General features: G+C 31.6%; 1 protein-coding gene and 2 long non-coding RNA genes across 6 annotated transcripts; 1 reads left to right on the forward strand and 2 right to left on the reverse strand.

Moving 5' to 3' along the window:
- Positions 1–4,610: 4,610 nt before the first annotated feature.
- LOC139508236 (uncharacterized) lies at positions 4,611–16,147 on the reverse strand. Of its 2 annotated transcripts, XR_011661136.1 has the most exons (6): positions 15,961–16,147; positions 12,088–12,148; positions 11,383–11,527; positions 8,551–8,616; positions 5,714–5,846; positions 4,611–4,959 (listed from the first exon to the last, which is right to left on the reverse strand). It is a non-coding gene; the product is annotated as an uncharacterized lncRNA (long non-coding RNA). The 2 variants fall into 2 exon arrangements; XR_011661138.1 differs by lacking the exon at positions 5,714–5,846.
- Positions 16,148–38,894: 22,747 nt separating this feature from the next.
- LOC139508235 (uncharacterized) lies at positions 38,895–43,792 on the reverse strand. 2 transcript variants are annotated; one of them, XM_071295939.1, is made up of 3 exons: positions 43,634–43,792; positions 40,483–40,734; positions 38,895–39,446 (listed from the first exon to the last, which is right to left on the reverse strand). In XM_071295939.1, exons 2-3 carry the CDS (start codon positions 40,654–40,656, stop codon positions 39,159–39,161), a joined length of 462 nt encoding a protein of 153 aa, XP_071152040.1. In that variant the 5' UTR covers positions 40,657–40,734; positions 43,634–43,792; the 3' UTR covers positions 38,895–39,158. The 2 variants fall into 2 exon arrangements, with proteins under 2 accessions (XP_071152040.1, XP_071152041.1); XM_071295940.1 differs by having other exon boundaries at positions 43,622–43,780.
- A 3,222-nt stretch (positions 43,793–47,014) lies between these two features.
- On the forward strand, positions 47,015–58,536 carry LOC139508237 (uncharacterized). 2 transcript variants are annotated; one of them, XR_011661140.1, is made up of 7 exons: positions 48,120–48,733; positions 50,919–51,084; positions 52,528–52,735; positions 53,421–53,511; positions 54,838–54,914; positions 56,550–56,625; positions 57,343–58,536. It is a non-coding gene; the product is annotated as an uncharacterized lncRNA (long non-coding RNA). The 2 variants fall into 2 exon arrangements; XR_011661139.1 differs by having other exon boundaries at positions 47,015–51,084.
- The last annotated feature ends 3,288 nt before the right edge of the window (positions 58,537–61,824 follow it).

Genomic DNA, 61,824 nt, shown 5'->3' on the forward strand with positions numbered 1-61,824 from the left:
GACCCTATATAACGTTCATACACTAATGATACAGAGTTATTCGATGGGTATGAACCCTATATAACGTTCATACACTAATGAGACAGAGTTTTTCGATGGGTGTAGACCCTATATAACGTTCATACACTGATGAGACAAAGTTATTCGATGGGTATGAACCCTATATAACGTTCATACACTAATGAGACAGAGTTATTCGATGGGTATGAACCTTATATAACTTTCATACACTAATGAGACAGAGTTATTCGATGGGTATGAACCTTATATAACGTTCATACACTAATGAGACAGAGTTTTTCGATGGGTATGGACCCTATATAACGTTCATACACTAATGAGACAGAGTTTTTCGATGGGTATGGACCCTATATAACGTTCATACACTAATTAGACGGAGTTTTTCGATGAGTGTGGACCCTATATAACATGCATACACTAATGAGACAGAGTTGTTCGATGGGTGTAGACCCTATATAACGTTCATACACTAATGAGACAGAGTTGTTCGATGGGTATGGACCCTATATAATTTTCATACACTGATGAGACAAAGTTATTCGATGGGTATGAACCCTATATAAAGTTCATACACTAATGAGACAGAGTTATTCGATGGGTATGAACCTTATATAACGTTCATACACTAATGAGACAAAGTTATTCGATGGGTATGAACCCTATATAACGTTCATACACTAACGAGACAGAGTTATTCGATTGGTATGAACCCTATATAACGTTTATACACTAATGAGATAGAGTTTTTCGATGGTATGAACCCTATATAACCGTTCATACGTCATTGAGACAGAGTTTTTTGATGGGTTTGGACCCTATTTTACGTTCATACACTAATGAAACAGAGTTGTTCGATGGGTATGAACCCTATATAACGTGCATGCACTAATAAGACAGAGTTTTTCGATGGGTATGGACCCTATATAACGTTCATACACTTATGAGACAGAGTTGTTCGATGGGTGTAGACCCTATATACACCAATGAGACAACGTTATTCGATGGGTATATAGCCTACACAATAGTCACACACCAATGAAACAGAATTATTTGATGGATATATACCTTATACAACGTGCATACACAAATTAAACAAACATTTAATGATCATACACCTATGAGACAAAGTTTATTCGATGGGTTTAGACCCTATTCAACGTTGATACCCAATTGAGACAAAATTATTTGATGAGTCTAAAATTTATACAACGTTCATATACCAATGATACAAAGTTATTCGATGGGTATAAACCCTATACAACGTGCATACACCAAGTTATTCGATGGGTATAGACCCTATGCAACGTGCATACACTAATGAGACACAGCCAGATATTCGATGGGTATATACCCTATGTAACGATCATACGCCAATTAGACAAAGGTATATGCCATTTAACGATGATACACCAATGAGACAGTTATTCGATGGGTATAAACACAATACAACTTTGACAACCCGTTGAGACAAAGTTATTCGATGGGTATTAACCCTACTTAACGTTCATATACCAATGAGACAGGGTTACTCAATGGGTATATACCTATATAACGTTCATACACCAACGAGCCATTATAATCCTGGTATTTTTAATAACTTTTATACAACGTTGATACACAATTGAGACAAAGTTATTCGATGAGTCTAAAACTTATACAAAGTTCATATACCAATGATTATTCAATGGGTATATACCTATACATAGTTCTTACACCAACGAGCTAGACGTAGTTATTTGATGGGTGCAAATCCTTTTAACGTTCATATGCAATGCAACACTAGTATATATACCCTAAATAACGTGCATATACAAATGTGAGAGTTATTCAATGGGTATATACCCTATACAACGGTCATACACCAAAGGAGAGTTGTCTTATTGTAACGATTGTTCATTGTTGAAGGTCAGATTACCCATAATTTCTTAAATCCATGATCTCTGTTGGAGTTTACTTATTGTAACGATTGTTTATTGTTGAAGATCAAATTACCCACAATAGCTTAAATCCATGATTACTGTTGGAGAGTTGTCTTATGTAACAATTGTTCATTGTTGAAGGTCAGATTACCCATAATTTCTTAAATCCATGATCTCTGTTCGAGTTTTCTTATTGTAACGATTGTTTATTGTTGAAGGTCAGATTACCAATAGTTGCTTAAATCCATGACCACTGTTGGATCAAGGTCATATAACACAAACCATAGTTCCACACATCAGATCTGATAGTTGATAAAACATCTGAGAAACTGAATTACCGGCAAGTATGAAAATTAATCATTGACCAATAAAACCATAAAAAAGAGGTCAATGACAGGTAAACCATAATGTACAGCCTGCAATCGAATAATCATTCCATACATCCATACATCAAATACTGTTGTCTTACTGCTTACAGCGTTCAAGAAAAAAATGTGGTCAAGTTCATGTAGCTTTCAGACTGACTTGTAATCATTTGATACACCAACTTAATATGATAGACAGACAAACGGTGTGCAAACCTATAGTCCCCTTTTTGACTGCCTAACTAAGAGCCTAATAACTTGCATATAATTCTGAGTTCAAAGTAGTTATAACATTTTTTGGTACAAACTTTATTTCATTCAATGTCATTTCAGTCAACATGAGCCACAAACATTACAATTAATAAATCAGTTAATGTTCTTATTGCATCTATGCTAATAAGCAAAAAAAGTTTGTGAGGGCTATTCCATTTAATTGTATGTGGGGAGGGTAGGTAGGGACTTTCAAAATATCCCTACAACCAAGAACAATTTTTTAGATAATTCTTCATAATGCTAATAGACGCATACTGAATAACGACCCATGACCCAAGTTCAATAACTAAACTTCCTCCCGGATACATTTTAATGGAATAACCCTCACAAAGAACATACAACCTTAAAAAAAAGAAATCATTTTATACGTGTGATATTGTTATGAAGACATACAATTAAAATGTTTTACTAATATATTTCAATTTTTTTTCAACATTTAATGTATTTGTGACATCATCAATGTAGGTGGATTTTGTGAAAACATTATTTTTTTCATAATTTGGCTAAAGAGCTAGGGCCATTTTCCCTAGAGTTCTTTTCATTGGATAAGATAGGTAAATCATGTTTTAAATAACCCGATAGATGCTAATCATAGTACTTGAAAATAGGTCACATCATCTATTTTCATACCTTGAACAGGTATTCCTACAAAAAACAAGGCCAAGACTATTGATTTTTTTTATATTGATTTTGTTTAATTGTCAACACCCTTTATGCCCATATGGTACCATACCACATGACTTGTCAAGAAGCCAAATAATATCAAACAAATTCAAATGGGATGCTGTTTTTCTCATTCTGAATATATGTATATCTGTATTTGTCCTGCTCTTTAAGGTTTTATCGGCTATAAGACAAGATAAGATATATTTTAGCTGGACAACATCTTACTTAAATACATTAGTTGGCCATTGAACACCTTGTGTTACAAACTCATGTAATATGGCCTTGTCTGGCATTTTAACAAACGGGCTCTTCGTTGTATTACAGATGCAACAGCTTCTTGATGTTTTACCTACAATCACGATTTGTAGTGTAATTGATTTGTTCTGTGGTGTTGTTTTATTTTCTGATGACTTAGGTAGCAGTGCAGGAACAGTGGTAAAAGCGTCTACACAGTTGGTAAATTGGCAACAAAATTGCTGTTAACTGCATTTGTCACATATACAAAAGTAATACCATGTTTAAAAAAGGTTTCAAAAATTGTTTGCGTTATTTTCAAACTTATTTACAATTAGTCCAGTCAAACTAAGATTTAGCCCCAAACTAATTGCAACAGAAAATGTTTTAGTTCTAATCTATAGCATTATGCCCTTAATATACACAGAAAAAAGTCCCATAAAATCTAACTTGAGGAAAACTCAAAATCAGCAAAGGGGGAGATAACTCACAAAAATGTCTTTTTTGGTCAGTTTTTGGTTGATTTTCTTTAAATTTATGTAAAGTATGAAACTTTGATGGGTTATAAGTTGGTTTTTTAACTAAATCATATAATCTTCTGCTCATGAAATGTACAAAACCAAAGTGTTGTGGGTAGTTTTATTTTTTGTGTGCATTTTCATTGAAGAAATTGCAAATTAGAAGCTTTGTGACCATTTTGAAAAAATAATGTAAAAATTTGAAATTATCTATATCTGTATATTATATTTTTCAGCATCTTACTTGTCTAAAGAAACTTTAAACCACTAAAAAAAGAATACATGCTTAATTATTTTCATTAAATTTGAGATTCTTTTCCTTGACATGTTGAAAAATTTAATAAATGGTCAACTAATGAATTACGAAATCTAGATTATAGCTTGATAAAAGATATGAAAACACCTTTAGAATTGTTTTTTATACTCTAAAGACTGCTAAAAAAAACCCAAGAATCAATACATTCTGATGAATATAAGCGGCAAAGTTATTATTATTATTTTGTGTCAATTTTTATTGATATTTCTGCCATTTTTGCAAGAGTTATATCCCTTTACAATGCAAATCTCCATAGGAATTTTATATGGTGATTTTTTTAGTCTTCCTCCAGTAAGATTTTATGAGACTTTGTTCTGTGCATATTTGGGGTATAATGCTAAAGATTAAACCTTAAAAATCTTCTGTTGCAATTACTTTCAGGTTAGGGTCAAATTTATGCTAGATTGACTGGACTAAAATAGCCTTTTTTTAGTTATGTGTATATGCACCCCCTAATGTGGTTAGATATTTGTTATTTAAGCTTCCTCTAATGAATAAATTTTACAAGATATATTTGTTTATATGGCAGACATAATAATGACAGTCAAAATTTGGTGGTCATATACAAAAGAAATATTAAGTGCATTTCAAATATTAAATTCCTGCATATCTGTATCTTTCCTCTATCAATTTTCTTCTTAAATGACCTGAAAATAAAATTATTGTTTCATGGCTATTATAACATTTTTAATAAATAAAATGCAAAACAACCTGTTAGTGCTAAAATTGAGTTTTTCAATTTGAATTATCAATCTATTTTAAGGTCAAGGAACAGTAAATGGGCTATAGCACCACTGTCCCAGATTAGGGGAGGGATTGGATCCCTCTAACATGTTTCACCCCTCCACATTCTCTATATATGTGCCTGTCCCAAGTCAGGAACCTGTAATTCAGTGGATTTCATTTGTTTATGTGTTACATATTTGTTTTTTGTTCATTTTTTGTACATAAATTAGGCCGTTAGTTTTCTCGTTTGAATTGTTTTACATTGTCATTTTGGGGCCTTTTATAGCTGATTATGTGGTATGTGCTTTGCTCATTGTTGAAGGCCATACACTGACCTGTAGTTGTTAATTTCTGTGTCATTTTGGTCTCTTGCGGAGAGTTGTTTCATTGGCAATCATTATAACCACATCTTCTTTTTTTATGTTGCAGATTTTGATTGTACAAACGAAGTCCGTGACCTTATATTTATTTTGCAACATCAAAACGGAAATTTATGTACCAACAACATATAGTTTTAAAAAAAAAACTATGGAGAAGAATCAGAGATTTGATGAATTTTAAGCCAGATTTTGGAAGGTTTTTGCCGATTTTTAAGGGCTTTCTATACAAATGTTCACTCATTTGAAAGATTTCAATCAGTAATATTTCAAATGATAAATAAGATAAATGCATTACTTGTTAGGTTTTCACAAGTTCATAGAGCCAGAGTTGTATATATGCAAAATTTGACTGAAATCTGTGACATAGCCCATTTACTGTAACTTGACCTTAATAAAGATCACATCTCTCCTCTGACTATAGAATCCATCTGCAATAGATAGTTAAATTTGCAAAAACTTATCTATGAAGAGTATATAAAAATAATGTTAGCTACAGATGGTAAAATGTAAAAATCAGAATGAAAATGGGGATTTTTTGTGAAGAGACAACAACCCGACCAAAGAGCAGAAAGCAGCCAAAGGCCACCAATGGGTCTTCAATACAACAAGAAAATCCCGCGCCCTGAAGCCTGCTTTTAATAGCTGGTCCCTAAACAAAAATATGTACTAGTTCAGTGATGATGGATGTCATACTAAACTCTACATTTGTTTTCGTTTCAATAATGAAATTTCATGTCATATCCAGAAAGAGCAGGTAGGCATTTCAATGTGTGGTTTATCATTAACATCTACATCATTAGGTCTCTGGTGGAGAATTGTCTCATTGGCAAACTTAACACCACATCTTTTCTTTTTTATACGTTTGTATGTAACATACACATAGAACAAGGGTAAAACCTGGATTGGAGTAATATAGACTATATCACAGATTTTTTTGTGTTTATCAACTTGAAATAGATATTTTTTTATATTAAAACATTAAGGGCTGCTCCAGAAAAAACTTTATTCCCCAAGAAAACATTAAGGACAGTTCCAGAAAATACTATGTTCCCCAGGGAAGGTAATTAATTTTTTTTTATGTGGGTGGTTGTATTATGCATTATACTTTCATATATTAAATAAAAACTTTAATATGTATGAGATATCATTACATTCTAGATTATATTACAATTTCAAAATATATGTGATAATTAAAATTTTATGCTTTAACAAAATTAAAAACAAAGGTCAAATGTTAAAAATAGTGTTGTCTCGTACCAGTAGTAATCTAAAAAATCTGTAAAATTTAACAATTTTTTGATTGCTGTAGTTAATTTAGTATAATACGAAAAAATATTTTGTTTTATTTTGTGAACAAGAATATTGTCAACGTAAGAAAACTTTCTTTTAAAGGGATAACACATATTATATGCGATGCAACAAAAACACACCAGACCACACGATATTTTTTACTTTGATTGATATTTAAATTCATGGTTTCCCTATACCTATGAAATCAACAAAGAAACTAAAAAAATGTGAGGTTGTCAGGTGTAGGGCCTGTCTTGCATAAGTTAGTGATTCACATAAACACATACCTAATTCTGTCCCAAACATAGAGAAACATTTAATAGTTTCAGGTTTCATAAATTTTGACACCAGAAACTAGACCATTTTTTATATTTAAATTTTCTCTACATCTATACAGGTGTCATATGTGAAGCAGGGACCTGCCTACCCTTCTAGATCACCTCCAGTTTGTAATAGGGTCGGTCTTTAGTGTAACATGTTTTACACAATTGGTTGTCTGTTGGTCTTTTAAAAATTTTTTTCTATGGTAAGCTTCTCTTCTATTATAGCTTTTGTTATAATAAGGGGGCTAGTGGGTCTAAATCATTTTTTTTTAAATATAGGATTTCGCTTTTCTTTCCCATAAATAAACTTTATCCTATTCTTAAAAGAAAAATTAAACAAAAAATATGGGGTCACCGTTCATTTGAGCTCACAATCGTCATTTGAAAGAAGAACGTATTTCTGTTAATTTAAGTACTTTTTTTCTGTTGAACTAATAGGAGAAAAAAAAGTAAAATCAAAATAAAAAAAGAACTAAATTACTGAAATTGCTTAAATTTTTCAATAGTTTAGTTTAAGTACAGTTCATTTGAAAACAATAATAAAAAAATATAGGTCACCGGTGGATGAGATAAAAAAGTTATTTCAATTTTTATGCAAAAAATGGCATTTTTTTCACCAAAGGATGATAATTTGGAGCATTTTCAATGATATAAACATTTTAAAAAGTCTTCTGGGGCCAAAACGAATTGTTTTTTTGGTTGATTTTTAACCATATCATAAAGTAACACTAAGTGTAATAAATAAAATTTGAAATGAAAAAGCAAATGTTTCAATTTTTGCTGATTTTTTTCTTAAGCCACCTTAAGGTGGTACCCAACACTTTCACTAAAATTAATTTGGCTCGTTCAATTTTCATAAAATTTTGACAATGTATTTACTTTGACCCTTCAACAAAAACATAAAAATTTCAAAAATTTTGAACCAACCGTTTTGTTAGGAAAATTACACTGGTTATATAGCAGTTTGACAAACACCAATTTTAATCATTGAGAATCTTAATTATTCCCTTTACAACACAACGTAATTAAAACATTAGCTGACCTTACAGAGTTATCTCCCTGTAGTGTTAGGTACCACCTTAAGGGGAAAATGCAATAAAAAAAACAAAAACAAATGGTTAAAATCTATTTTTATGTTCAATATCTCCTAAATACTTCTGCAATTTCCATAATTTCTCTATCTATAGCATTTTTAAGACAATAAAAAAACTTGAATTTGCCCTTCTGTACTATTTAACAACCATGCATGGCAATTATGATGGTTGGCATGTCAGGTCCTGGGACTAGATACCCTACTGATGGTTGTGGACAAGCTTGGTTATATTTGGCTCAGTAGTTTCAGATAAGATTTTTGTAAAAGTTAACAGACAATTACGACGGACTTCAAGTGATGAGAAATACTCCCTTGACCCTTTGGGTCAGATGAGCTAAAAATGGCACGAATTGATACATCTATCAGCCAACACAAATAGCCAATGAAAACATTTGTATGAATTAAACACGTTACTATAGATATTACCATTTGAAGAAAATCCAAGCAACACTGCCAGTCTTTAATGCATGTTTTGCTTGTCTAAATTTTCACCTAAAAATAACAAAGAAACAATAACATGATAGCAAATTAATTAAGTTGATAAAGAAAGAGAAAAATAAAAAGTAATAAATGTGTATTTTTTTAATTAATTCAGTCAGTTTCCAATGGGAAAATCTATGCAAGAATGTAAGCCAAAGGGAGATTTTTTGTTACATATTGTTAATATTTCTTGGTTAAGTGCTCACAAGTTATCTCAAATTAGAATATTTAATATGTGCCTGTCCCAAATCTGGAACCAGGAGCCTGAAATTGAGTGGTTGGTTTCCATTAAAATTGTTTTCAATTTATTTGGTCCTAAATCTAGCCATTATTTTTTCTGATTTGGCTCTTTTATACTCATGGTTGAAGGCATTACTTATTTTCCCTTCTACCCAAAATCAATTGTGACTAGTTGTCACATTGGTAATCATACCACATCTCCATCTTTTCAAACCTCTTTAGAAGCTCCTGTACATGTATGAAGTCTGCCTCATATGAAAAAAAGAACAAATATGAGTACGTCAAATGTATATGTTGATCATATGTTGTTTTCCGAGCACAGAAATTTAGAAACGATCCAGGTAAAATTATTGATCCTTTAAATAAACTTATTTGAAACAGTTACCAAATCAACACTGTAATTAGGTCTTTAAATTTTGTTTTTATTGGTATAATATTGATTTTTTATTATTTAATTAAAATCGAACTTAATATTATAGTTATATACATATGAACATTTATGGATCTTACAATCTGTCAATACCTGTATCTTGGCATTGCACAAGTTCATGTTTTTTCTCTGAATTACTTTATGACACCTGTTTACTAAATCCAGTAGATGGTGCATTTGTATTGATTGACAAATCAGTCTTAGATGCAGGATTCTTTTTATAAGTTGTTATTGGCTTTGAACTAGCTGTCAGTAACTGTGAATATTTGTTTTTCGTTCATTTTTTTGTACATTAATTAGGCTGTTTTTTTTTCTATTTTTATGTTGGGATGTACCAGTACCCATACATGTCAATTTTCTGTTTTTTGTTAGATGTATTTCTATTTGTATCCTTGAGCTGAGTTAAAAAAAATTCAACTGATTTTCATAGTTTGTTGTTATGTTGTATTGTTACACCACTTTTCCAGGTTAGGGGAAGGGTTAGTGCCTTCAAACTAGTTTAACCCTTCACAATCGTATGTGCCTGTCACAAGTCAGGAGCCTGTAGTAGATTTTTGTTGCTGTGACTGTGTTACATATCATTTTTTACATAAATTAAGCCATTACTTTTCTCGTTTGAATTGTTTTACATTTTTTGTTTTGAGGCTTTTTATAGCTGACTATGTGGTGTTGGTTTTGTTCTTTGTTGAAGGCTTACGGTGACATATAGTGGTTAATTCTGTGTCATTTAAAGCCCAACAATATTTTAAAAATTTTGCTTAATATCTTTATTTCAAATTATTTAAATAATTTCTGTACAGTTGTAAGACATAATAGTGTCCATGTGGACAATTTTTCATAGAATTTTGGTATTAAATAATGTCCATTGCCATGAAATATTGTCCCTCAACTGGACAGAATTTTACTGCAAAAGTTATGAAAAAGTGTTCACCTACAGGACAAGTTCTCATAGTAGTCACTATTAAATTGTGTCCTCCAAGGGAAGTAATACAAAGGCCATTAAAAAGTTTTATTACACTTGAATATTAATAAAAATCTGAAGGATTGATTAGAAATTGATTAATATAAATATGTAAACAAAAAATTAAGGATGGAAGTAAATAGAGAGAAATTAAAGTTTTAAGAAATACCCAGCTAATGATAAGAACAAAAAGGAAGAAGAGTGTTAAGTATAAAATCAAATGTGAAGAACTATACTATATTTATTATGAGAAGAAGGCAATAGAAAATATAGAATTTTGGTATTAGACACTGTCCATTTGCCATGGAATGTTGTCCCGTACGTATACAGCATTTTACAGCAACAGTTATGAAATGCCTACAGGACAATTTTTTGTAGTTATTGTTATTTAATTGTGTCCTTCAAGGAAAATAATACTGAACAGCATCTGTCACTTTTTTATTTCAATTTAAATCATCACACATGTATATATATATTAAAAGTATAAATAGGAAGATAAGGAAGATATGAGTGTCAATGAGACAACTCTCTGTCAAGGTAACACTGTATTAAAGTTAAAATATGTCCAGTAATAACAAGGCAATGGACATCATTTAATATTTTGATCATATCAAAACAAGAATGTGTCCTCAGTACACGAATGCCCCACTCGCACTATTATTTTCCATGTTCAGTGGACCGTGAAATTGGGGTAAAAACTTTAATTTGGCATTAAAATTAGAAAGATCATATCAAAGGGAACATGTGTACTAAGTTTGAAGTCGATTGGACTTCAACTTCATCAAAAACTACCTTGACCAAAAACTTTAACCTGGAGCGGGACAGACGGACGAACGGACAGACGGACGGACGAACGGACGCACAGACCAGAAAACATAATGCCCCTCTACTATCGTAGGTGGGGCATAAAAATGTCTGATGGATATAATGTCCTGAAAAAAAGTGTCCACCTGTACAGAATTATAGTATTAAATAATGTTCATGTTCATAGACACTTTTTCATACCCAAGGACATTTTTTCATAGAAAATTGTGTCCAGGACACATCTAAATAAGTAAATATTGTCCATGTATTTACTATGAAATAATGTCCTCTGGACATCATTTCATAGGGGACATTATAACATCCTACACAGTATGTGGTTTACCCTAAAACATCTTCTCATATGTGAACTGTTGGTGTCCTATTGTTATTCTTTGTCAAATTAATCATACAGTGTCATGAAGGTATCACTGCCGGATGGGATAGTATCTTGCTCTTTACTCCATCAAAAACTTTAAGGGCATCTGTACCTAAAAAATAAACATTCATTCATGTATGTGAATAGTTATCTAACTTTCAATAGTTAAGAGGGATTTTTTTCCCAAACCATTACAATATTATCTTTGAAAAAAGCAGTACTAGTACACAATGTACTACTGGAATTTTTTCAGAAACAATCTGTCAACATCTTATTGTGTTTATACGTATATCTCAACTTGTTCGATTTGCTCCTGTATGTATTGTAACAATGTATTTGATTTTAATGAAAAAAAAATTAATCTCTGAATTATTGAAAATTATTACAAAGTTCTTGATATCACAAACAAGTCAAAACATTTTCAAAATGTTATCATCGTACAAGAACATCATTCGTAATTAAAGATCAACATGTAGACATCTTATACTTTCAGGTATTTCACATCCAATATTTTATGGCAATATTCTATACAAAGCACTGAACTTGAACAAGGAGGATCTGAATTAAGGTCATTTCCTGAAAATTTGGAAGCAAGCTAGAGTCCAGATGTAGGTTTTGTTTCCTGTTTGATTTTTTTTATGACCTGAACACCTTTCTTTAATTTCCTTTTACCTCTTTCATATGTAACATGGGCAATAAGGTCTGCCTCTTTTCCTAAACAAAGGCATTTTATCTATAAAAAAAAAAGACATACATTCATCATGCTTTATAGACAGTCCTCAGTAGGGAAAAAGCTATTGAAAATGACATGTAGCAATATTTTTTTTGCAATTCTGGGTCTTGATAATTTATGCATAGCACACCGTGAATTAATTGGCCCACAGTGACACAGTCACATCGAACGTTTATAAAGATAAAACATGGTCCATTGAATTGGAAATGTGCAAATTAAAAGCGGATGCTTATAAAACACTAATAAAATGACAGATTCTAATGAATATATAATACATACTTGTAATTAATGAACAAGAGGCTCTCAACTGTAATTTTTTGCTTAAATCTTCATCAATTATTATTTTTGCTTTTCAAATTAAAAATGCATTTTACCCCTTAGTTTCCTTTTAGCCATAGGGCTGTTTTTTATATGCTAGGAAATAGAACACAAAATTTATACTAGATACTCTAAAGCTCATTCAGCCTAAGTTTGGCGGATTTTAATTCAGCAATTTCAAAGGAGAAGATTTTTTAATATTTAAGAGAACAAATTGTAAATAATAATATTGAGAATGGAATGAAAAAGGCAATTACTCCTTAAGGGTAAATTGAACATTTAGTTCAGAAGACTTATTTGCAGATCTTACTTTGCTTAACATATTTGCTGTTTACAGTTTAATATCTTTATCTATAATAATATTCAAGATAATTGAAAACTGCAAATTTTCCTTAAATGATCAATTCAGGGGCAATAACCTAAAAATCAGTTACCCTGATGATAATTTCAGGGCGGGTAGACCTTGACCTAATGAATTACACTTTAACTCCTTCTCTGATTTGCTCTAAATGCTTTAGTTTTTGAAATAATTAATTATTTAGCCAAAAACTGCATTCTACCCTATATTCTATTTTTAGCCCTGGTGGACATGTTTTTTTCGGGAAAACAGAAAATAAAACATAAACTTTATTGGAGATACCCTAATTATAATTCACCTCAAGTTAGGTTGAAATTTGTTCAGTAATTTCAGCTGAATATTAAGATTATTTAAAGTTAGCAAACTTATTCTAAAAGAATTGGTATTAATATTGATTTTGTTATCAGTAAACTATAGAAAACTAAATATTATTGTTATATATAATATACATATATGCAAATTCATGGATCTACAATCTGTTGATACCTTATCTTAGCATTGCACAAGGTCATGTTTTTCTCCGACTGTTTATGACGTGACATCGTCTTTACACTAAATCCATGTGATGTTGGATGTGTAATGATTGATAATTTAGTCTTAGATGCATGATTTTTTTTTATTAATTGTTAATGGCTTTGAACTAGCTGTCAGTAACCGTGAGTACTCTCAGATCTGTACTTATGGTCTTTTTGTTGTTGGGATGTATAAGTGCCCAGCCACTTTCACTCTGTTTTTGTTAGATATATTTCTATTTGTATCCATCTGATGAGTTAAGCCTTTTTCAACTGATTTTTATAGTTCGATTCAATGTTGTACTATTACACCACTGTCCTATGTTAGGGAGGGTTGGGATCTCGCTAACATGTTTAACCCTGTCACATCATGTATGTATGTGCCTGTCCCATGTTAGGGAGGGTTGGGATCTCGCTAACATGTTTAACCCTGTCACATCATGTATGTATGTGCCTGTCCCATGTCAGGAGCCTGCAATTCAGTGGTTCTTGTTTGTTGTTGTGTTACATATTTGTTTTTCTTTCATTTACTTGTAAATTAATAAGGCCGTTAGTTTTCTCGTTTGAATTGTTTTACATTTGACATTTCTGGGCCTTTTAAAGCTGACTATGCAGTATGGGGTTTGCTCATTGTTGAAGGCTTTATGGTGACCTATAGTTGTTTATTTCTGTGTCATTTGATCTTTTGTGAAGAGTTGTCACATTGGAAATTACACCACATCTTTAATTTTATATGATGAACAAATTGTGCAAAGTTGTCTTTAAAGGGCAATAACTCCTTAAGTGGTCAATTGACAATTTTGGTCTTTTAACTTTGCTAAACATTTTTGCTGTTTACAGTCTTTATCTATAATAATATTCAAGAAAATAACCAAAAACAGCAATTTTTCCAAAATTTACTATATACATGTAGTGGCAGCAACACAACAATTGGTTGTTCCATTCATCTGCAAATTTCAGGATTGATAAATCTTGACCTAATGAACAATTAAATTTTGATAACATATATTTGCTCTAAACGCTTCAGTTTTTGAAACATACATTTTAAGACAAAAACTGCATTTTTACCTATGTTATACAGTGGTGGATCCAGCCATTTTAAAAGGGGGGTTCCAAACCCAGGATAAAAGGGGGTTCCAGTTACATGTATATGTCCCCATTCAAATGCATTGATCGGCCCAAAAAAAAGGGGGGTTCCAACCCCCAGAACCCCCCCCCTGGATCCGCCAATGTTCTTTTTTTTTTTTTAAGCCATGGTGGCCATGTTTTTTTTTACAAAACACAAAATTAAACACTTAGGATCATTTAGAATAAGTTTGCCTGCAACTTGTTCAGTAGTTTCAGAGAAGAAGATTTTTGAAAGCTAACAAACAAAATGAACAAACTGTGTAAAATGGCTTTTAATTTTCTCGTGTCTTATCGGGGCCTTTTATAGCTGACTATGCGGTATGGGCTTTGCTCATTGTTGAAGGCCGTACGGTGACCTATAGTTGTTAATGTTTGTGTCATTTTGGTCTTTTGTGGATAGTTGTCTCATTGGCAATCATACCACATCTTCTTTTTTATATTTAAAGGCCAATAACTCCTTAAGGGATACATTCAATTTTGGTCATATTGACTTAATTGTAGATCTTACTTCGCTGAAATTTTTTGCTGTGAACAGTTAATCGTTATCTATAACATGTATAATAATATTCAAGAAAATAACCAATAACTGCAAATGTTCCCTAAAATTACTAATATAGTGGCAGCAACCCAACAATCAGTTGACGAGTTTGTCTGAAAATTTCAGGGCTGATAGATGTACAGCTAATAAACATTTTTACGCCATGTCAGATTTGCTCTAAATGCTTTAATTTTCAGATATAATCCCATTTTACCCCTATGTTCTATACATGTATCTAGCTTTGCCATCCATGTTTTTTTAGGAAAGGTGAGCTTAAAACTGAGAGAGACTATTTAGTAACTGTCTGTTTTATGGTAATATTTTAAACCCATGATTCATAAGTAGCAAAACAAGATTTTGGAGGGCCACCTACATCATGTACATTGTACAGTGATTTCCACTGTGAATAGGCTGGGACAATGTGACCTGATTGCCTGCGGACTATATATAACACAGCTTGTAGACTTCCTCTAGTAATGGAGTTCTGGTATTATATACTCAGTTGTGTAGCCTACATTTTGTAAATTACCCTTATTAACAATACAATCTTAAAAGATATCATGAATATACATATGTACCAGTGGTGGATCCAGAGGGAGGGTTCAGGAGGTTGGAACCCCCCCCCCCCCTTTTTTTTTTTAAGATCAATGCATTTGAATTGGGGACGTATATTTGTACAATGCTTAAAATTGGTTAATTAATAACCCTAAACTTCTTTCAACAACATGCATGACAGCTGACAGATCCAATGCCATACAATAAAACATAATCATGTCTCTCTACAATCTTAAGTTTAAGAGTACACCATTTGTAAAGTCAGTAACGAGAATCATTACCCATTTCCGAAGGGCAGCGGGCTCTCTCTTATTAGCCTATTGGTCCACAAAAAAATACACAGAACGGAATAAAAAAAATTCTTGCACGTTGCTCTTTTTACCGATTTCACGAAACTATTTACCCACTATGCAGACTAAACAATCTCGATCATCAAGGTGTTATTTTCGACTGAATTCTAATTTATAGTATAATTTACAACTATATTCACTATTTATCTGTTTCTCCCTGTCAAATACTGCCATTATTGGTCTTCGTGATAATGGCGACAGCTTGCTCATATAAAACCATATAAAAGTTAAAACGGATGCGGTAACGTCTTACAGTTATGCTGATGAAGTACGGATTATGATACTTATTATTGCTTCTATAAGACATTTGTTAGACCGTATGGTCCCACGGTCTTAATTTGTTAGTTATATAAGAAGGCTAAAAAACCTAATAAATTTCTTATATTATAAGCTAAAAGGTATAGGATTGGGTGAATCATGTTTGCCTGATTATCGATATTTATGATAATTAAGGTCTTTCCAATACGTGAGGAGATTAGATTCCTGAAATTGTTTATCATGTTTTTCTTTCTTTTTCTTTTCTTCAAAATTTATCATGATCATATATGGACCATTACTATACCTCATCATGAAGTGTTTTACCATAGACTGACCCTGTGTATGATTTCAGCATCCCCTTTATAATTAATATCTCCCTTTTATTCATTTTTTGTTCGACATCCTCCCCCCCCCCCCCCTTTCCTCCTTGTTTTTGAAGATATCATGAACCTATTTGGAAAATGAGTAGATCTCATTATGATGTATTACCATATTAGGCTGCATATGTTTTCTTTCAGACCGTTTGAGAGTTACATCCCTAAAGAAACAATTTCTTATTTGCGTTTTTCGTAAAAAGTATTTGACATCGAATCGATTTGGAAATGGCATTATATACAAGAACAGATAAGTAGTCGTCCTAATTAATCCAGTTGTAAAATTAAAAACCATAAATCATATTAACAAATGGAACTGATCGTATGTGTAATTTATATCTCTGCTGTTATGATAAACTACTATTCTTTGTGTCTTTTTTCTAGGTCAACAATAATGATATAACATACTTTCTACGTGTTCTGATTTCAATTTTGTATATTTATACCTCCCATTTAGTCTTGGCACTTGTCTCTGATAGTCCAAAGGTCGAAATCTTGTATAAACGCACTTGCTAAATGTTAACTTAAATAGAATTCAATATTCTCCGTAATGATACCAAACAAATGTAGAAAATATGAATACGTGTAACAACTTTCTTTGCTTTGTCTAATCCATGATAGCTCAATTTTACAATAGAGCACAATTCATGTTTATAAATATTAAAGTTTAAAATGCAGGTACTCGTCGTGTATTTCATTTTTTTTTTTTTTTTTTTTTGTATCCCATCTCTTGTCTCTGTTTTTAAGTCACACATTCTTGTATGACCTGTTTTACATGTTTTGTTAATCTAGAAAGTCCATTTTAATTTTAAATTCGATTTCGATGATTTTTTTCCTTTTGTATTCCAAGTGCAACTCCATGTCGTAATTGCTATTTGAGATGAAAGGTTAAAGGGGTCAAAGGGAAGTGACATTCAAAATGGTGTCTCTCTCAGAAAGGTCATCATTGTTTGTTAAAATTAATTATGAAAAATCCTGTCTGTCTTAAACAAACCAATTTGGTATTAGTCTTTTTAATGGTTTCCTGATTATAAAAGATCATAATAGGGATAATTCTTCGAATCAATTCTCCGTTTGAATGTATTCAACACACTTTCTATTACTTTTAATGTTTCAGTTTTATTACAGAAAACTGTTGCAGTTTCATTTACAGCATACAAATTCATGTCTAAAGGAGGATTCTCAAATATTATGAAATTAAATTAAAATTTTAATGTTTTTTCCTTATCTTATTTTTTTATTAGTATGCATTTTCTTACTTTTTGTTGTTGGCTGATCATATCAGAATTAGTATCCATTTGTTGTAAGGATTTGTATAGTATAAATTGTACTTTAATTCAGTGGTTGTCGTTTGTATAGATGTGGTTCATAAGTGTTTCTCGTTTCTCGGTTTTTTTATGCTTACTAGGCCGTTGGTTTTACACTTGTCATTTTGGTGCCATTTATAGGTTCGGTGTGAATCTGTGTTGGAGGCCGTACGTACGTTGACCTATAACGGTTTACTTTTTAACAAATTGTGACTTGGATGGAGAGTTGTCTCATTTGCACTCATGCCACATCTTCTTATGTATATGCATAGATTCAATTTATGACCCTGGTTTTAGGACTGTACTTTTTTCATTTATCTTCCTTTGTATATAAATATGCAACAACAAAAAACAACATTGTTTGTTATTGATATGAACCCCTTTTAACAATGAACAACTTGTATACTGTAACAAATGTTTTGTAGTGTGATTTTGTTTAAACCATTTAATCATTATGGATGTCTTTATTTAGATGTTCAGTATACATACATGTAGTACCATTATAAGACCCGCAAAAAAGTTATTTCGCCTCACATCTACGATTTCAGTTTCTTCCATGTTATATAAATGTTATATAAGATTGGTAAACCTAAATTCCATAATGATGTAATATATTGATCCTTATGTAATAGCTCTTACAATTGTTGTGGTTAGATATAATTGTGTTTAGAAATCTTGAATTGAAGTTGTCAACATATCAATGTTTTTATGTTTATAGTTTTTGTTTTTGTCTACAGAATGTTGTGCATCACTGGTGCACTACTTTTTAAATTAGTTGATTGCAAACATTTCTGTCTTGTTTGATAGAAAAGAGGCAGACACAGATGATAGAGTGGTTCCTCTTCGTGGCTTCTGTTAATAATCACAACTTTTTAAAGGAGAGTTACCTTTCATTGCTTATGTATTTAAAACATGTATGATAAATGTGCGTTTTTTCTCCATTAAGGTCTACAGTTAGGAAAATTAATTAAAACTTGGAAAAACAGACATAGCTGTTACTAGTATTTGGATAGCTTACAACGTGGCACAATTACATTAAGGCTGATTGAGTTTATCAATAATTAAATGTGTTTTAAGACTAATAAATAATCCGAAATATTTAATAAAAATGCTATTTACCTGACACTTATCTCATGAATAAAGTACCAAGCGTTTTGCCATGTTTTGCAAAATGAATTTTGACTCCAGGAATAATACAGATTTCAATAGAAAAAAATGCCAACACTTTTCTCAATTAAAGCAAAGCGAAAATACAGTACATTTCTGCTGAAAAATGGATTCAGAGTCAAGTGCGATGTTTGAAGTTTCATTGAACTAGTACACATTTTGTTTAGGGGCCAGCTGAAGCATGCTTCCGGGTGCGGGATTTTCTCGCTGTGTAAGAGACCCATTGTTTGTTTTAGTCTGTTTTCTGCTCTTTAGTCGTGTTTGTGTCTCTTTGATACATTCACCATTTTCATTCTATTTTTTTAAATTAGAAAAAATGTACATAAAATGCTTATCGAAATAAGGAAGGACAAATGGCAAAGGGTTTAGATATCAACTTCTTTCTCCGTGGTTATAAAAATCAACACACACAAAAATTGTAACCCTTAAAAACGGTATTGGTCTTTCTCTACTGGTCCAAGTTTGTTTTACACTGCTTTATTTTATATGCTCTTGAAGGGCTATTCTTAATTGATTATACATCCTTGGATGCAATATCACAATCGGCTTACTTAATTAACAATAAGACCAGTGTATGTAAAGTGCGGATCCTAAAATATCATTTTCACTGTATATGTGAGAAATTTTTGATGTAGAATGATAAATAAACAGACGACTTTTTTGTTATTTTTGAAGAAAATGAAGAAAATTAGTTAAAAAGTATATGTTAAGAAACACATAATACTAATAAAACGAAGTAAGAGATGCGAACGGGTTTTTTTTTCGCGCCTAAATCCAAATAGCTGTGAAATATATACCAAAATAGGTGAATATTTAGGACATTTCACGAACAGATCGTGCAGGTCTTTTATAACTAACAGGTAAGATGTTGTTGCAGAAAAAATATTCATTTCAACACAATTATTAAAGTTGTATAACGTAGAATAGGTTTTGTCATTCAGTTTCTTCATATTGAACTGAATTCCACTATGATGCTTTCTTTATGCGAGTCATGTTTACTGTCGAATAATGATACTATTCTTTCATTTTCACTGTAGAGCGATTCATTAGTATTGTATATGCGGCGCATTTTCACTGTATGATATAATTTTTTTTTTATCTATTACAGCGTATTTTTTTAAGCATGTAAAGCAAGACTTTAGTTAGCGTGCTTGCTTTTGTTTTTTTTGTACAATCATTATCATAACACCCAATTTAATTCAAATATAATAATTATATAAATACAGGTTAAACTATGCCGATACATATTGTTTAAAGATGTCAATCTTATTTACAAAGTTTGTATAAACAATTATACAAACTAAGCAATCAAGTCAACCAAAGTTTTGCTTTACATGCATTAGGAAATTAGCTGTAAAGCCTTAATTTAGCCGACTTGCTCAAACAAAAGATAAAGTAAGAGATGGATTTGATAAAATTTAACTTACGGAGGAAAGTTTGGTTTTAAAACACTCTAAATAAATTCAATAGAAATAACATTTATTTCAAATGTATTCCATTTTAAAAATTTCTTATGAATCGTATAGGGATCTTTATCCTTGTTTTTTTTATCCATTTCCATATCCTTGGGTTTTTTTATCCATTTCCATGACACTTCACCACTAATTACGTACATCTTGGTAAAGATTGAATCGTTGGTTTTATGTTTTACACTGGGGCCCTTTATAACTTGCTGTTCCGTGTGAGCCAAGACTCCATGTTGAAGACCGTATTTTGACGTATAAAGGTATACTTTTATAAATTGTGACTCGTTTTGAGAGTCAATCTAATTAAAAACCGATCTCTCATCGCTCCTGTTTCTGATATGTCGCGTGGCCACGCGACATATCAGAAACAGGAGCGATGAGAGATCGGTTTTTAATTAGATTGTTTGAGAGTTGTCTCATTGTCACATATGACATCTTATCTATCTGTGGCTCAACCCGAAACGAGACGGGATAAAAAGGGATAAAAAACACACTTTTTAAATATATTTATAATGGGCTTAATATGAGTCAGAAAAGAGTAGAATAGTGGGTCGCGTTGGGGTATAAGCGTGACGCGGAATTGCCGATTTTTTTGTAAGCGTGACACGTGATAGTCAAATGATTGTGTCGTGAAAACGAGAAATAAAGTATAGCGGGACACGGAAAATTTAAAAAAAATGAGAACTGCATAGTATAAGCAGGATACGGGAATCTGATAAAGCAGTAAGCGGGATCAGGGATCAGACCCCCCCCCCCCCCCAATGAGACCCCAGAATAAGATATTTTTTTTTATCCTCATCCTATTGTTACAGTCATGCCTTCAATAACAAATGTATCCCAAGCATGCATTTTTATAGACAAAAGACCTTATGGATATTTGGGGTTCTTTGACATGCTGAATTTAACCTTGTATCCAGTTTGGGGATTTTTACCAAGTTACTGAAATAGCCTTCATAGAGGTCCAAAGGGTCTAAGATCATCAAACATGAATTGTAGCATGCATGTTGTGTACAATTACCAAAATGTGCATTGTTTCATTTTGACCTTTGTGGTAGTATCCACTCGCGGATCTAGAAATTTTTATAAGTAGGGGTCCAATGACTACCTAAGAGGGGGCCCGCTCCAGTGATTCCATATAAAAGTAACCAAATGTTTTCCCAAAAAGGGGGCAACCCCCTGTCCCCCTAAATCCTCCCCTGGCTCGAGCTGTTCATTACGGATAATTCTTTTTTGTATCAAGGGTGCTCTACTTCACGTACAAATGCAAACAAAAAAGTTCGCCCACACCTTACATTTCATATGTTTTAATGACTGTGGATAATTTATGTCACATACCGTTTCACCTTATACAGTTAAAATCATGCAAGCAACAATCGAGTCAAGAATATTTGTTCTACCAAAACTGTATTTTCAGAATATGGAAATTGAAGCAGTTGAGGGTACAACTTGGGAAAGTTAATCTTTTATAAGCTTTTCTGTCACCATTGCGTTTCAAGATGCATATTTCTCTGTTCGCAAGTGTATTTATTGCGTGGAAGATAACGTCCTCAAATGTACTCGTCTCTATTTTACACAGACTGCACTTAAACTCCGCAATATCAATCTTTGACTTAAAAAAAATACAGAAATATCTTTTAATTTTTATTTTTAAATCAAGGAAAAACGTAATTTGAAGAATACAATATGACATTTTGAGAAGCGTTTGTGTTACAAGTTTGAAAAGCTATATATTTGATAAAGAATGAATGAGGAGTTTGTATTTCAATTTGAAAATACATTTATCATAAATTCTAAAGTCATCAACTAAGTTTTTTCATTTGTTTCAAGTGCATTTATCACATAATTCTACAATAAAAATTCCCCGCCTCTTCGAAAATTCCACATCAGAAATGACTGCACTAACAGTGATAATTCATCGCATCTATAGTTAAAATGGATCGCTTTCAAAAATCGATATGCTATATTATGTTGCTTTTATAACACTTATTTGAACTTTAATGCTATGTTTGTACATAATAAAGACATATCAAAATGAAAATATGTAAACACTTTCCTTCAAATCAATTAATTTGGTATTTTCAAAACGTAAACAAATACAGTTTTCCCATGATCCTTTATTCTACAATAGACATACCCGCACATGACAGTGAAAATGAACTAGCTGGATTCGCACTTTATATACACTGTAAGACGGCAACCTTTTTAAAAAGCAGTTTCTTTTTATTTTAAAGTGAGTACATTCTAAAAGTGCAAATGTAGATTAACCTCATAGTTTTCCCTTTATTAAACCAGAGGCTCCCAGACGTAGCTTTATACGATCGCAGAGGTTGAACCCTGGACAGTTAAAGCAAGTATAGACACAACATTCAAGCTGGATACAGCTCTTAATTTGGATTGTGATTGAATAGTTGACACCGCATAGGTTTCTGACTCAGAATGAATGTGGTCTTATGAACAAAAAAAAATCTTTTGCTTTGAGCAATTCATTTTGCTTTTGAATAGTAATCCCCTAAAAAAAAAAATTGAAGAAGTTTTCTTTTAAATTTCTGAAATCTGAAATGAGAAAAATTGTACCCGCTCCCTCCAATTTTTTTTCTCACCTCCCCCTTTCCTGTATTAAATTCAATTGAAATTTGCAACATTTACTACTCATTTCAATACATCATAAAATATTAAAATATAAAATGTCATACTGCATGATTAAAATCAATATTAATTAACTTCTAAATTTTTTTTACAGCTTATCATCTCAAGACAATCATTTCTTAATACATAATTTTTAAGCAGGGTAAGGGAAATATTCAAACATATATATATTTCTTTAAATGGAATTGGATTACCTCCCTTGCACTTCTTTTAAATTGTCTTTTAACCAGAAAAACCCCTGTTTCCCCCTTTTTTTGTCACTATTTGCTAATTGGTTTGTGTCATAACTCTTCATAACCATACCTTTGTAGAATGGAAACTTAAACACAAGTTATTGACCCGAAACTACAAAAATGCTTATTTGAGCCCCTTTTTTGTCCCCCATTTATTGAAACCTCCCTTTGGGCAAGAACCCAAAACTCAATTCCAGCCTTTCCTTTGTAGTATAATTTCAGAGAGATCCATACACTTTAACACAAGTTATGGTCTGTAAACTAGAAAAATGCTTCTTTTTGGTCCCCCTATTGTTACATGTTCAGGGAAATTAACGCCAATCTCAATCCCAGCCGTCCCTTCTTTGTTATATGGAACCTTGTGGTACAATGTCAGAGGAACCATACAGTTACACACAAGTTATTATCCTGAAACTAGATAAGTGCTTGTTTTTTACCCCTTTTTGGCCCTTAATTCCTAGACTGTTTGCCCCATAACCCTTAAAATAAATCACAACCTTCTCCTTCTACCTTAAACATTGTAATACAATTTCAGAGCAATTGAAATACTTATACACAACTAATTTTCCTGAAAGTAGATTAATGCTTGTTTTGTGTCCCTTTATGCCCCTCATGCCTAAACCTTTGGGACCATAACCCCCAAAATCAATCCAAACCTTACTTTTCCTTTTGTGGTTATAAACATTGTTTTAAATTTTATTGATTTCTATTTACTTATACTAAAGTTATTATCCGGAAAACATCTGTCTTCGGACGACGCTGACAACAATGACGGCTACGCCGACGCCGACGACGTAATACCAATATACGATCACAAATTTAAAGAGGGTACTCAATTAGAACTAGTGTTTTAGGCCCTCAAACAAAATACATGCACACAGTTAACATTCATACATTAAAATACAATATATATATTACTAGTAGAAACAAAATTCAATCATTCAAATTTACAGAAAGTCACAGGACAAAAATTCACAGACTAGAGTCATGGACAAAAAGTCACAGAACAAAAAGTCACGAACAAAAAGTCACGAACAAAAAGTCACAGGACAAAAAGTTCAATTCATTTTTCTGATTATTTTTTATGAATAAGAAAACGCTTATTTTTACGGAAGCGAATTAGCGCCACACATTTTTTTTTTCTTCCTATGTATGCGTTATAACGCAAAAACATTTGCGTTATAATGCAAACATTTGCGATACAACGCAAACCTATAACGCAAATATCTTGATTTCAATTATTCATTAAGTTTTGTATATATGTCCGTCTGTCATTCATTTCGGATGTGATTTACTAGTAGAAAAAAAAAGAAACATACATACAAGGCCAAATCATTATGATAAATATGCATAGGAATAATGGAATACTTGAAGTGAAATTATACATAAATTAATACTGATTTGTGAATCAGAAAAGTATATAATTTAACAAGAAAATAGGTATAAAATTGAGAATGGAAATAGGGAATGTGCCAAAGAGACAACAACCCGACCATAGAGCAGACAACAGTAGAAGGTCACCAACAGGTCTTCAATGCAACGAGAAATTCAATAGACAAAATGATCTTTCTGCTTTAAAATGAATTATTAATAAGGAAACATTTTTTTGAAAATCTCAGAATATGATCAAGATTCTTTGTTAGAAAGTCATTGAATTTTCATTTCAATATAATGAAGTATTTTTATGATGCTTGGGTAGCAATTTGAATAGAGAGAACATAGTTTTATTAATAAAACATCTTCATTCTATACATTTATTGCCAAAGGGTAGCTTGTTTGAATCTAACCTACTTTACACAATTCTCAAACGAGAGCTTACTTTAGAAGTATATCTATATTCGGTTATGGCTATATTAGCAGGGTTGATTTTTTTCTTCGGTATAACCTCAATTTACTCAATTTTCTTTGTAATATATATATAATAGTAGTAACATGGATATCGTTTTTTTTTGGGGGGGGGGGGGGCCTTTATAGTTTGTTGTTCAGTGTGAGCCAATGCTCCGTGTTGAAGACCGTACTTTGGCCTATTGTGGTTTACTTTTACGAATAGTGACTTAGATGGAGAGTTTTCTTATTGGCACTCATACCACATCTTCTTATATTATTTTGCTCATAATTAGTCAATGATATGATTTAATTATTCAAGCATTTTACTTTGCAATGACTACAAAGGTAATTATTTTAATATATACAGCCTACTCCATTAATAGCTACTGATTCCTTTGAATTTTAAATAAGAAAGATAAAACAAATTCGTGCGTTATATTACGCATATGTTTGCGTTATAACGCAAATGTTTGCATTATAACTCAAAGGTTTATAACGCAAACATAGAAAGAACAAAAAAAATGTGTGGCGCTAATACACTTCCGTATATTTTAACAAAAACAATTTTGTATTTTTCTTGGAACTATTTTATATAAACCACTTTTGTAAACAAAAATTATCAAAAAAAATACCAATGATGATCATATAATTGTTAAAAAAACCAACGTCAAAGTTGCTTGGCACTTAAATGGCTTCATGGTGCCAATATATAAGAAATATATCCCTAGCATGGTTAAAATTAAATAAATCTTTATTTTTCAAGAATGATGACACATTACCTAAACTTTATTATGAATATATGTATTAAAATGTAAATATTTCAAGATATTTCTCTTACTAGAACACACCTGTGATCTCGCGGGTCCGTGACTGAATTAAAGTAATATAACTATGCGTATTATCTGATAGAGCCATGCCGATTATAAGATGCACAATTTTCTCTGATTTCCAAATCTTTCTGTTTGAACCCGTCGACCTGGAACTTATCAATTTTTGGTAATATTAATTATTTGAAAACAAAAGGGCCTGGAATGGAGTATTTTTTAATCAACACCTATATTAGCTATATATGAAGTTGAATCCTTTGATTTGTCGTTTTTACCCCATGACGGCTGACAAATTGGAACTCGTTTTTTTTTAGTACAATTGACAACAAATTATTTGTGACTTTTTGTCCGTTTACCAATAATTCAGTATACTCAGTTTATAATAAAAATTAAATCAATGTGTAAAAACAAATAATGATTTAACTTGGCCCAATATTATCTTTGAATGATTGAACTAGCTCCAGTTGTATTTAAATATTAAAGAATTAGTATTTGGAGAAACAAAACTGTACTCATGTCAGTCAACAACATTAGAATCTTTCTGAAATGATTTTGGTGGCCCTTAAAAGGGCCGTTGTCTATCAGACAATTTATCAATCGTGATACTCGTACATCTTGTCCATTTGCTCGTAAATTTCTTCTTCTTGTACAGCAGTCGTGTACTTTTTTAGAAGAAGCTTCACTGCCTGTAAACGATGCAAGAGTTGATTCTTGTACCGATAATTGTTGCTATTTCTGCTAATCTCGCTCTCTAAAACGTGCTTCACATATGTATATTGATTTACATAAGACATTGCTGTTTGTAGTCTGTCCATGATGACAACTTTATGAATGAGGCAAATAAAATGATTGGCCTTATATAGGTCATGTCAAGCAAATAATCTGTTTAATGTGTCATCCATGTAAAAACTCAGCACAGGAAATTTAAAACAATAGCAATAGGTTATGAAAAGTAAGGGATATGAAGCCATACAGGTATGGCATAATATAGGTATTCAATAAACGAAGGACATAGTAAAACAATAGAAAGTGACACCTGTTTATTGTGTTAAAAATGGTGTCTTCCTCCTATTCCCACTTTTAAAAAATACTATTCCTTCTATTCCCACATGCAAATGACAATGGATGTTTTGATAAATAATTTGTTTTTACAACAATCAATGTTAATTAGAATTTCATCTTAGATTTACCTGTATTTTTTTTTAAAAGCATAACATATTTGGTACATGGTTTATGTATAATATCTTGTTTATTTGTAATATGTTTCTTTTTTCATCAAAGAAATACTTAAAAATAAAGAAAAAATATGAAAAATAGATTGAAGTTAGATTTATTTTTAAATTTTTTAATGTGTACTTAAAAATAAAGAAAAATCATGATGAATAGATTGGTATTAGATTTATTTAAAAAAAAATCAATTTGTAACCTTAAAAAATTGTCTGCTGTACTAATAAATCATGATACAAATAATATTATAACCAAGTATAATCTTAAGGATGTTCGCTGCTCAGTTTCAAAATAAATAACTTTTCATAAAACTAGTATGTATTGATAGGGAATAAATTGAGGAATCAAAAAAGCAAAAAGAATATAGGGGTCAATGTGCTTGTTTCCGAGATATTAGCCATTGGAATTTTGGCGGGAAAATGTTCTCTCTTGATTTTTCATAGCTTTATCATTGACCAGTTGAAGTTCTCAAATACTATTAAAAAATAATTGAAATTTTATAAAAATTTTACAAATGATTTATAATTATACATGTAAAAACTTTATAAAAAGAAAAATGGGGGTTCATGGGGAATTTTTTTAAGGCATTCTAATGGATAAAATCAGAGGATTACGAAAATCTGACAAAAATTCCAAAACATGACAAGCAGACATCCTTAAGACGTGGATTAAAAGTATACTCTAAAAAGATAATTACTTGGACCAATAATCAACTAACAGACGACAACACAGTAGGGCATGTGCTAATCTTCAGTACGCAGAAGAATCTAACACGCTTATCAACGGCAGATATCATATATGATGATGGTACATTTTACACCTGTCCAAGCCTATTCTTCCAACTATTTACTTTTCACGCAATAGTTGACGGGGCAATGTATCCACTCGTGCACAGTTTACCTCAAGCAAACAGTGAACTAGTATCTATACATAACAAGGTTCCTGACTTTACTTACATATGCCTGCCACTAACACCATCTACAACTTCAGCCTACCACTATCTTCCTGGACTATGAAGTTGCAATCCGAAATGCTGCATACTCTGTATTTTCTGGCATCAACGCAAAAGACTGTTTCTTCCACTACAAGGATGACGACAATATTCATCAACTAGTACGCCAAGCTGCTGTACTTCCACTTATATTCTTTGATGAGGTGGAAGATGTGTGGTCAGAGACATATATATATATATATGTCTCTGGTGTGGTTTAATGCCCTAACAGACATAGATCAGAATGATACCAACATCAACTACACAGCCTTTTCAGACTATGTAACAACATACTGGGTTGACCAGAACAGTCATCTTTGGAACCACTACTTAACACAAGGACCAAGGACAAAAAATCGTCTAGAGGGCTGGCACAGCAAGCTGAAGAAACATGTCACGCATCCACATCCAATCAAATTAAACGTCTGAAACATTAGGAAGCCTTCAACTCCTTTACCATGATCCAGTAATGTATGCAGCCGGTGGGAAGAGAGTGGCCCCGAAAGAGAAGTACGTAGAAATCAAAAACAAATTAGACGAACTAAAGATTAGACATCGCAACCAGGAAGTCACAACAGCAGAGTTTGGTGATACAGCCTCCCTCCCACCTTCTTCACGTAGAATAGATTGATAAACTTTAATAGACTTGTATACAGTGATTGTCTAATGTTTGTGCTACAATGTGTGATTTGATTTAATGCTGTTGTATAATTTGTGTTATATTATGCTTGCTTGAATCTACAGTTGAATTTATGTTATTAAAGTAATAAAATAATTCACTTAATTATACTATATTTGTTTTAATTTCTTTTCTATTCATTTTGTTTAAAACAACAGAATTCATACAGATGCAAAAATAACTTATTAATTACCTGTTCTAATAAAAAAAAAACAACACTGGACAATTAACAGTTGATCCCAACCCACCCCTTACCTGGGACAGTGGTATAACAGTACAACATAAGAACCGCACAAAAAACGAGGGAATTTCGGGTGTTCCGAAACGGTAAGCAGATCCAGCTCCATGTGGCACCCGTCGTGCTCCTGCTCAGACTGAGAGAAGCATATATGTGCTACAGAATGATCCACAGACCCAACTTCGCTAGTAAAACAGGATGATACAGATTAAAACCAGATCGATTGATAATAAAAGGTGACAGACTACCAATTCATCAAGTTCAAAATAGAACGTGAAAGTATTCCTTTTGCTGTATTCTCATGGTGATAAGGTCTCAGGTACAGTATAATCCTTTGTTTGCACAAGTTTTCCTCCTATTCCCACATGAAATTTTACTTTTTCTTACCAGATTTTTAAAAGGTGGGAATAGAGGGAATGAACCGTTAAAATGAATTGTTCAATATATATCATGGGATGTAGACAAATTGCACTATATACGTATGTGAGAAAATATACCTATGTGAGAAAAATTACAAATGTGAGAAAATAGATATTAACCTGAATATTTTTAGAATAGCAATATGTTACCCAAGAGATTTATTTATTTTTAAAAAGTCACTGCACACAACTCCTTCTTAGAAACACATTTAATATATCCAACTTCATTTTAATTGCATTGATAAGGGGACGACCATTTGATATTCTGGGGGGGGGGGGGGGTGAGGGGGCAGGAGGATTTGTTTTTGATCGGTTATTTATATTTGTAAACTAAGAGGACAGATCATTCATTTTCGGTACTATTGAAGCAAGATTTTTCATTTTCATTAAAGCAAGGGACTGATTATTCATTTTCACAACTATATTTATGATATTCGAAAACATACAATTTTTCAATGATTTGTTTATTATAAATAATACATTTATTGTCAAGTCATTATGTACCATTAACTCAGAATTAATCATCATCCTCTGCAGAAATGAATCTTTTATATTCCCAACTACATATACATGTGCATACATACATAGTATTAAAGTTGAATTGTAACTAGCCTGTTTTAAAAGTATTGGCAAAGATATATTGCCGAGCGGAACGAGGCAAAAGTTTTTTTGAAGGGTTTTGAAGCCACTGAAGGCCCAAGAAGCTATAGAACAAATGATGCAAAATCATGCTTTCTGGGTGTTCCGAAGACCCTTTCTTAATCTGAAAATGCAAGTTTTGTGTTAATAATTTTTTGACAATATTTTGGTCTCAAGGCAAAATGTATAAATTCAGTGTAAGACTTAAGTTTCTAGGGACAACATCAAAAGACCAATGTGCATGATAAAGTAAAAATGGAATTCACATAGTTAAGTCTGTGGGTGCTGGGTTTTTTTCATGACCAAGTTCATAACAAAATTACTAGATTACAAAAGGAATGCAACACTAACAGAATACAGAAGGGTATTCCCGGCAATCAATGAACAAAAGACAAATAAATAAGAAATATTGATCCCGAAAAATCAGGGCTACGTCTGAGGGAAAACAGAATTTGCTTCTTGCAAGGCACTCGCTGTGAACACAATTTGATATGGAGACAAGCGTTTAGTTTTGAAATTCCTACATGAAGCTTTAAAATGTGTTAAAATAAAAGTGAGGTAAGGTTTCCTGAGACAAGATACCTCTAGTTAGATAAAACCAATTTCCAGACATATCAAGTATATTTAAATAATATTTATACTTTTATTATTAAACAAATTTGGGAAGCATTTCGCGATTTTTTTTGGGGAAAAGATGAATTTATGAAGAATCTGGTGCCATCTCATACTTTCGTTTAGACCTTTTAAGTTATTTATGTTCAAACTACCACAGAACAAACCATTTAATTTTCTAATTATCATGGCTGAGTTATCTATTTTCAAAACCCTCCAGAATATCAAATGGTCGTCCTCTAACAACGAGTGATGGGAATAATCTGATGATAACAAATATGTGACTGTTTAAAACATAATCATGTTATAAACCAGAATTTATTTAAGTTCTTACCAAGACAGCGGCAATTATCTGGGGAAGAGAGAAAATATGTTGAAACTATGCTAAAAGTGAAGGCTAACAAGATACTGATAATGTTCATATATTCAAAAATTCACGAAAACTAGTTTCGCAAGAAATAGAACGAGACACCACTCAACAAGAAGAACACCTACGGATTCCAGTTGTTGTGGATCGCGTGTTTCGCATATATTACTTCCACCAAATATGAAGAAACGTGGAAGGCCGAAAGGTTTGACCAAAACTGTCATCAGTCTTCCAAAAAAAGCAATTGTGTACCATTTCATAAGAAAAGTTCCAAAGAAATCGGATTCCTTTTATTAGACTGGTTTGTTGGAAGCGATTTGGCAAAAAAAAACCTGTTAAGGAACAAGCTGAAGCAAGACCTGAACTTTTAACTGCCTCTTGTTTGGACTCAATTGTAAACATTGATTTAATCAAAAAGTGATGTCAAAAAGATGCATGGGATGCTACTAAGAAGCGTATATAAAGAGAAGAAAAAGAACCCTATCTACATATGCAACACATGCACACATGATGCAGAATCAAATGAAGCCTGTGTAAAGTGTTACTGCAAATTTGTTATTTAGCCAGTGCCGGTCAAATAACCACTGCCTTTTTTTTTAAATAAATGTGTTTGGTTTCGATGCCAAGACCCTATAAGTGAATCAATATTAAAGCCAAAATATGCAATCTTTAATGACCTGACAACAGTATCGTAAGTATATCCTTTCTTAATAAGTCTGTTTAAAGGTTTTGTAAGCTTTTGAGGTGAATACTGACATGTTTGTGCCTTGTAAAGAATATTACCATGAAAGATTGGATGTGAAATACCTGAATGTATAAGATGTCTGCATTTTGAGTTATATTTACGAATTATTTCCTTATACCGATGATCAAATTTAGTAAATGTTTTGACTAGTTTGTGATATCAAAAACCCTGGTGTAATAATTTTTCAGTAATACATAAATTTTTCTCTCTAAAATCTAATACGTTGTTACATACACAAGCAAATCATACAAGTTGAGATATATAAACAACATAAGATGGTGACAAGGGAACGTCACCATCTAAACATGGATAATTAACAATAGGAAATGACAAGAGTGCACACACTGTCTCGCCTTCTTTACAAATCATTGATATTATGTTGATAGTCCTAAATATAAAGCTTTATTACATCTGTCACATTAACTTAACATTAACCAAGAAAATTAAACATTGACCGATGAACCATTAAATTTAAACATTGACCAATGAACCATGAAAATGAGGTCAAGGTCAGATGAACCATGCCAGATGGCATGTACAGCTAACAATTCTTCCATACAACGAATATAGTTGATCCATTGCAAATAGTTTAAGAAAAACAGAACAAAACACAACCAGATGCTCCGCAGGGCGTAGCTTTATACGACCGCAGAGGTTGAACCCTGAACGGTTGGGGCAAGTATGGACACAACATTCAAGCTGGATTCAGCTCTAAATTTGGATTGTGATTAAATAGTTGACACAGCATAGGTTTCTGACACAGAATGAATGTGTTCTAATGAACTTAAAATTTTTGTTTTCTCTTAGAGCAATTCACTATGCTGTTGAATATTAATCCTCTCAAAAAAATGTTTGAAGAAATTTTCTGTTTTATTTATGAAATTTCAAATGAGAAAAATTGAACCAAATTTTTTTAATCACATCCCCCTTTCCCTTATTCCAAAACTAATCTCAATTAAAATTTCTAATGGAGTTTGCAACAATAACTACTCATTTAAATACATCATAAAATATTAAGATGTCAAAAAAACTGCTTGTTATCACTGAATGGTAAAGATTATTTTAATTTATCAGTTGGTAGTAAAAAGTGAATATACATTGTATATTGTATATAACAAAGATTTAAGTTGATTCTGGACAAAGAAAGATAACTCCAATTAAAAAAAAATCTTGCTATTGCACAATATTTTGCAATTAGATATTTCTTGCTTACTATTCTGGACAAAGAAAGATAACTCTAATAAAAAAAAAATTTGCTATTTCACAATATTGTGCAATTAGATATTTCTTGCCATTGTGCAATACTGTGCAATTGAAAAGACTTGCTATTGCACAATACTTAATATAATAATTTTAGATCCTGATTTGGACCAACTTGAAAACTGGGCCCATAATAAAAAATCTAAGTACATTTTTGGATTCAGCATATCAAAGAACCCCAAGATTTCAATTTTTGTTAAAAATCAGACTAAGTTTAATTTTGGACCCTTTGGACTTTAGTGTAGACCAATTTGAAAACAGGACCAAAAATGAAGAATCTACATACACAGTTAGATTTGGTATATCAAAGAACCCTATTTATTCAATTTTTGAGGAAATCAAACAAAGTTTAATTTTGGACCCCGATTTGGACCAACTTGAAAACTGGGCCAATAATCAAGAATCTAAGTACATTTTTAGATTCAGCATATCAAAGAACCTAACTGATTCATTTTTTGTCAAAATCAAACTAAGTTTAATTTTGGACCCTTTGGACCTTAATGTAGACCAATTTGAAAACGGGACCAAAAGTTAAGAATCTACATACACAGTCATGACAGTTAGATTCGGCATATCAAAGAACCCCAATTATTCAATTTTGATGAAATCAAACAAAGTTTAATTTTGGACCCTTTGGGCCCCTTATTCTGTTGGGACCAAAACTCCCAAAATCTTTACCAACCTTCCTTTTATGGTCATAAACCTTGTGTTTAAATTTCATAGATTTCTATTTACTTATACTAACGTTATGGTGCGAAAACCAAGAAAAATGCTTATTTGGGTCCTTTTTTGGCCCCCAATTCCTAAACTGTTGAAACCAAAACTCCCAAAATCAATCCCAACCGTTCTTTTGTGGTCATAAACCTTGTGTCAAAATTTCATAGATTTCTATTAACTTAAACTAAAGTTATAGTGCGAAAACCAAGAAAATGCTTATTTGGGCCCTTTTTGGCCCCTAATTCCTAAAATGTTGGGACCAAAACTCCCAAAATCAATACCAACCTTCCTTTTGTGGTCATAAACCTTGTGTTAAAATTTCATAGATTTCCATTCACTTTTACTAAAGTTAGAGTGCGAAAACTAAAAGTATTCGGACGACGACGACGACGACGACGCCAACGAGATAGCAATATACGACGAAAATTTTTTCAAATTTTGCGCTCGTATAAAAAGTTAACAGAGCAATGAACAATGAAAATGAGGTCAAGGTCAAATAAAACCTGTGTGACTGACATATAGATCATAAAATATTTCCATACAGCAAACATAGTTGACCTATTGCATATAGTATAAGAAAAAAGACAAAAAATCAAAATCTTAACTTTGACCAATGAACGATAAAAATGAGGCTAAGGTCAGATGACACCTGCCAGCTAGACATGTACACCTTACAATTATCCCATACACCAAATATAGTAGACACAGACCAAAACACAAAAACTTAACTATACCACTGAACCATGAAAATGAGGTCACGGTCAGATGACACCTGCCAGTTGGACATGTACATCTTACAGTCCTTCCATACACCGAATATACTAGACCTATTGCTTATGGTATCTAAGATATGGACTTGACCACCAAAACTTAACCTTGTTCACTGATCCATGAAATGAGGTCAAGGTCAAGTGAAAACTGTCTGACGGGCATAAGGACCTTGCAAGGTACGCACATACCAAATAAAGTTATCCTATTACTTATAATAAGAGAGAATTTAACATTACAAAAAACTTTTTTTTCAAGTAGTCCCTGAACCATGAAAATGAGGTCAAGGACATTGGACATGTGACTGACGGAAACTTCTTAACATGAGGCATCCACATACAAAGTATGAAGCATCCCAGTCTTCCACCTTCTAAAATATGAAGCTTTTAAGAAGTAACGCCGCCAGATCACTATCCCTATGTCGAGCTTTCTTGCCACAAAAGTCGCAGACTCGACAAAAAATCATCTCTTTTATCATAAATTTTTGTATTAAGCTTCCCGTTAATGATATAGATATCAAATTGAGGAAAGGGCAGTGGTCATTGTTAGTATTATAATTGCTTTATTTAAAGAAAGTTCAACAGGATAAATTTCTTTAGTATACATACTGAAGTGGTCATTAATGAGAGCCAATATATCATCCAAGTATTTAAAAGTATTGTTAAATAGAGAATAATACATGGCAAAATCCGTATCATATGTCGTATCATCCCGAGACATCAATATCAGCCCAAGGGCCTTGAAATTTTTGTATCAAATGTTGTTTCGATGGATCTTTGCTACTTTTAGTCATAAATTGTAACTCATAACAATACAAAAACAGGTCTGTAATAAGTAGTGCACAGTTAGTCCCCAATATGGAATCTCCAAAGGCAACAAAAATGTTATCAAGTAAAAATTCAAGCGCAGATATAGTATCAAAGCATGTCCAATTGACATAGTTCTTTTGTTTATTGCTACTAAAAAATGACCTAAAAGAGTTTGAACATATGTACTCTCATTCTGACTTTTTAAATTCTGACTTTTTAGATGCCCAGTTAATTAGGGATGTGAATTTTTTCTAAATAAGAATATGAGGCAAAGTGGTATATACATGTAGGGTAGAAAAATCAAAACTTTGAACAGATTCCAAAATCACCAATATATGCATGCAATTTATCAAGTACTTCCAACATGTTTTTGACACTCCAAAAGTAATTATTTTTTTTGTGAAATTGGAAGCCAGCACATAGTAATGCTTGTTTTGGACCCCTAATTCCTAAACCTTTGAGACTAAAATCCCCAAAATCAATCCTGACCTTCCTTTTGTGGTAATATACATTGTGTTAAAATTTTATCGATTTCTATATACTTATACAAAAGTTATTATCTGGAAACCATCTGTCTTTGGACGATGCTGTCGAAGTGATACAAATATACAACCAAATTTTTTCTTAATTTTTTGCGGTCGTATAAAAATCGTTTTTAAAATCTATTCTTAGATCAAAAGCAAAACCTAAGTTAATTGCACAGTAAATACCTGTAATTTCTGAAACTACTAAATGAAAAAACATATATACATACAAAAACCAGATGCTCCGCAGGGCGTAGCTTTATACGACCGCAGAGGTTGAACCCTGAACGGTTGGGGCAAGTATGGACACAACATTCAAGCTGGATTCAGCTCTAAATTTGGATTGTGATTAAATAGTTGACACAGCATAGGTTTCTGACACAGAATGAATGTGTTCTAATGAACTTAAAATTTTTGTTTTCTCTTAGAGCAATTCACTATGCTGTTGAATATTAATCCTCTCAAAACAAGAATGTGTCCTCAGTACACGAATGCCCCACTCGCACTATCATTTTCCATGTTCAGTGGACCGTGAAATTGGGGTAAAAACTCTAATTTGGCATTAAAATTAGAAAGATCATATCATAGGGGACATGTGTACTAAGTTTGAAGTCGATTGGACTTAAATTTCATCAAAAACTACCTTGACCAAAAACTTTAACCTGAAGCGGGACAGACGGACGGACGAACGGACGGACGAACGAACGGACGGACGGACGCACAGACCAGAAAACATAATGCCCCTCTACTATCGTAGGTGGGGCATAAAAATGTTTGAAGAAATTTTCTTTTTTATTTATGAAATTTCAAATGAGAAAAATTGAACCCAATTTTTTTAATCACATCCCCCTTTCCCTTATTCCAAAACTAATCTCAATTAAAATTTCTAATGGAGTTTGCAACAATAACTACTCATTTAAATACATCATAAAATATTAAGATGTAAAAAAAAACTGCTTGTTATCACTGAATGTTATTTATTATAATTTATCAGTTGGTAGTAAAAAGTGAATATACATTGTATATTGTAAATAACAAAGATTTAAGTTGATTCTGGACAAAGAAAGATAACTCCAATTAAAAAAAAATCTTGCTATTGCACAATATTTTGCAATTAGATATTTCTTGCTTACTATTCTGGACAAAGAAAGATAACTCTAATTAAAAAAAAATTTGCTATTTCACAATATTGTGCAATTAGATATTTCTTGCCATTGCGCAATACTGTGCAATTGAAAAGACTTGCTATTGCACAATACTTAATATAATAATTTTAGATCCTGATTTGGACCAACTTGAAAACTGGGCCCATAATAAAAAATCTAAGTACATTTTTGGATTCAGCATATCAAAGAACCCCAAGATTTCAATTTTTGTTAAAAATCAGACTAAGTTTAATTTTGGACCCTTTGGACTTTAGTGTAGACCAATTTGAAAACAGGACCAAAAATGAAGAATCTACATACACAGTTAGATTTGGTATATCAAAGAACCCCATTTATTCAATTTTTGATGAAATCAAACAAAGTTTAATTTTGGACCCCGATTTGGACCAACTTGAAAACTGGGCCAATAATCAAGAATCTAAGTACATTTTTAGATTCAGCATATCAAAGAACCTAACTGATTCATTTTTTGTCAAAATCAAACTAAGTTTAATTTTGGACCCTTTGGACCTTAATGTAGACCAATTTGAAAACGAGACCAAAAGTTAAGAATCTACATACACAGTCATGACAGTTAGATTCGGCATATCAAAGAACCCCAATTATTCAATTTTGATGAAATCAAACAAAGTTTAATTTTGGACCCTTTGGGCCCCTTATTCTGTTGGGACCAAAACTCCCAAAATCAATACCAACCTTCATTTTATGGTCATACTCCTTGTGTTTAAATTTCATAGATTTCTATTTACTTATACAAACGTTATGGTGCGAAAACCAAGAAAAATGCTTATTTGGGTCCCTTTTTGGCCCCTAATTCCTAAACTGTTGGGACCTAAACTCCCAAAATCAATACCAACCTTCCTTTTGTAGTCATTAACATTGTGTTTAAATTTCATTGATTTCTATTTACTTAAACTAAAGTTATTGTGCGAAAACCAAGAATAATGCTTATTTGGGCCCTTTTTTGGCCCCTAATTCCTAAACTGTTGAAACCTAAACTCCCAAAATCAATCCCAACCGTTCTTTTGTGGTCATAAACCTTGTGTCAAAATTTCATAGATTTCTATTAACTTAAACTAAAGTTATAGTGCGAAAACCAAGAAAATGCTTATTTGGGCCCTTTTTGGCCCCTAATTCCTAAAATGTTGGGACCAAAACTCCCAAAATCAATACCAACCTTCCTTTTGTGGTCATAAACCTTGTGTTAAAATTTCATAGATTTCCATTCACTTTTACTAAAGTTAGAGTGCGAAAACTAAAAGTATTCGGACGCCGGACAACGCCGAAGACGACGACGACGCCAACGTGAAAGCAATATACGACGAAAATTTTTTCAAATTTTGCGGTCGTATAAAAATGGCAAAATTTAAGAGAAGTCAGGTGTAGTCTGCATACACTGACATAGGTAACTGGAAATACAGATTCACTGTAAATTCCAATTTTGAATCATTTGTATTCAATTGTGTAATGTTATGCAGGATTTATGAATATTATTTCAGTTCATTTTTCAGTAAAACATTTGGTGCCATATTTTACATCATTAACACAATATTGAATTAAATAATGAAACAAACTGTTTGAACTAATGTTACAGGTATTCATTCATATTTTTTCTTTATATATCATTTTTTTGGGAAATTGTATCAAATTTAAAACGGATGTTAATTGCATATTTCTAATACAAAAAGATATCAGTTAAAATAGCATAAGTTAAGATCATATATGATACATTGTATTTATTACTGGTAATATAAATATTATTTCAAGATGAATGAAAAAAACAACAGAAACTTGGTACAATCAATACATAAGAATATGACTACATGCTATCTATTCCTGAATTATCTCAGTCACCAACGAGCTTGAATGAACTTTAAAGCTAAGTCATCATATTCATGGTCAACACTAAAATATTGTTTTAGTAATTTTTTCCAATTATACAAGTTATAATTTGTTAATCTCTAAAAATAGGTTAAATCTCAGGTTCAAGATTCCACACTGGAATGAAGTATAGAGTATTCTAATGTAAAGTCATATTCATATTTAGACGGGTCGTAGCGTCTTTGATTTGGCATACCCATGTGACCTACTCCCCACATAAGTTGAAGTTTAGGATTGACAGAGAAAGGTACATCCTGTAGAGCATTGGCTGAGTAATCATTGTTAGTGTTATCACCACTTTGTTGGTAGACATCACTTGTACATTGTCTATTGTTCGGAGTAACCTCCCTTGATAAAGCTGAGCTGTAGTCTGGTAAAGCTTGGTTGTCTACCTGTAAAATAATGATAATCTGTGAAAATAATGGCATTGTACATACATGTATCATTTCATAGACAGAAATACATGTACCTATTATTTTCAGTTGGAAAAGAAATTAAGAAATTTTTATTAAATCTTAGTATTTATTATCTCAATGTATCTGTGAGTACTCTAAAACAGGCATTTTGTGTATTTTATTTTTTATAGTTTTTTGTTTGGTTCATGTCGATCTGATAAGTTTTCACGAGAAAAAATGTACATAATATTTATTATATTAAGATACAAATTTCTAAATATACATGTATACACTGGTTTATATCAGTTGCAATTCTAATGAAACTAAAATCACCAACATAACATAAATTTAAGGCATGTGGTATGTCACTATATATACAGTCTTGAAAATGACTTAAATGAGCGATTTCTCAAATTTTGTCCAGAAATGTTGCAAGTAAGAGTCGTCTTTCTTTAGTATTGAGAATCACATATTTCAGTAGTACATTGTACAATAAATCACCAGACTAAGCGATATATTATTAATAACCTTGTTTAGGTATCATACATTCATTACATTTCTTTGTACATGTACCTCTATTTTCTTCTAAAAAATGTCTTTGCTACTTTGACATGTTACAAATGTATATGAGTGATTCAAAAATCACTTGTTTCAGTAATTCTCCCCATTGATATATATATACATACTTCCTAAATTTGTCTAGAAAACCAATTCTTTAATTTTAGTTTGTCAAAAATTGTTAAATCTGGAGCCTGTATTCTAGTATTTAACTCTTTCATATTTCCACATGCACAACTGTTTTTTTTTCAGTATTAGGAAAAATATTATAATATATATACATTTGTACATGATATATGAGTACATTTTGTAAGTAAGGAAAACATAATCTAACAGCAGTGCAACACAACCTTATCTTTATCAAAAGAGATTGGATTAACAATTTAAACTATTTATTTTTTTCTCTCAAAAAGCAAGTTTATATAGATCTATGTAAAGACAGGAATACACATGATCCTATATAAGTTTAGCTTACCTCCATGTAGTTGGGTGGTCTATCTATGTTTGAATTAAATTCACCAGCGACAATTGTAGTCTTTTCACTTTTAGTTTGTCCAACAACTAAAAAGCCATCTTCTTCCTGGTCACTGTTACGACTTAATGGCCTTTGTTCCTCTCTTTGCATAAATGGTTTAATCCATGAAAGCATTTTAACATATTAAAGATTCTTTTATAGTTTAGGTGTTTATGTAAACCACATGTACATGTATTCAAGCATGTGCTACTCCTGAAATTAGACAAACATAAAGATTAATCAAAATTGTTCTGAAGTTATGGTTATTGACAGAATACATAATTTTTACCTTGGTTTTTTTTTAGAATTTAATGAATTTTTTTTTACAAAATGCTTTAATTTCAGACAGTCTTGTACACAGCTAGGTATTGAGGTTCCTGCAGACCATTGATTCTAATAGGTACCTATCTTTAATAAGGCACTAGTCCGAGATTACTCTGACGTCCAACGGCTGTTTTGCCAGACAAGCTGGGGCAGTGTAATCTCGGACTAATAAGGCACTGACCATTCATCAGGCCTTGGTGACCATGGTTTTAATTTTATTAAACCTTCAACCTTTTTTTCTATGTAGATAAAACAAATCTGTTCAATAACATTTTGTAGGCAGTGACAGGAAGAATTTCTTCTAAAACTCAAAATGCTTTATATTACTGTAATAATATTTATATTTCCTTTGTTTTTAAATGAAAACAATCTATGTTTTTCCTTTCCTGTTTGTAACAATTATCTTTCTTTCATTTTGTCTTCTGAAAAGTAAGTTTTAAAAATGTCTTTCTGCTAATAAAAAAAATTGTATTTTACTTGGCGTGAATCAGCATGATCAGGCCATTTTCTTAAAATGTTTTCTTTTAAAGATTTTCACATCTTTTATCCAGACTTTATATATAATTTATGCTACATGTATGTACAATGTACTACATGTACATGTATAATGTATAAATAATAATATTATAAAAATACTGATCTCCAAGGAAAATTCAAAACGGAAAGTCCCTAATCATATGGCAAAATCAAATGATAAAACACATTAAACGAATGGACAACTGTCATATTCCTGACTTGGTACAGGCATTTTCAAATGTAGAAAATGGTGGATGGAACCTGGTTTTACAGCACTAAATCTCTCACTTGCATGACAGTCGCATCAAATTCTATTTTATGATGTGTGAACAAAACAGACATACACAGTGGCGTAGCTAGGCTATTTTCAAGTGTACGCCCAAACCTCAGAGAAGGGTTTGAGAGCCCAATTTGGTCTAGGTTGAAGCATACACTTGTAGTAGGTTCGAAGAGTTGAAGCCTTCTCAAGCTAAGGTGTTATGGAAAATGAGATACCATTACTGTCATTAAAAACTCATCAATAGCAATGCAACATACAAACAATGTACTTTAGGGTCTAACTTGTTTATCTTTATTGATTAATTCATTCACTGTGTTGATTTGGAATCTAATGGTCATTGGTTTAACAGAAAATGTCTAAACAAGTTACTTTGAAATGTGTATAAAAGGAGCCACACTTGATCAAAACCCCTTGTTTGTGCAAATTTCGTTTTCATCCACGGAATCCTGGTTCTTGCCTGGGATTACTTGCGCGAAAAGAGAATCCATTATAAGTCCATTACAGGTTTTAAAAATCAAACATTTTCTTCAGATATTTTTTCTTGATCTTGAATATCAACTTCTACCCAAGTGTAATGACAATCTCTGAAGGTTTTCAAATTTATCATGGAAAAAATGATAATCCCAGACCTAAAAGATAAGTCTGTTAACTAAAAAAATGAAAAAAAAAAAAATTTTAATTTTACTTCAGACATTAATCATAAAAAAGCTTCTGCCAAAGATTCATTAAATTCGGTGAAGGTTTGACATGAAGTAATTAATGTGTAACAAACTATAACCCAGTGGCGGATCCAGAAAATTTCATAAGTGGGGGCCCACTGACTGACCTAAGAGGGGGCCCGCTCCAGTCCAACTTTCGTAACATTTCATGAGGGTTCATGACGACGCCAACGAAATCTATGATCGATATGTCTCGCTTTCGCAACATAAATTTCGCAGACTCAATAAAAATGCAAACGACATATAGAATCTCAGCAGATATATAATAATAATGAAATGCTTAAATTAAAAGGAAAGCAAGTAGAATTCACAGTAGATTCAGACTTTTGAACAAATATATAACTCGGTACCATTTGATTGAAAAATAATTGTCGTCACTTTTATTCATGTTATTCGCAATTAAAAGGTACTGAAGAAAGATTTACAATGTTGATGTGATTTTAACCCGTTCTTTTTAATTTATTTAGATAATAATATCTTTTTATTACCAAAATTCAAGTGTACGCCCATGCGCTTTGACATAAACGTAGCTACGTGCCTGATACATGTAATAGGTAAATACATTTTTACATATTTATTTTAATTTGGGGGGGTCTTTTATACCTGACTACAATGTATGCGGTATGAGCTTTGCTCATTGTTGAAGGCCATACAGTGACTTATAGTTGTTAATTTATGTGTCATTGTGTTTCTTGTGGAGAGTTGTCTCATTTGCAATCATGCCACATCTTTTTTTTTTTATAATTATACATTTATCTCCTTGTCTTCATGTTGTCTATAAAATATTTGTCATAAAATTTGTCAGTGTACATGCTTTTGGTGATGTGTGAGGGGGGATATGACCTTTATCGGGACTCAGGGATCGGTGTTTTTAAGCTCGGGATTTCGGGATTGACCTTTTCAGGATCCAGGAATCCTTTTTTTCGGATTTCGGGATGTCGGGATTTCCTTTATTTAAATTCAGGACCTCGGGATTTCGTTTTTTTAAGTCCGGGATTTCGGGATCACGACCCCTCCTATCCCCCCTCATGTGTGTATGTGAGTAGGTGCCGAAGCGACTAGAATTCCAAGTATACTTCTGACCATAGGGAAATTGTAACAACTTTAATCATGTTGATTTCCTTTCTGATTTCATTCAATATGTTTATTTGTTAAATCTTGACTAGAAAAAAGTTATGACTTATGTTCCCACTTCCAGTCTGACTAACGATAGTCCCTTCTTACAGTCTTCAGAGTTATGTTTTGAACAATTCTTACGTACTTTTGTCTTTACCTGTGATCGTTTCAATATATTTATTTCTTCCACCACACGTTTGTAAACTAGTCTTACAAATAATCTAAGCAATACTCATTTTTCTGACGTAGCATAAGTTGTTTTCGATGACAAACTTGATAAAAATAAATGTCGAGATCAAACAAGTGCTTTGATTGTAGAATGAAAACAAGTCCCGGACTTGCAATAACTAATAAACAGCAATCAGTAACAACAGCGCACCATAACAATTTTAACAACGTACTTGACCACAGGCACTTCTTCTTCTTCTTCTTCTTTATGTAAATCCCTCCAGTGTTGGAGCACACATAGCTAGCTGTGTTTCCTTAACGGATTAGTTTTTTAAAATGTTAACATATCCACAAGTTATTCCAAATTGTAATGAAATCCTCCACCAGAACGTTGCACATGCACAAAATTATATTTACTTGTTTCTATCCATGATGGGAAGACCCACTATCAACATATTTACGAAATATACGTTGATAATGGGTCTTCCCATGGATAGAAACAAGTATCTGTGTACTTAACACTGTCATGGACTGGTTATCTTAAAAAAAGTTACCTTGTTTGGGGTGACTTTACAAATTAGCTTTGAAGTTTGTACAATTAGAATATAAAAAAATTAACAATCATCATTGATAACAAGCTGAGACTACTATAACACATAGTAGTCTCAGTAACAATGAACTAATGTTAAAGTCCTCAAAAACTATTTGAAAATAAATGAGATTTTATACTTGACTTTTACATAATTATACATGTAAAAGATTTATAAAAAGAAAAATGGTGGGTTCATGGGCAAAATTTTCTAAGGCATTCAAATGGATAAAACCAGAGGATTTCGAAAATCTGACAAAACCTCCAAAGCATGACAAGCAAACATCCTTAAGGTAGATAGGGTGTCTTCCTCCATCTTGGATTTGGAAATACCAGAAAACAAGGTCTAGATCTTTAATAGAATGTGCAAATTTTTAGAGAAGTAGATAATTCATGTGTAAGAAATTCCACTTCTTCATAGAAAATGACATGTTTTATCATATTTATGATTGTATTTTACTAAAAACAGAAATTTTTTGTTTGAACAATTTTTTTCCAACTTTGCGACATAAGGGGAGGCAACTCAAATGCAAGGGCAGATAATTCAGATTAAGGTATTTTTACAATAGAATGTGTTAGGAATTTCTCTATTTTATTATGTAACAAGAAAACAGGTCCGGTGACCCCATTTTTTCTTTTTCTTAACTGAAAGCATACCATTAAAGCTATCTTCTCATATGTTATCTCAAAATTCTATGGTGTAGTTTACGCTTTATTGCAGAAAATTGGGGTTTCCATGCATAATCTATACGAAATTTGACAATTTTGAACACCGTGTAGCATGAAAAAAAGCCCGGTGACCCATTCTTTTTATCACTTTTTTTTTAAAAGCATAATATAAACTTCATTTTGGCAAATTATTAAAAAATTCTATGGATTATAATTTAGACACCCCATCTACCTTAATGTTTAAATTATGTTGCCTCAAGCTTTAGCTTAGTGCTCATATAATATTTAGTATTTTAAAATTAGTTCAGCCTAAATGTGCATGAACTATATATAAAATAAAAATCCAAAAGAATTTTGGAAATTGCTTAATAAGGGACGTCAAAGAGAAAAAAGCAATATATCTATTGGAACATTATTTGATTTTTTTTTTTTAAAGATTTGAATAAGAACAAGTTTGGAGATGAATTTATCATTGAAAATGATGTGAGATCATCTTGTGACGATGACACACTTAATTGTGTAATTACACGAGAAGAAATTTTAAAAGCTGTTAAAAAGGCGAAGAATAATAAATCGCCTGGCGCAGATCAAATCATTAATGAATACATTGCTGACATTGCTTCATCTCTAGACAATATGATTGATATATACATATTATTGTTTAATCTTATTTTTGATACGGGTATATTGCCGGAAGCCTGGCTTATTGGTAATGTGATACCAATATTTAAGAACAAGGGGTGTAAATTAGATCCCAAAAAATATAGACCGATAACTTTATTGTCGTGCTTTGAGGAAATATTAACATCTATTCTTATTCTTAATGACAGGTTGGGGGTTTTCGTTGATGAATTGAATATATTAAATGCGAATCAAGCCGGCTTCCGACATGGTTACTCTACAACAGATGATATTTTTTTTTATTTATATGCACTTTTTGAACTTCTCAGTGTTAAAAAGAAAAAGCTTTTTTGCGCTTTTGTAGATTTTGAAAAGGCGTTTGATTTTGTACACTGTAATTCTTTATTATATAAACTCCTTTTGAATAATGTAAAATGAAAGTTTCTTAGAGTTGTTAAAAATATGTATGATGATGTTTAATCACGTATTGTCCATAAAATAATTTATCTGACATGTTTGCTAGTGAAATTGGTGTTAGACAAGGGGACAATCTTTCTTCTCTGATATTCTCTCTATATATATTATTTGAACGATTTACTGCAGTATTTAGAAAATGTTAACATACGTGGTGTACAATCTGTAACATCAGTTATTGAAAATGAACTTATAATATATACCTAAAATTGATTGTATTATGCCGATGATACTATTTTACTTGCTGAATCAAGTTCAGATATATAGTTACTTTTAAATTATTTTTCACAGTATTGTAATAATTGGAAATTAAGGATCAATGCTAGCAAAACCAAAGTGATGGTTTTTACAAGAGGAAGAATATCCAATAATTTGAAATTTTGTTTTGAAAATGAAGAAATATATAGAGATCATAGTTGAACATTATAAATATATACTTGGTGTTATTTTCTCTAGAAATGTATCTTTTTTCGAAACTAGGAAATATTTACGAGACCAAGCAACTAAAGCTATGTATAGTGTAACCAAGAAGAGCAGATTGAACCACTTATCGATTGAATGACAACTAGATATGTTTGATAAAGCTGTTGTACCCATTCTTCTATACGGGGCTGAAATTTGGGGATACGAAAATGTTGATATACTTGAGCGAGGGCATTTGAAATTCTGTAAGCACATTTTAAAACTTAAAAGCTCGACTCCAAATTTTATGATTTATGGAGAACTTGGGATCGAGATACCCTATTTCTTTATATGCTAAACTTCGAATGATCAACTTTTGGTGTCGCCTTCTTGATAATACGAATGAAGATAAATTATTCTGTATACTTTATAAATTATTATATATATTAATTATAACAATTATGGTATAGGAAATAAATGGATGCTATGTATTAAGAAAATATTTGATGTATGTGGCATGTCAAATGTATGGCATTGCCAAGATTAAAATGGATAACATTAAGTATTGAGCAAAAGATTAAAGACCAATTTAGACAAGAGTGGTGTGCAAGATTTCACCCCATCCTTTACTTTTTATCTTTTAATATAAGAAATGTATTAGGTTTTTTAGCCTTCTTATATAACTAACAAAGTAAGACCGTGAGACCGTGCGGTCTAACAAATTTCTGATAATATCGTTAACAAAAACTGAACAGTGCGATCAACCAATCACTAACGTTAACATATAATACCATAGTGCTTTGAATTCTAGCAAGTACGGTCTAACAAAATCTTTTAGTACTGATAACAATTTTTTTTAAATAAACCAATCGCTGATATTGATCCTCCTGACATCATTGCTATCTTCGCCATTTTTGTTACAGAAGTTATTTTCAAAGACCTTATTTCGTAGGTTTATTTTTATAAGTCCATGAAACAAAACAGACATATCCAGACCATGATGACATTCAGATTGGTCATAGTAATCAGCTGGTAATGATATTGAGGGTAACTTGATGAAATCCTTTTTATAAAATGTTAAACAACACAAGTTTTCCCGATGTACTCGGTTTTACATTAGTGTTGTTTGCAACGCCGTATCCTTCAATTTCATTAAAGACATCAAGTTGAACATAAATTTGAACGGTGTATGATGTGCTTGCAAAAGTGATAAAACAACCGTACATAAACGCCAACGTGTATAGAGATTTTCACTGAGGACTCCGGAAGGATTCCGATTTTGATTCCATTTTATATTTTTATTTGAGCTCTCTACGTTTGAGGTAGCAAAGGTATATATATGAATACGAAAACAAACAAAAAGTTTCTTTTTTTCTCTCTTTTGAAATAGTGTTATTGTATACGCTGTTAAAATAAACAGGCAGATATTTAGTACCTTTTGCAAGATTGTCATATTTTTAAGAATTCTTGCATAAAAGTGTAAGCAGATTCAGTTATAATTAATAAATTAAAGTATGCTACCGGGACTGCGGTTTGTCAAACTAAAATCACCATGGACCTGCTAGAGCACTATATTTTTCATTACTGTACAGAAGACGTTTAAGAGCTGTATCTTTTCTCTATAGAGCTAAGTATTTAGTGACAATCTATTTCCGTCTTGGATTATGTATCTGGTTCACAGGCACTTAAATTGTTTCTATCCATGGGAAGACCTGTCAACATATATTTATTCCGCCTAACAGAAGTTCCACTAGAAACTTTATTATAAACAATGTCATAATACCTATTCCTGTTGGAAAAAATATTCTATACTATTTATTCTGTTAGTAACATATACTGTACAGTAATATATATTCCTGTGGAAATAATATTCCAGAATATTTATTCCTTTTGGAACTTTTTGTTATGAAGGAACTTATATTCCGTGACAGACCCACTATCAACATAAATTTATGTAAATATACGTTGATTGTGGGTCTTCTCATGGATAGAAACGTAAATATACGTTGATTGTTGGTCTTCCCATGGATAGAAACAAGTGTCTGATCTGGTCTATAAAAAAATATTTTGCCACAGTTTTGTATTTACATTTGATTTAGTAACAATCTATTCATGCATTAGATAATGTGTCTGGTTTTTTTTACCACTGATTAAATCACCAATCAAACCATATAAATAGATAGAGTTTGAAATAAATATCTGGAACCTGAAACCAAAGACAGAATGAATAGATAAATATAATTATAACTTTTTTTATGCACCACAGGAACATATGTATATTGGCGGGACTAGACACAACCTAATTGTAGCTGATTTTATTGTCGTGCTATACATGTTACGTAGGTAATAAAGATACAATACAGTACCAGACATGTGTTAAAAAAAAGTACTAACTATTATCCTAATAATTTCCGATAATATCAATCAAATGTCATTCAAACTATAGTGATGCCAGGGTATCAAACTTTATTCTGTCACTTTAAATTCGTTATATAAACCACATTCATTTTATCACAGAATGCAAACAGGGTAATTAAAAAACAGCGCCGATTGCAGTCCAAATTCAAAAACATTATAAAACACTTTTATAAATCACACTTATTTTTGACATCCCTTTTATATGACAAAATATATTTACTTTATAATAAAACTTTAGAATTATGTGGTCAATGCATAGCCTCAGGAGTTTAAACGTTTTTTTCTGTAAGACGCCACCAAAATCCATTAATCTCTCAAAGTCTCGCAGAGGTCAAAGATTTTGTCAATTTTATACTGAAGAGCCTATCAGATTCATTTCCTGTTAACATGGTTAAAATATACTGTTTCAAGACCACTGCTTGTAGAAGTGGTCATTAACTTTTACTGTTGTCACATAAACATGCAATTTTTTCACCCAATTTCAAGTTTTTGAAGTTTTTTTACCATAAATTATTCTTCCATATATATTAAATGTACTTTAAATGTAAAGAAAAGTTACAAAAAGCATACCACATGAGTATAGAATGGTCTTAGGCCATGTAAGATTAAAGATTATTTAGAGTCGATTTAGGCTGTAGCACATATTTACATATAAAAATGCATACAGAAGCTATCTGAAATGGAAATTTGTTACTGTTTGTTTATTTCTATGCTAAGATGTTATGATACAAGAAGTCTAATTGCAAAAATACTTAAGATTGCATTCAACTTTTTTTGCAGACAGCATGGTCTGACATGTCTGATGCACAGTTTTTTTCACTTTTCAAGGAAATGCAAGGAAATGCAGTTTTAGTCTCAATTGGCATATATTTGAACCACTAACTATCCTAAAGAAGACATTGAAGGTGGCATATGAAGTGAATAAGGTGTACTGATCATTGTAAAGTGCTTTTTTTTTTTTATAGATTTAGTAAAATATTTATGATTGACTACAGATGGACACATACATGAAACAGGTTGTTTAACCAGGACCATGAAATACAACATATTTTGCACATTTTTTCTGTGTTAAAATCTACTTTTTTATAGATTCAAAGTTCACTAATGGGTTATATAATTTGAATTGTGTACAGAAACACAAATATCAAAGCTTGAAAAGCTTTCAGATAGAAAGTCAGCATGCCTCTTATGCATAAACATGGAAACTGCTTTAAAATGCTTATTTAGCCGTAAAATGACAAAATTTCTATCAAACAAAGATTTAAATAATTTACTTTTATTGAGTTTGACAAATTGAAACCAGCAAACTATTCAGGGAAGTTGCCAAAGTACAGAATCTACATTTACTGATTTCATCTCTTAGGCCTGAGAACAGTTATTTCGTAGTGCATTTCTTTTAGACAATAGATTCAAATTAAAAAAATCTCACCAGTTCAATCTCAAAAAGATTTTCACAGTGTAGTGTACTACTATTGGGACAAATAATAGCAAAATTTTAGAAACTTCTAACAGCTCTAACTCAAAATATTGACAATTCTGTGTTTAGGGGGTCTAAAATTCAGTTTGACAGCTTCAGACATACTAATTTTAGACCTTTTGTAACTGGACCAAATCACTACTTAACATAAAAACTCAACACCCCAATTTTTTTATCATGTAATTTCATCCCCTTACTCGATATTTCATGCATAAAATGTCAAAAAATGTCAAGAAATAAATTAGGAAAGGGTATGAAAAAAATTGGCAAGTAATACACTGTTCACACTAGGGAATATATACATGTATGTGGACTACCAAAATGGAAGGACGATAACTGTGTCCTCAGACCAATTGCTAAACCTCTTTTCTAGTATCTAACTTTAATTTGTCTCAACAAATGTTATAAAACTTATACACTGCTTATAACAACAAAACACAGATTAAGTTCAAATTTGACTGTCACTGTTACTGTTCTTGAGTTACATGCATTTATGCTTCATTATTATAAAATGGAAAAATTTTCAAATCTATGGTGGATCGGACAAACTTTTTTATACGGATTATATTTATTTAGATATGATTTACAAACTTCAGAAAAGGTTGAGAAGCATTTTAATTTTAGGAGATTCCAACCTGAAGCAAGTTGTACCAATGGAAATGATGGAAGACCCAGTTAGAATACTGTGCATACCTGGGGCTACAATTAAAATCGAAGATGACCTATTGAAGTGATGAGACTTCCTATGCATGTAACAGGAGACCAAACTTAGACCACCTTTGATATAAAGGTATGAAAATGATGTCTATTATTATAAGAATGAATGGAATATATTCCGGTTGAATGTCACTTTTTGTTTTTATATCCCCTAGTCCCTACAAACAAAGTTTTGGGATATACATAGAAATCCCTATATTATCCATCTTTATGTCCATAATTTTTGCAAGTGCAACCCCTCAGAACTGCTGAAATTGATGACATTACACAGCAAAAAACATTGGGTTTCTTATCAGCGAGGTGTATAGGCGAGTTAGGATAGTCGAGTTATGAAGGGCAAGTTATGACAGACGAGTTGCAAGTAACAAAAATATTATGTTTCTCTAATTTCTTAAGAATTATATATACAGCGAGTCTTAAAACGGTTGTGGCGTCTGATTTTTTAAACAGAATTTTTAGATTTACTTTACATTTAATAAACAAAGTATAGATCTACCCAAGCTTAGTTATACATTACATGAGGAAGGGTCTCGGTATTTTGATTGCAGAATTTGAAAAAGTTATGTGATAATTATTTATAAGAGGCTACATGTTAGAAAGTAATGCACCCATAAAATTCTTTAATGAGAGTGACATTGTTCATTTTCTAAAATAAAACGGGATAAACTGTAGATACAACACAAAATGTATACTGTTCTGAACAAATCAAGCATAAGAAAATTAATTATGTAGACAAATAAAATATACTTGCAAATTGCCAGAACAAATATTGCCTCTACAGCTGCCCCAAAAAGCCCACTCTTAACGAAATTTGCAGCAGAAGAGATCTTTTACATATATGTGCTATAGTTTTAGTTACTATAACTCTTTATGTTTAAAATGACACTGACAGTGTTGTCTTATCTGGGCCTTTTATAGCTGACTATGCGGTATGGGCTTTGCTCATTGTTGAAGGCCGTACAGTGACCTATAGTTGTTAATGTCTGTGTCATTTTGGTCTTTTGTGGATAGTTGTCTCCTTGGCAATCATACCACATCGTCTTTTTTATATTGGCTATGAATTTAATGATAATGATGATAATTAAACTACAAGCCATCCGCAGTATTTCAAGAGGCTATCTGTTTCTGCAGAAAATAAACATACATTGTGTAGAGATTACATTTTTATTACACGAATCAACAATACTGTATACAATTCTATAAGCAATCATCATTCAAAAATGTTTAAGAGATACACAAAAAAAATATGAAAATAGTTTTCCCCATTTTCAAGCATTTTGACTTTCGTAACTCGAAATAAAGATTTTTAATAAATATAAAAATAATAGTGCTGGATGGGGGATTTGTGCGAGTTGACTCCCAGTTCTAGTTTATTCAGGTTACACACGTTTCTTATTTGTAAATGCAGTTTTTATGTGAAGTGTAGATATCACATGAATAAATACTAATATCGTAAAATATATCATATTTTTGTTATTGGTTAATAAAGTTCATTTTATTGGAATTTTGTTTCCAGTGTATAGAAATGAAGAAACCAATGGGAGCCCCTGCCAAAAGGAGGAGTGTGTCTTCAGTTGAGATTGGTAGAAAAAAAGAAAAAAAAACAGTTTACCTACATTAGAATTTTAATAATTTTGCAATTAAACCTTAAAATGTGTATTTCTGAACCCCTTTATACTTTTTACTGGAAAATCCCTTACAACAATGCATGCTGTTATTGTTTTGTAAGTCTAGAAACATGGCCCTATTACAGAAGATGCATCTATTTTTCAAGAGGAATTATATGATATTGAAATTAGACAGATATGCAAGTTACATGTAAAAAGTAAAGTAACAAAAATATGGAACTCTGAGGAAAAAATGTAATAGCGAAATTAAAAGCTGAAATACATCAAGCAAAAAGAAAACAACTGTCATATTCCTGACTAAGTGCAGTCATTTCTTAGATTTAATCTGGTTTTATAGCTCGTTTTAGTAAACCAGTATTTAAAAATGATAAGATTGTAAGAAACAAAGCAATTGACCCAAATCATCATGCATGGTTTCATTTTCAGATTTTTTACAAAGTTTATAATATTTTATATGAGAAAAACAATAAACTGGTTAATTATATAAGATAAAATTGCATTATCTTTTGAAAGGAGATGTGTGTTAAATAACTGATAGCTTGTACAAAAACTCCTGTTCATAAATTACTTTTGGACACAACATATATATTTTACATCACATGATAATACATTGATATAATTTTGAAGTGGACTCACTTACACATGAGCCGGAAAAAAATTAACTACCAACAAAATTACTTAATAATTGTACAACTACTGTAATCCCTTCTCTTTTAGTTCAAGACTTGAATGTTTTAGTACTTTCATCTCATATATAATATATTGCATTTTTTTTTTATAGATATAGGGTATAGACGAGTGATCTAGTGTTTGAGTTCACCGTGGAAGTGACTGTCATCCTAACAAACAAAGGTTTACATAGTATTTATCAGGTATTGTTGTATATATTTAATAACTTGTGCCGATGTATATGAATATATATATTGAACTGCATAAATATTAGATCTCTGCATTTCCATCCATTAATAGTGTTGCTTTCAAAATCATATAAAGAATATATTTAGACTCCATTACAATGTATTTATTTAAATATATATGCAGTGTAATGCAAGAAATATTTCTTAATGTGAGAAATAGACAACAGGCTACTAACATGAAAAAATAGATTTGATTTTCTAAGGCTTGTCACATTTATTGAATGATCGACTTACAATAAAGAATGGAAAGGGGTAATGTGTCAAAGAGACAACAACCCGACCAAAGAGAAGAAAACAGCCCAAGGCCACCAATGGCTCTTCAATGTGCACTATTTTTTATTCTTATAAGCAAAAAATAAATAAGAATTTATGTTCTTATGCCTTCATTTTTTTTTGTAAGCAACATTCAAACAGACAGAGATTCTACATTTGAGGTTAGTTATATACATTCAGAATTCATCGTGCACCATTTGAAAATATGGTAAATTACTTTAAGGATGTTTGCTACTCAGCTTTTCATAAAACTGGTAAATATTGATAAGTGATTAATAGGAGGACAAAAAGGCAAAAAAACAATTAAAGGACTGTCTTGTTTGTGTTTTTGTTTTGTTTGAGATATATCATGAGATATAGGCTATTGAAAATTTGTTGGAAAAACTCTCTCTTGAATTTCGATATCTTAATCATTGACAAGTCTTACTTTGCAAACACTATTACAAAATGCTAGGAAGCTAAAATTACAAGAATTTGATAAGATTTTTACAAATGACTTCTTTCCGAATGTAAGATTTTGAAAAGAAAAATGAATGTTACATTTTTGTCTTCAAATGGATAGAACTATAGAGGAATTAAAAAATCTGGCAAAATTTCAAAACTTGACTAGCAAACATCTTTCATTAATATGGATTTAATTCTGCTGTATGGTGTTATTTATATTTGAACTTAAGGAAAATTGATATACACTAGAATACAGAGGTTCAAATTAAGGTTGGTTCTAGGTCCATCATGACCTTCCATTTGTGGGTTAAAAAAATCCCACCGGTAGTTTGTTATACCCAATGTACTTGCCTATATTTGCAGTTTAAGAAAAATACAAAAACGTTTTGAACAAAAGTACAAAAATTTTGACCTTTATTTGCCTAACGTGAAATTGAACCTGTGGAAAAAAGGACATACAGTTTTCAACAAGCATTTATTTCTTTTGTTTTCAATACATCATATAAAAGTATTATGTAGAGTGGGTGGTTAATTTCAATATGATTTGCTTTTTCTTTTTATTAGATACCAAATAAAGAAAATCCTTTTGAGGAAGAGGGGAGTTTCTGTGATGAGAATGATACACATACATAGAGCATTTGGTAGTGTATAATAATAAGTTAAAAAAAAATTTAATTGGATACAATAAATAACATGACTTTCAAAACGGTCATATATTCCTGACAAATGAAATTTGTCCAGACATTGTTCGTCTGGGATAAGTATGATACGGTCATCTACTTTTTAGCTTTCTTAAGAGACAGTCATTTTAAAATAATTCACCAAAAAATTTGGAAGTTCCTACATTTCAGCGGTTTATATCTAATTTCTTTTTTCAAAAAATGAAAGTTATTAGAAAGGTGTTAACAAATGTTTTATAAATATGATTTGAGGAAGATTTTTAAAAGGTCATCAAAACCATGTTGTTTGATTTAGTGAGCATGTGCGCAGGTGGGAAATTAATAATCTATTCATGCTCACCAAAAAACAATCCTGCCTTATAAATGCACATGGATTTTACGTATCCTTATCGTCCTAACCTACGCCTATATCACCCTGCTCTGTCACTCAGTAATTCTCGTATCAAGACTTCAAAACGAGACCAGGCATTATCAGCGACGTCACAATGTGAGAGGAGAAGTTATCAGCGACGTCACAATGCGAGAGGAGACGTTATCAAGCTTCCTTTCGTCAAGTGTAAAATTGTCTTGGGGAGAGGAAAAAAGACCATTATAGAATGATAAACAGATAATCAGGTTTTCTACGTAAAGATATCATAAATTATCAGCCGCTCGACAAAATGTGAAACTTTTTAGCTCGTTCGCTACGCTCACTCACCAAAAAGGTTCACATTGTGGCTCGCGGCTGATATTTTACGATATCAATGTGCAGAAAACCCGATAATCTATACATATCTGGTCCATGTTTTATCATTGTCAAGTCTACATCCGGTATTTCCAAAATGTGTTTTTCAAAACGAAAGTAAAGTTTTTGATATCGGTATTATATTTTACACAAATAAAAGAGTCTAAGGCAGATATCTGAGTACACTGATGTTGCTCACTTCAAATGATGAACTGTCAGTTTAACACTTTACGTTAGTAAACATTGAATTTATTTCAAAGTAAAGTTTAATATCGTTTTTTCTTTAAATTGTCAATCATTGGTTTTATGATGGCCAACTAATTACCATGGTTGTCTTATGTTACTAAGTCTTAAAATCCGTATATATGGTTATAAGACTCAAATTTTCCTGCTGGCTCAAAGATTTTTTGGAAGCCCTGATAAATAACAATATTTTCTAATACAAAATGTCACCATTTTCAATCTGACAACAGACTTTTATTTTAAATTAAGTTTGATGCATTATTTACATTTGAACATAAAAATTATGTTGATAGTTTGTTTTCTTTCAAGAAAAATGCTATTTCTGCATATACTGCCTCTTTGAAAGTCTTAATTTTGATTATAATTTATCTATAAATTTTAAAAAAATTCAAACATGGTGATTGATGTTTGTAAAAAGTTTTTGTTATTGCAGTTAATCATTCACTCTTTATGTACTTTTAACTTGTTAAAGCAAACTTTAGTTTTGAAAAAAAGAATTTTACTGTTTTTTTCATTTATCTGAGTATGTCAATCAAGTTAAAGAGAGTGTATATATTGCAAATTAAAACTCTTTTTCTCTGTTCTGTATCCAATGATATAAAGATATATCTATGTGTATATTGTTTCAGAGTGTATTGAAGTTGTGAGTAGTATTTCAACCAAAAGAACATCTACCCTAACAACAGTGAAGATTAAAGCGATCAGGTACTACTGTATGTTGATGTTGAAAGAAATTTAGGATTATTTGATCTGAAAAAAAAACACCTTTAAATATGAGACATATACATATTACAACTTCATTAAAATCCATTTAACTAAGGCATAGTTTCAATTCATCTTTTTAACATTTTTTCATGGAGATTTTATGTTTTATTGGCCAATGGAAAATCTGCTTAGTACTCTAGTGAAGTAAGGCAGACTGGACATGCTGCTCCAAACAGTTGCCATGATATAATCGTATCCTTATCCAACTTATTGAGTTTTTTGGGGTGAATATAGGACTCACCCTGTCAGTCCTGTCTGTCCATTAGAACAAAACACAAATTGTCCTATCAAATCAATGTAATTATCTGCCCTTGATTATAAAAGTGTTTTTTTTTCTAATTAAATTTAAATACGCTTGATTACACTTAATGTTTTGAAAGTTGGATCTACCTTGCAAGCTAGAGATTTTCCAGTCCAGAATGAATTATACTTGGTAGAATATTTTTAAGCCAAAAAAAGTTTGTTTTTGCGACATGTCCAAACCAGAAGATTAGGAAAAGACACCATACCACTTGAGTTTAATATATCATTGGGAAAGCTAGTCATCTTTTGGAAATGTAATAAAAATAGTTTAAACTTTTTTTTTTCTTTCATAATGTTTATTTCAATAATTAAACCAGATTTTGTGAATTTTACATGAAGGTAATTTTATTTTAGGTTTATCAAGACTTCTTAGTGCTTGCCATACAAGTGTCAAAGAGTGAAGGGCAAGAACAATTTTAAAGAACAGAGAAGACTTGTTTTATTGCACTTAGTTTTGAGTTTTTGTTTTATATTTTTACCACTATGATAGAGTAATGTAAAATTCAGGGATTGGTTTTTTTTTATATATCTGTTTTGTAATTACTCCTTTTAGATACATTTTAGAAGTGTTTTTTTTACCTTTATCTACTGGAGTAGCATTGACAACTATTTGAAGTTTTTAGTAAGGTTACTTTCTTTGGGGTTTTGTATTTCATAATATTTCATTATATTAAGGTGTCATACTTGAATACCTTGTAGTTATGAACTGTTTGCTTCTTTGATATGTGTAGTATTATTCTCCCCCCCTTATATTTGGTTTTGTAAAAAAAAAATATTCCATAAGGTCTGTCAACAATGAATGGCTCTCTAAATAAAGATTAAATACGAATTTCAAAAGAAAAAAATATGTATAAAAACTCCATTCAAAAATACTTTGGAAAGTATTACACCAGTGATTCTTCTGGTATAATTCAGGTAAGCTCTAAATCTCAGTTTTCATTGGGGACTTTCTTCGTTGCATAGAGGATGCTTTTATCATCTGTATTATAATATTCACAATATAATTGTTAAGGGCATACGATACAGTTACAGGGGAGGTAATGACATTGCTAACGTTAAATGTTATTTTCACGACGTCAAACTGTGACATATCGGGAAAAGATGCATTTTTTCGACTGATTTTAATCACTCAAACTGATTTAATTTGAAAACCAGTGCATGGACCCCTATTTTTTAAAACAACATACTGTTTCATTTTGCAGGGAGATTATGTGAACCAAATTTTATAAAACTGTAAATAGTGCAATTTTTTTAATGTTGATAAATATACAGCAAAAAAAATTACTTTTTTTCTCAATTCATGACCATTTGATAAATATGAGTTATTTCTGAATAAAAAATGCACAATTTTTTAGGATTCTTATAAAATACAGAAATCACAAATTATTTAACAAAAAACAATTTGTGTTTATCTTTTAAAACAAAAAAGTTATGGATTTCTCTTGAAAAAGAAAATACGATCACAAATCCGAATTTTGGACAAATATACAATATTTCGACCTCATTTAACTAAAAAAAATAGCACATGAAGGTATATTTTTTATTACATATTTGATTTATTAGGCGAAAAATAGCCTGTATGGAAATTTTCATCAAACTGTATATACGGGATCAAAACTGTATCGTATGCCCTAAAATGTTGTGAATACAGAAAGCAAACATAATGATTATGATATGCTTAAACTTCATTATAACAAATAATTTAACTTTAAATATAATGAATATTTAAACTGGAATTGACTGTTCACATGTTATGCTCGTTGATTGTTGACATTATGTGTTGAAAAAACAGTAATAAGTCAAAGGACTAAGAGTTACAAGACAGAAAGTCCAAAAGTCACAAGTAAATTTGATTGGTCTATAATAGAATAGAATGTTTATAAAAATGTCAATTGAATTAGTCTTTCTATTAAAAAAAATCTCTTGAAACCACATTGTGACCTCTTGTTATATATGTTTTAATTGGTTACATTTTTGTCTATTTTGTACCATAATGCTATGCATGAAAAATATATTAACTGTATGCAAATTTGGAAAAATTAAAAGTTTTATGATAATAAAAAGAACAAAATTAGTTAAATTTGTTTTGATTGATTTGATTTTATCCAATATGTATATTAAAAGGAAAGCTAGTTTAAACATATTTTATTGTTCAAAAATTACAAATGGATTAGACACAAGTTTTTTCAACTTAGTAACGTCTTCTCCAAAAAGGAAAGCTGTTCCAATAATAGATATGGCTTTTAAATATAACTTGCATCTTAAAGAAAATAAAGGAGGAAAAGAAAGCAAACAAGAGAGACAATTGCTTCAACAGGATTGTACTGTCATAATCAAAGTCACATTTCCTGTTTACACAAAGAATTGAGTGTAATATAACGCCTGAATTGGACTTGGTATTGTATCTTAGCATATGTGAAAGGATTTTTTATTAAATGATAACTTTACTATATTAACCAAGTAAAACTAGATCAGGATACCTTTCTGTGTGAATTATATGGGTTTCTAAGAAATGGTCTACACGTATACATGTATGTATTGTCTGTGATTCTTAGATATATTCAGTATGTTATGTCTGGTTCCAAGATCTAGTCTAAATGTTTTTTCCAATATTCAAACATACGGTGTGTATGCTGTTTCTGTGGTTATTAGATACAGTCCATGCAATATGTTATGGTTTTAAATTATGATAAATGACCATACGTTTATCATGTTACAGGATATTTTTTCTGAAATGTAAAGTTTATATTTCAAAGGTAGGACGACCTGGATGCTACGATTTTTTTTTCTGTCAAATGTCCATGTCCTCAACCTCATTTTAATGGTTCAGCATCTGCTTAAAGAATAAAATAAATGTTTGTCATTTAAATTTATTATATACTATGAGTAATAGGATAACTATATTTGGTATATTGGTTCCTGGCAATGTATACATTTCAGTTAGACGGGGTTCTTCTGACCTTCACCTCATTTTATGTTAAAAGTTATGTGATTAGATCCATTTCTAAAATACTGGAAGTAGTAGGTCAACTATATGTTGTATATGTAATGATTGAAAGGGGTATATATCAGTCTGGCAGGTTTTATCTAACCTTGATCTGATTTCCATGATTCATGAGTGCCCGACAGAATTTATCTGAAATGTGAATTGTCTGTGATACTTGTAGTGAAACCTTAATCTATAAAACTCATAAAATCAAATGGTCAGTAAAAGAGGGACGAAAGATACCAAGGAACAGTCAAACTCCTAAATCGAAAAATAAAGCAGGTGGGACATTTCAGTGTGTTCACTCTTGTGTGTTTTTAGAAGTCAAATATGATTTTTCTGCCTAATATGTACTTTTACGTTATCTATACAAGCAGATAATAAAAGGAGTTAGTCTAATTTAGATGTAAGGCAAATGTACATGAGACCATTAGTAAAATATATATAATGAAATATATAAGGCATGTTTATGAGACAATGAGGTAACTATAGATGGTAAAATATATAAGGCAAATGAGGTTCCAAGAAACAGTCTATAAGTATTGTATATGGTTCCTAGATGCAGTCTGTAAGTATTGTCTGTGGTTCTTATATGTAGTCTGTGGTTCTTAGATATAGTCTGTAAGTATTGTCTGTGGTTCTTAGATGTAGTCTGTAAGTATTGTCTGGTTCTTGGATATAGTTCTGTAAGTATTGTCTGTGGTTCTTAGATGTAGTCTGTAAGTATTGTCTGGTTCTTAGATTTAGTCTCTAAGTATTGTCTGTGGTTCTTAGATACAGTCTGTAAGTATTGTCTGTGGTTCTTAGATATAGTCTGTAAGTATTATCTGGTTCTTAGATGTTGTCTGAAAGTATTGTCCGTGGTCTTAGATACAGTCTGTAAGTATTGTCTGTGGTTCTTAGATGTAGTCTGTAAGTATTGTCTGTGGTTCTTAGATATAGTCTGTAAGTATTGTCTGTGATTCTTAGATACAGTCTGTAAGTATTGTCTGTGGTTCTTAGATGTAGTCTGTAAGTATTGTCTGTGGTTCTTAGATATAGTCTGTAAGTATTGTCTGTGATTCTTAGATACAGTCTGTAAGTATTGTCTGTGGTTCTTAGATGTAGTCTGTAAGTATTGTCTGTGTTCTTATATGTAGTCTGGAAATATTGTCTGTGGTTCTTAGATACAGTCTGTAAGTATTGTCTGTGGTTCTTAGATGTAGTCTGTAAGTATTGTCTGTGGTTCTTAGATACAGTCTGTAAGTATTGTCTGTGGTTCTTAGACACAGTCTGTAAGTATTGTCTGTGGTTCTTATATGTAGTCTGTGGTTCTTAGATATAGTCTGTAAGTATTGTCTGTGGTTCTTAGATGTAGTCTGTAAGTATTGTCTGTGGTTCTTAGATGCAGTCTGTAAGTATTGTCTGTGGTTCTTAGATATAGTCTGTATATATTGTCTGTGGTTCTTAGATACAGAGGCTATAAGTATTGTCTGTGGTTCTAAGATACAGTCTGTAAGTATTGTCTGTGGTTCTTAGATACAGTCTGTAAGTATTGTCTGTGGTTCTTAGATATAGTCTGTATATATTGTCTGTGGTTCTTAGATACAGAGGCTATAAGTATTGTCTGTGGTTCTAAGATACAGTCTGTAAGTATTGTCTGTGGTTCTTATATATAGTCTGTATATATTGTCTGTGGTTCTTAGATACAGAGGCTATAAGTATTGTCTGTGGTTCTAAGATACAGTCTGTAAGTATTGTCTGTGGTTCTTAGATGTAGTATGTAAGGTATTGTCTGTGGTTCTTAGATACAGTCTAAGTATTGTCTGTGGTTCTTAGATGTAGTCTGTAAGTATTGTCCTGTGGTTCTT

This window comes from Mytilus edulis, unplaced genomic scaffold, assembly GCF_963676685.1.
Source record: "Mytilus edulis unplaced genomic scaffold, xbMytEdul2.2 SCAFFOLD_199, whole genome shotgun sequence".
NCBI lineage: Eukaryota > Metazoa > Mollusca > Bivalvia > Mytilida > Mytilidae > Mytilus > Mytilus edulis.

Coding starts and splice junctions, on each gene's coding strand:
- LOC139508235 (XM_071295939.1), bottom strand. CDS start 40,656: ATGCTTTCATGGATTAAACCATTTATGCAAAGAGAGGAACAAAGGCCA. Junction 39,447..40,482: donor GACCACCCAACTACATGGAG/GTAAGCTAAACT, acceptor ATTATTTTACAG/GTAGACAACCAAGCTTTACC.